At 33.1% G+C, this 72,089-nt stretch overlaps 4 protein-coding genes across 5 annotated transcripts; 3 read left to right on the top strand and 1 right to left on the bottom strand.

Moving 5' to 3' along the window:
* The first annotated feature begins 12,447 nt into the window (after positions 1–12,447).
* Positions 12,448–25,480, top strand: LOC139845084 (serine/threonine-protein kinase STY46). Its single transcript, XM_071835308.1, has 16 exons — positions 12,448–12,675; positions 13,074–13,188; positions 13,784–13,857; positions 14,016–14,135; positions 14,358–14,412; positions 14,652–14,762; positions 14,855–14,905; positions 15,064–15,239; positions 15,343–15,450; positions 21,265–21,338; positions 22,663–22,838; positions 23,574–23,669; positions 23,849–23,929; positions 24,031–24,084; positions 24,401–24,535; positions 25,146–25,480. Exons 1-16 carry the CDS (start codon positions 12,452–12,454, stop codon positions 25,218–25,220), a joined length of 1,725 nt encoding a protein of 574 aa, XP_071691409.1. The 5' UTR covers positions 12,448–12,451; the 3' UTR covers positions 25,221–25,480.
* Positions 25,481–26,095: 615 nt separating this feature from the next.
* Positions 26,096–29,440, top strand: LOC139842612 (mechanosensitive ion channel protein 8-like). The gene is made up of 5 exons (XM_071832732.1): positions 26,096–27,717; positions 27,826–27,949; positions 28,221–28,514; positions 28,619–28,821; positions 28,917–29,440. The coding sequence occupies exons 1-5, from the start codon at positions 26,096–26,098 to the stop codon at positions 29,203–29,205; spliced, it is 2,532 nt and encodes an 843-aa protein (XP_071688833.1). The 3' UTR covers positions 29,206–29,440.
* Positions 29,441–31,557: 2,117 nt separating this feature from the next.
* On the top strand, positions 31,558–36,322 carry LOC139845083 (uncharacterized). 2 transcript variants are annotated; one of them, XM_071835307.1, is made up of 6 exons: positions 31,562–31,673; positions 31,745–31,869; positions 32,926–33,177; positions 33,664–33,807; positions 33,919–34,629; positions 35,756–36,322. In XM_071835307.1, exons 2-6 carry the CDS (start codon positions 31,756–31,758, stop codon positions 35,828–35,830), a joined length of 1,296 nt encoding a protein of 431 aa, XP_071691408.1. In that variant the 5' UTR covers positions 31,562–31,673; positions 31,745–31,755; the 3' UTR covers positions 35,831–36,322. The 2 variants fall into 2 exon arrangements, with proteins under 2 accessions (XP_071691406.1, XP_071691408.1); XM_071835305.1 differs by having other exon boundaries at positions 31,558–31,869.
* A 589-nt stretch (positions 36,323–36,911) lies between these two features.
* On the bottom strand, positions 36,912–41,166 carry LOC139845082 (rop guanine nucleotide exchange factor 1). Its single transcript, XM_071835304.1, has 5 exons — positions 40,591–41,166; positions 39,953–40,069; positions 39,316–39,854; positions 38,550–38,903; positions 36,912–37,576 (listed from the first exon to the last, which is right to left on the bottom strand). Exons 1-5 carry the CDS (start codon positions 40,847–40,849, stop codon positions 37,166–37,168), a joined length of 1,680 nt encoding a protein of 559 aa, XP_071691405.1. The 5' UTR covers positions 40,850–41,166; the 3' UTR covers positions 36,912–37,165.
* Between the last annotated feature and the right edge of the window lie 30,923 nt (positions 41,167–72,089).

Here is a 72,089-nt window from a genome sequence, read left to right as displayed (position 1 = left end):
TCGAGCCAATCCATACCAACAACAATATCGAATTCACCCAAGGTCATCGGGATAAGATCAATTTTAAACGTTTCGAAACCAAACACAATATCACAATCATTACACACATCATCCCCTAGCACCGTCTTACCATCCGCTATTTCAACTTCTACCGGATGACTTAACTTAGCTAGCGGTTTATCAAGCTTAGACACAAATCTTGGAGAAACAAACGATAAGTTAGCACCGCTATCAAATAGGATCCTTGCCGGATTAGAGTTAACCATGAAAGTACCTGAGACAACTTCATTTGATTGTTTGGCTTCGTCATTAGTCATCAAATAATTGCGACCCCTAGCCGTACCCGCCGCCTTTTCTAACCGTTTAACATGATCGTTGTTTAAATCGGGACACTCCGTCCTTCGATGCCCTTCTTTACCATAATTGTAACAAGTAAGTTTGTTTGACGCCTTGGTACAATCACGGGCCATGTGCCCTCTTTGATTACAATTAAAATACGTGGGTCCATAACTCAAAGAGCCACCTTTCTTCACGCTATTAGCACTTTCGGAACCCTTCTTGCTCTTCTTGTTTGAAAAGTTTGAATGACTCGAACCCTCAAATTTTCTCTTAGAGAAAGAGAAATTGCTTTGCTTGGGAACTTCCGGTTCGAAGCCCCGGGCTAACTCAAATAATTCCTCAAAAGACTTAGCCATTTCCCGACTAATCTTACGCTTTAACTCATTGCTTAGTGTACGATAAAAATCTAACATCAATTTGTGATCATCACCAACATACTCCGGACAAAAACGAGTCTTTGCCAAGAAGGTCGACTTGAGGGTAACCAAGTCCATTGAACCTTGTCGCAAATTGTGCAACTCGTCCCGGATTCTATCAAGGTCGGAAGGAGTTCGGTATTCTTTGAAAAATTCCTTTTTAAACTCTTCCCACGTCAAGCTCATGCATTGCTCTTCCCATATAATCGGATGTTATCGTCCCACCACAACTTGGCCTCTTCACGCAACATACTAGAATCGTACCTCGTCTTCTTCTCGGGAGGACACTCCGCGGTACGGAAGGCCCCCTCGATGTCGGAGATCCAATATGTGCTTTTCAACGGATCCCTTACTCCATTAAACATAGGAGGTTGAGCATCCTTGAAATTTTTGTAATGGAAGTCTCGCCTTCCATGTCTACCGTTACCATCACCCCCTTCACCACGAGGATAAATATTTCTAGCTTCTAATGCCTCTTCGATTGCGGAATTCATTCGTTCATTTATTATCTCGGTTACTTGCCCATCAACCGATTTTTGGAAAACCTTTCGGACATCCTCAAGGAATTTCGCTCTTTGCTTTTTAATGATGGCCTCGACTTTGGTCGTAAATTCGAAGTCCTCGCTCGGGCCTCCATTTTCGGTATCCTGACCATTTCTCATCTTCATTCTACAAAACGGAATAGGTTAAACAACGAAACGAAGGACAAGTCATAAATATACCACACCGCTCCATCTTGCTCAACAATCGTCGTACATCGCTTGCTTGACACGACTTGAACCCGTAACAATGGTAGCTAATCATTGTTACGCGAGCACGTCGCATTAACTCGCTTGTACAACATCTATCTCGCTTGATGATTGCAAAACACAACACAAAACAATTAGCGCATAGTTAGTTTACCTAAACCTAGGCACTAACCAAATCTCGGTCTGACCCGTCCCCAACAAGTCCCGCATAAAACGCATACACAATAAAGTCTAAGTCTAGGCATCTATCTCAAGTAACCTAAATCCCTTAGACCATGCTCTGATACCACTTGTAATGACCCAAACCTCGTTATAACAAATTACGACTCAAAAAAAAAAATCTGAGGCAGCACATCTGGACGGCGTCCAGTTATCTGGACGGCGTCCAGTACTTAAGAACAGGACGGCGACCAACCAAATGGGACGGTGTCCAAATGAACTGAAATATTCTGACCCCCAAGTCCAACTTACGTGAATGGAAAACCCGCTTCCCGACACTTTTAGACGAAACCCTATTCACCACATGTTAACATAATTAAACTAAGAAGTTTCCACCATAAAACCAAGTTTTGCAACGTCGAGCCCACATCGGCCGTTTTACGAGTTTCGTTCAAAAATACAAGTTCGACCATAAGAGTTTAAGTTCCAAACGACACCTAGAGCATGGTGTTTAGGGTTAAACTACCCACATCTTGGCCAACTTTAAAAGCTAATAATCCAAATGCTTCCCCTATCAAAACAAAGCGGGAGGCCACTAATCCAACCGAACACCCTTACCCTTGTCCACGCTGGAACCTAAAAAGAGTAAACAACGAGATGGTAAGCAAAGCTTAGTGAGTACAATAATTATACATACACATATATAACCCATCTATTTGCAATCGCACCCACTCATTACCTCATACGAAAATATAACTCAAATAGCATGCCGTCATACTCATAATGCTAACAATTCGTACACTATCACAACACCACATTAGCATATACTCAACACAATATATATATATATATATATATATATATATATATATATATACATATATATATATATATATATACATATATATATACATATATATATATACATATATATACATATATATATATATATATATATATATATATATATATATATATATACATATATATATATATATATGGTTAACCATACGCTATGGTGCTACCGGCTCGTAGTTCACACCATACGCAATGCTATGACGCTATCAGCTCATGGTTCACGCCACTACGCAATTGAGTCTCACTCGTTTATAGTGCTACCGGCTCGTGGTTCACACTTTGGCGCTACCGGCTCGTGGTTCACGCCTCATTTTATAGTGCTATCGGCTCGTGGTTCACACTTGATGCTACCGGCTCGTAGTTCACATCATGACACTCGTCACATACATGCTATGGTACTACCGGCTCGTGGTTCATACCATAACATTCACAAATAAATACGCCATATACATATACGCATAATTATTCCACTCACCTTAACGCCTTTGGTGAGTTAATCAAGCTCGCAACCTTCAACGCGGCGTACCTATTACATCATTCATATAATCAATCATACAATCGAGTTGGTCAACCAACTTACTCCCTCTTCAAGTGACACATTGACCCATATTGCAAATTTTGACCCATTTGCACACTTAACCCTAATACTAACCATTTCGGTCTTAATATACCTTTTAACACAAGGTCATCGCATTTTCACACCCATTAAATAACTTAGGTCATCAATGACTCCCTTGACCCATTTCAAAGTTAACACACCCATTTGGGTCACCACCATACCCAAATAGCACTTACTTACTTAATATCTAGGTGTGCTAATACCCAACTTTTTATATGGAGGTTGTTGAAAAGACGGATCTCTGTCCGAACCGAACTTGACAAAAGAGGTATTAACTTGGATTCCGTTAAATGCCCTCTATGTGATGATGACGTGAAAACAATTGAACACTCAATATTCTTTTGCCAACATTCGATGGACGTTTGGGAGAATATCTATAAATGGTGGGGGTTGGGCCCGGTTGTAAACCTAATGTAACGACTCAAACCTCGTTATACCAAATTACGACCCCAAAAAAAAAAAAATTCTGAGGCAGCACATCTGGACGGCGTCCAGTACTTAAGAACAGGACGACGTCCAACCAAATGGGACGGCGTCAAAATGAACTGAAATATTCTGACCCCCAAGTCCAACTTACGTGAGCGGAAAATCCGCTTCCCGACACTTTTAGAAGAAACCCTATTCACCACATGTTAACATAATTAAACTAAGAAGTTTCCACCATAAAACCAAGTTTTACAACATCGGGCCCACATCGGCCGTTTTACGATTTTCGTTCAAAAATACAAGTTCACCCATAAGATTTTAAGTTCCAAACGACACCTAGAGCATGGTGTTTGGGGTTAAACTACCCACATCTTGGCCAACTTCAAAAGCTAATAATCCAAATGCGTCCCCTATCAAAACAAAGCGGGAGGCCACTAATCCAACCGAACACCCTTACCCTTGTCCACGCTGGAACCTAAAAAGAGTAAACAACGAGAGGGTAAGCAAAGCTTAGTGAGTACAATAATTATACATACACATATATAACCCATCTATTTGCAATCGCACCCACTCATTACCTCATACGAAAATATAACTCAAATAGCATGCCGTCATACTCATAATGCTAACAATTCGTACACTATCACAACACCACATTAGCATATACTCAACACAATATATATATATATATATATATATATATATATATATATATATATATATATATATATATATATATAGCATGCTAAACAATATCCAACAACATAATATGGTTAACCATAAACGCTATGGTGCTACCAGCTCGTGGTTCACACCATATGCAATGCTATGACGCTACCGGCTCGTGGTTCACGCCACTACGCATTTGAGTCTCACTCGTTTATAGTGCTACCGGCTCGTGGTTCACACTTGATGCTACCGGCTCGTGGTTCACATCATGACACTCGTCACATACATGCTATGGTACTACCGGCTCGTGGTTCGTACCATAACATTCACAAATAAATACGCCATATACATATACGCATAATTATTCCACCCACCTTAACACCTTTGGTGAGTTAATCAAGCTCGCAACCTTCAACGCGGCGTACCTATTACATCATTCATATAATCAATCATACAATCGAGTTGGTCAACCAACTTACTCCCTCTTCAAGTGACACATTGACCCATAGTGCAAATTTCGACCCATTTGCACACTTAACCCTAATACTAACCATTTCGGTCTTAATATACCTTTTAACACAAGGTCATCGCATTTTCACACCCATTAAACAACTTAGGTCATCAATGACTCCCTTGACCCATTTCAAAGTTAACACACCCATTTGGGTCACCACCATACCCAAATAGCACTTACTTACTCAATATCTAGGTGTGCTAGTACCCAACTAACCAATTAAGACTCTTAAACACATTTATCATTTTAGAAACCTTAGGTTAGTCATCTTTGAGTCCTCATGACCCAAACTTACCCAAAACCCTCAAATTACAAGTAAATGGGTTTTAAGTTCATCACCTACCCAAACCCTAACCCTTAAACAATTAAAGTAAGGAATTCAAGGTTAAGACTTACCACTACAATCAAGACGTAGCTAGGGAGTAGATGAACAACTTTAAAACACGTACTTTGACCCGAAACTAGGTTCTTCCTCTTTGGATTAAGCTTTCTCACACTAAAACCCTTCTCTCTCTCTAGAATTTAAGTGGATAAGAGGTGGTGGTTGAAAATAGTGTAAATGAGGCTCCCCCAACTGATCTAGGGCCTTAAATTAGTCCACAAAGTGAAATTACCAAAATACCCATTTGTAATATCCAAAATAAAAACAGCTGGCCCGCCAGTACATCTGGACGGCGTCCAGAATACTGGACGGCGTCCAGTTCTTCAAACATGGACGGCGTCCCACAAGTTAGACGGCGTCCCAACCATATGAGAAAACAGGATCTTACACCTAAGCATTGGCGAAGCCTTTCGTGGGAATTGCAATAAGGTCATATCCCCCCCTGAATCCTTGATTTGGCAAGCTATTAAATGGACGAGCACATACCAAATGTGGAAAAATCGTAACCAAAAAGTGTTCTCAAATTCGTGTTGGAATGCTCCGACGGCTCTAATAGAAATTCAACTCAACTCTTTTGAATGGATTTCTAACCGTATCAAGAATCATAAGTTGGATTGGTTCAAGTGGTTAACGGATCCTTGGTCTTGTTTAAGTTAACTATGTCTTTAGTTTTGGTTTGTGAGTTGCTGACTCTGCAACTACCCTGCTAGCCCAGCTTTGTCTCCTGCCACTGCTGCTATTTTTTTCACTTCCTACCTGCAGGCCTGGCTGATCTTCTACTGCTCATTTCCACTGCTGTTGCTCCCTTCTTACCTTCCTCGTGTTGTTTATCTATTTCGAGTCCTATTGTATACGTGTATTTTTCCATGTTCAGCCTGTTACTTATCGAGTCCTGTATGTAGTTTCTATACCCATGCAAATCGCCATCTGATATACAAGCATGCTTATCTCTTGTTGTAAATGGGTTGCGCCCCATGTTTCTGGTCCTTTCGTGTTTTATAATAAATCTTGCTTTTCGAAAAAAATATACGTCGTAGTAATTTATGGTGTAATTCTGGTTACTATAGCTATAAACGGTAGGTAATACATTAGTATTTTGCTATTTTTTTTACCACAATTAAATTTGGGGTTAAATGTTATACTACCATATTTTAAAAAAAAATTCAAAAATAAATACAAAAAATCTAAGTCCCATGATGATGTTATTAAAATAATTATATTATAATTATAATTATAATTATATTATATTATAATTATAATTATAATTATAATTATAATTATAATTATATTATATTATATTATATTATAATTATATTATAATTATAATTATAATTATATTATATTATATCAATAGAGAACATATTTTTACTATTCACTAGAATTTTTAATTTTTAAAGGATATTTTTGTCTTTTTACACCTCACATATTTGTTGGGTACCAGTCTTTTTGCTTACCTTCCAGAGTCTTCACTCCCTCTCTACGTCATTCTCTTCTGTCTTTTTTTCGAGAACCCACATAACTCCCTCCCTCTCTCTCTCTCTCTCTCTCTCTCTCTCTCTCTCCTAAACACCTTCTTACTCCTCGCTCCCACCTTCGCATCCGTCAAACAGTTAAGCGACAAAACAACGTCAAGCATATAACCATCATCGAGTTAAGACCCTACTCCTGCTACACACCGATGACTGAAAAAAATGGAAACAGTCGGCGACTGAAAAAAAAAAGATTCAGAAACGGAGCCAAACGATTTATGGCCAGGAGAGGTGTAATTTGAGATCGTCATCAAGGATTTATGTGTCAGGTTGTATAGTCCTTTTTTGTGGTAAGTTATTTTGATCGGGTTAATAGTTTTTACATGGATTTTAGGGTTTTACTTACTTTTCTAACATATTGGTACTGAGTCGTGTAATTATGTTGTATTTGAGTGTTTTGTTAAAAAAACAATGGAAATTGTGATACTGATTATGTTAATAGTAGACCATCTGATGATGTAAAACATCAAGTCGATGATTCGAAGAAAAAGCTATCCTCATCACAATCACCTGCCGTGAAAGGCAAAGGGTTAAGGAATGGCGGTGAATTCGTAGGGAATCTGCTAAAGAAACAGATAGCTACTATAGCAAAACAGGAGAAGAGGTATTGTTACTTTACCTGCTGTGATGAAGCAAAACAGAGAAGGAGGTATTGTTACTGTACTCATAATTATGTTTCACATACTACTATGTATTTCTTAGAATGATTTTGTTTTGCTATATTTTTATTATTGTTATTGTAGTTTTCATCTTCACATGACTGGGTCAAATCAGGTTTGGTAATGTTATTCGACCGAAGTGCCAGACCCGCTCATTATGACACCTCTACGTTGTATTATGTTCTAATGTTATGTTGTATTCATATTGTTTAGTGTGGTGGTGGAATAAATATTCAACACGTCAAGGTGCTTGAGACAGCAGAACCAAAGGCCACAAAAGACAAGGTACAATTAGTATAACTTAATTAGTTGCTAAGCGACGTGTTGTTCAGGTACGATATTTATAAGTTTGAATTGACTACCTAATTGTGTTTCATGTAGATTTTGAGAAGTAATGAATAATTTTGATTATTTTTACATCATACCTACAGTAACTAACACCAAACACAACAAGTACAATTGACCCAACTAACTATTTCAGGTCTAACATTATTTTGTATATTGTAATTTTTTTTTTTCCTAATTCAATTGCTATCTTCATTCGACCACGGAAGTCTATAACATCATGTTTGATATTGGTAAATAACGACTCCTATTATTTTCTTCACTATAAACCATTATACTCGGTTTGAGTGAACTTTTTGAAATTCGTTGCGGTTCTTTTTAATAAAAATTTTGTTGATCATATTTTGAAATAATTCAACATATCGCATTTATTATACGTATTCATCATTCAGATATAATGAGATATACATAATTAAGTCATAATTGTGTGGTATGGTAATATTGACTATAACACCTCAAATGGGTGGTCAGGTTAATCCTTATATTTTATTTTTTATCGATTTATCATTTACATCGGTTTTTATGTTCGCTTAACATCTGACTTACTTTGCATTTGTATATAGGATAATCAGGTTTGTTCGTTACGTCAAACACAGATTTTTCGGCAATCTTTTTCCATGTAGCTTATGGAACTTTGCTTCTTTCTTTTCTATCCACTGTGTTCCCTTATTTGCTGTTATTGATTACTGTCTCTGTCTTTGGTAATTATTGAGTACTAGTTGATTTCGTTTATCTTAGACTCTGCAATGACATATTGTTGTTTATCGCCATTTTGTATACGTTCGGCCGCTGCAACGCGCAGCTGGCCTTCTGCTTGTTAATTATATTTAATAAAAATATTAACATGTTTAATTGTATAATATATAAAGTATTATGTATAGCCTTATAATAAAACACATCATGATTATATGTACAACATTTGAAGCATTATGTACAATCTTATGGTAAAACACCTCATAATCGTATGTACAATATTTGAAACATTATGTACAACCTTATAATAAAAACTCTAATGATCATATATACAAACTTTATAAAAATTGTACAATCTTTTACAAAATATTTCATGAACATATATACAAACTTTGAAGCATATTGTACAACGCCCATATAATAATTGTATTTTAATTTTTTTTTAAATTTCAAGAGGCATTTGCTATTACTAATTACTAATAATTATTATTAAAAATATAAATGCTCATTTTTAAAGCAAACTTTATTATTATAATTATAATTATAATTATAATTAATTATTATATCTATCTATAGTTAATATTAAAATTCTATAATGATGATATCATTATCAGGCTGATTCCTTTGTTAGGAAATAATCAAAAAGAAAAAGAAAATATTCTAAGCATGGTGGGTGATGTCATTAATCTAAATAATTTTGAATTAAAATTAATTCTTATTAATTAATTATTATTGTTAAATTTTATTAATAATCATTTTAATTATAAAATTAAATAATTTTGAATTATTTTAATTAATTATTTTGAATTGAGTACGAGAAGGTATAAAAGTTAGGCAGAAGGAAACCAATTCTAAATTTATATTTTAATTTTACATATAAAATGACAATCGATATTATCTCTTATGATTGGATGTGGATGGTTTAATATGCATTTTAGGTGTTTGATGAAATGTTTAGCTAACGAGTTTCTTAGTCGGACTCTGTGGTCATTAAACTAAATAACTTTAGCATTTATGTTCACTTAATACTTAAAACATATCATTAAACTGTTTCGTTTAAACAAACCAGTGGTTCCACGGGTCATTTCACTAGTTATTATTATTATTCAAATGTGAGTTATTTTACGAGATTAATTACGTTACATATGTATGTGATATACAAATAATGTTGTAATATAGGTTTTTATAACAAGAAAAAGTAAGTGTGATGAAAATTGAAAGAAGGTGGTGGGAGAATAAATATAATTCATTTATTCTGAACAAATTAAGTATATCAATATGTTTGTAAAAATAACGATAATTTTCTTATTCAAATTTCATGGTTCCACGGTTCTTTATACCAAATGACTTTAGTATTTACATTCACTCAATTGTTTCGTTTAAACAAACCCGTAATTCTACGGGTCATTTCACTAGTATATAAACAAAGTTTTGTAACGTAGGTCCTAGCTTCGAACCTCACAACTTAATTTGGGATTAATTGTTTTATTTACCATGTCAGGATTTCGAATTTCACTATTGAATATGTCTATTTATTGCCATCCCTATCCAAATCTACGCTAATATAAAAAATTAAAAATTTATAAAATGTTAATGCACCAACCAATATAACCCGTTATAAAATTCCAATAATTATCTAGTAATCTTCAACGTTTATAGACCATAAAATCACCAGTAAAAAAAACTAATTAAGATCACAGTATATGAATTATTATTACAAGTATTTATTAATTTATTATTACAGGAATTTATTAATTATTTTTTAATTTTTATTATGTGTTATTTTTAAAAGCAGTACGGATCGCTCAGAGGACTTAATCACCCACGCGTCCATCTCTCGCCACAACTGCTTTCCAGGAGTAAATTCGACCAAATCTGAGGACATTGTCGGTAAAACCCCACCCTCCCCCACTGTCCCCGCAACGCGATGTGCGGAAGGCACCATTGGGTAAAATTCAAGGGTAAATGAACAAACTTGTGTGCAATGTTTTACTCCACGGGAGTTGAATTCATGACCTCTAGTTAAGAGATGCAGATTACTACATCATGAGATTATTATTTTCATTCTAATTTATTGATCTTTCATGGAAAATACTAAATATATTTCTTGAGACTACGTTTAAGTTTTATATATGTATAATTTATAAATCTAGTCGAATTAATTGTAATATATATATATATATATATATATATATATATATATATATATATATATATATATATATATATATATATATATATATATATATATATATATATATATATATATTGTATTAAAAAATATATATATCTATCTATAATTTCTATTAAAATGCTAGATGATGATGTCATAAATGAGACTATTCCCTTCTATAAAAAAATTAAAAAACAAAAGAAAAAAATCTAAGCATGGTAGATGATGTCATTAATCTAAATAATTTTAAATTAAAATTAAATCTTATTTATTAATTATTATTATTAAATCTTATTAATAATTATTTTAATTATTAAAATTAAATAATTTTAAATTATTTTGAATTGAGTACGAGAAGGCATAAAAGTTATGCAGAAGGAAACAAATTCTATATTTACATTTTAATTACATTTTTAAAATAAAATGACAACCAATATTATCTCTTATGATTGGATGTGGATTGTTTAATATGCATTTTAGGTGTTTGATGAAATGTTCTGCTGGCGAGTTTCTTAGTCGGACTCTGTGGTTTCACGGATCATTAAACTAAATGACTTTAGCATTTACGTTCACTTAATACCTAAAACATATCAATAAACTGTTTCGTTTAAACAACCCGTGGTTCCACGGGTCATTTCACTAGTAGTTTCTATTAAAATTCTATAATGATGATGTAATTATTATGCTAATTACTTTGTTATGAAAAAAATCAAAAAGAAAAAGAAAAAAATCTAGGTTACATAGATGATGTCGTTAATCATAAATATTTTATAATTAAAATAAATTGTCCTTATGGTAACTAATTATTTAATAATCTCCCCTATTATTATGAAAAGAAAATAAAACATCCTCATAATCATATATACAATATTTGAAATATTATGTACAATCTTATGGTAAAAACACTCTATGACCATATGTACAATATTTGAAACATTATGTACAATCTTATGATAAAACAGACACATGATCATATGTACAAACTTTAAAATAAATTGTACAATCTTCTACAGAACACCAAATGAACACATTTATAAATTTTAAAGCACATTGTATAACTTTATATAATAATTGTATTTTAATTTTCTAAAAAAATCAAAAGGCATTTATTATTACTAATAATTATTATTAAAAATAACTTTGAGCAAACTTTATTATTATTATTTATATTTATTTTTATTATAATAATTATAATTATTATATTATATTATTAACATTTAAATATGGATTCTCTTTAATTACGTTACACATGTATGCGAAAATAAATGTCTCTATATATTTGTAAAAACAACGAAAAGTTTTCTAGTCGGAATCAGTGGTTTCACGGGTCATTAAAATAAATGACTTTAGGATTTACATTCACTTAATAGGTAAAACATGTCATTAACAAACACGTGATTTCACGGGTTATTTTACTAGTTTATTAGTAATAACTTTAAGTTATGAATAGAAAATTAATTTATACGAAGTATATATTACGACTACGTTTAGTGTATATATATATATCTTTTTCACTTTGCTCAAAATTGATTTTAAAAAAGAAAACAATACTAGCCGAGTCAACAGGTTCAGCTCGGATGTTTGAAAGAGAGGATGCGCATTATTTTGCGCCGTTAATATTTTTTTATTATTATGATTAAAATAAATCTAATCAAATTTTAATTGTATTAAAATAATAAAATAAAAAACCTTATATATACCCACATAAAAATCTCACAATTTATGTGTAGGAAAAAAAAAGAAAAAAAAGAAGAGAGAGAGAGAGAGAAAAGCATAATTTGCAGAGGGTAAAACCTGCATTAAATTAAAATTTCGATAATCACGAGTGATTTTGTCAAATCTTAATCAATTCTGATATCCGGTGGTATATATAGATATATAGAAATAGATATACATATACACACTAATTGTTAATTCGGTGATGGTGATGATGGAAATTAGTAACAACGAGAGTTGTAATAATAGCAACACAAGTAGCGTTGAGTCATCACCACCGCAGAAAAGTAACAGTTACAGGCAGCAGATGAAAAAGTTAGAGGTTTATAATGAGGTTCTTCACCGACTCAAAGCTTCTAACAATCAAGAGGCTAATCAACCTGGATTTGATGATCAACTTTTGGCTCATTTCAATCGTCTTCCTACCAGGTACCTACATATATTATGTAATAACCTATACATACTTATCTGATTTACTACTTTTTAGATTAGATGTGTGATTTTGTGTTCTTATATTTGTGTAATTCAGGCTTGCAAATGTTAGCAATTGATTTTATTTTAATAAATTTTTTTAATAATTTTTTTTTTTCGATTTCGAATCGATTTTTTAGATTAAATAGTACGGAATAATAATTTCTTTTTTGTTCATTTTTGCAATTCAGGTATAGAGTATATGCTATACTTTTATGCTGTTGATTTAGAATGATAGTTTGTTGCATAGAAGTTAGAATAATAAAATAATGCAGTTATATTGTTATTTTATTGATTTATATTTCTAATGCAGTTGGTATAGGTTCTTATATGTAATTTATATTGATATATTGAAGGTATGCACTTGATGTTAATGTGGAAAGGGCTGAAGATGTGCTAATGCATAAACGATTATTGCATCTGGCGCATGATCCTGCTAATAGGCCTGCGTTTGAGGTTCGACTAGTACAGGTAATTAGCTAGCTCTATTACACCTTGAAATCCAGCAAAATTATATGTATATTGGGCAGCTGATGTAAACATTCGTGATATATGTAGATTGTATTTAATCACCTTTTTATTATAGTTTGATTTTGCTAAAATAATCTAGTGGTCAAACTTATCCGGCCTTTTACATTGTTCATTAATAGGGACATTTGGTCCACCTGACCTTTTCTTCAAGGTGTGTGTTGGTAATTCGATATAATACAAGGATTCATTTACAAAGAAAGCATATGCTATTTGTTTAGCATTAATTTTTATGGTAATACAAATTAATTACTACGTAGTATATGAGTATATTAACATCATCATTGCTATAAATATTATTAGATCATCTACAGTTGGCATAAAATGCTTTTCTTTTGTTTATGTATGCATGACCCATTTTGTAGATACCATTTTATACCTTTATAGGTTTGTAACCTATGATCACATGTTAATTTACTACCTCAAAAGTTGTATAATTGTATGGCTTTATAAGAACTTGATCCTTCTTTATTATATGGAAATGTTCTATTTGTGCTTTTCATATATGGATGATTGAGCATTTCTGAATTATATGCAGGTTTCTCCAACAAATGATGGTAGCTCTGATGATATAGATAATTCAAGTTCTCCTAGGCACCAACAAGCCCAGAGGTGAACTTTTAGTTGTAGCATTGAAAGTTATCCACCAACCATTTGTTTCTTTCACTCCACAAAGTTTATATTAAGTGAAATTCCACTACCTTTTTGTTTGTTTACGTCTTATTTTCCCGTACCTTTGGCTTTGTTAGCTGACCATCAGATTATGACAGTATTCATCCACCCCCGGCCTTCGGTTCATCACCTAATCTTGAAGCCCTTGCACTTGAAGCTAACGAGTCTCATGTTCGAAATGGTGATAGTGCTGTTAATAGCTATCCAACTATTCCCAGGTATATATTTAGATAGAATATGTTTTTTTTTTCTTTGACTTGAGATGCATTAGACCTTTATAATGGCTTCAATAGCAGAAGCATGTCAGCAACTTTATTTTCTTGTTGGTTTTTACTGTATATTATTCACACCATTTAATTAAGTAATACACTATCATGCCGTATTATTTCATTGTAATATTTTATCTTGTAACACTCTTTTATGTCTTCAACTCTTATCAGGCCCATGCATGAAATCACATTTTCAACAGATGACAAACCAAAGCTTCTGAGTCAGGTGCTTATGTCTTCTTTTGATAGTTCAATTATGGATTTTTATAACCTGCTTCGTTGCTTTACATCTTGTTCATTTGGCTTTTTGTTTAACATGAAGTACTACAAGTCATATGCATAGTAGCGTCCGAATGTTTTTTTGTTGTTTACCATACAAAAATTTACCATTTCATACAACACAGTAACTTTTTATTTGAGTAGCTTTTGGTAGCTCGCAGATAATAACATTTTGTGAATTCCCAGTTGACAGCCTTACTGGCTGAAGTAGGACTGAACATCCAGGAAGCACATGCTTTTTCCACAGTGGATCGTTACTCATTAGATGTCTTCGTTGTTGATGGTTGGCCATATGAGGTATCACACTATACCTCTTCATCTGTGTTTATGAAGCCATAATGCTTTGTCATTTTGTTGTTCCTTTATGGAAATTTGTTGGACATGTTCAGGAGACTGAGCAGCTGCGAAGTGCATTGGAAAGAGAACTTTCAAAACTCGAGGTATAGTACTTACCAATTTACCATCTTGTCTTATGACTGATTTTTTAGAGTTTACTTATACTAAATCAAGTTTTAAGATAACTCTTGAAGTACAATCTCTTTAGTGTTACTTTTTTGTTATGATATCACCCTCAGACTATAAACTTGGTCACCTGCAGAACCAGTCTTGGCCAATTCAAGGTTCATCGTCTCCAATAAGTGAGCTGGATCAAACAAGCACACCTGGCCAAACTGATCACCTCACAATACCTAACGATGGGACGGATGTATGGGAAATTGATTCTCGGTTTCTGATACTTGACCGGAAAGTTGCATCTGGGTCATATGGTGATCTGTAAGTCTTTATAATTATAACTACTATTATTTTGTCCCGTGATTGAATTTTGCATTAAGGTCACATGAGTTTGAACTTTTTTACTGTGTGTTTGTTGATTTAGATATAAAGGTACCTATCGTAGTCAAGAAGTGGCTATCAAGATACTTAAAACTGAGCGTGTGAACAATGATTTGCAGAAAGAATTTGCCCAAGAAGTTTATATCTTAAGGTTAGTCAATAATGTCTTGTACATTTTCCATTATCTCTCCACATGGGCATGGTTGATGGGAAAATAAATCACAACGGGCAAACTACAAAGCGGAAACAAACCCATTTGACAAGCATTTCCCGACCCGTATGAACCCGTGAGGAAACTAACAAATAAGGTATACCACAGTCACCACAAATCAGCCCCAATTCTGTCCCAAATCAGCAAATACGAAATAACTAAGCACATACAATACACACGAGACTTTTTACGTGGAAAACCTCTCAAAATCGAGAGTAAAAATCACGGGACTCGTAAGCCACTTAAATTCCACTATCATCAACAAGAGAGCAATACAATAATCCTTCTCTAGCTCAACTAGAGGTATACAACATCATCATACTCTTGAACAACAATAATCAACAAGTATATGAAGAAATTAAAGACAAAAGATGAACAACACTACCAATAAACTGCCCTCTGTTCCAGCAGCAAAATCACGAGCTACAGGCCTTTTTAGACGAATTCAACGGTTGAAAATGTTGACACTGATGTCAGGAAGACACAGCCCAAATATCGTGAAGATTCAACGGTCGGATCTCCGGGGATCGTCTCTTTTCTGGCCTGCTGTCACTGTAGACGGGAAATGTGTTTTTCACTCTTTTTCTTGATCTCTATCTGATCTCTCTCTCTCTCTCGTATCAATTGAATACAGCTGCACTTGATTTGAATTAAGATTTCTCTGATGGTTGACCAAGTCAAACAACCATTGGGCCTAATTTTGTTGGGCTTGGGCTTGGATAACTTCCACATAAATGGAAACAATTAAAACCCAACAAATCTCCCCCTTTCCAATTATGAGGAAGAGTTCGTCATCCCGGCGATCGAGCAACATACCTTGAGCTTCTCACTTGCTAAAGCCTTTGTGAACATGTCGGATCCATTATCATCGGTATGAACTTTATCAAGTTCAAACGAACCATCTTCAAGACGTTCTCTAATCCAATGATACCGCATATCTATATGTTTTGTCCGCTTATGATACATAGAATTTCTAGCCAAATGAATCGCACTCTCATTATCACAAAGAACCACATATCGTGATTGCTTAAACCCAAGGTCTTGTAGAAATGTTTTCATCCACAATAGTTCTTCGCACGCTTCTGTTGCTGCCATATACTCAGCCTCGGTCGTAGATAATGCAACACACTTTTGTAACCTTGATTGCCATGAAACTGCTCCCCCTGCGAAGGTCATCAAATATCCAGAAGTGGATTTCATGTTATCTTTGTTTGCTTCCATATCTGAGTCTGTATAACCAACAAGCATCGGCTCTCCATTTCCAAATGTGATACCCAACTTTGAAGTACCTCGTAAGTATCTCATAATCCATTTAACTGCTTCCCAATGCTTCTTACCCGGATTTGACATAAACCGACTAACAACACCTACCACATGAGCTATATCAGGCCTAGTACACACCATAGCATACATCAAGCTACCAACCGCTGAAGCATATGGAACTTTGTCCATCTCCTCAACATCCTCCTTTGAAGTAGGGCAATCTCTATTTGTTAGCTTAAAGTTGTTAGTAAGAGGGGAACTAACCACTTTAGCATTCTCCATGTTGAATCTACTAAGCACCTTTTCAATGTATTGCTCTTGTGATATATGTAACGTCTTAGCACCTCTATCTCTAGAAATCCGAATGCCAAGAATCTGTTTTGCTGGTCCCAAGTCTTTCATAACAAAAGACTTGCTCAATTCTCGCTTCAACTGCGCAATTCTTTTAATATTTTTACCAACAATTAACATATCATCAACGTATAACAACAATATGATGAAATCATCATCACCAAACCTCTGAAAGAAAACACAATGATCTGAAGTTGTCTTTCGGTAGCCTTGCTTTCCTATAACCGACTCAAACTTCTTATACCACTGTCTCGGTGCTTGCTTCAACCCATATAGACTTTTCTGAAGTCTACAAACATAATCTTCTTTACCCTTAACCCGAAAACCTTCAGGTTGCATCATGTAGATTTCCTTATCCAAATCACCGTGAAGAAAAGCAGTCTTGACATCCATCTGTTCAACCTCAAGATCAAGACTAGCAGCTAACCCAAGAACCACTCGAATAGATCCCATCTTCACGACCGGAGAGAAAATCTCATCAAAATCAATACCTTTTTTCTGGCTGAATCCTTTAACGACTAACCTAGCTTTGTACCTTGGTTGTGAAGTAAGCTCATCTGTCTTCACTTTGAATACCCATTTGTTTCTCAAAGCTCTCTTGTCTTTAGGTAACTTCACCAGCTCATAAGTATTGTTCTCATGTAAGGAATTCATCTCATCTTGCATGGCTTCACCCCACTCTTTCTTATGCTCATCTTTCATAGCTTCTGCATAACACTCTGGCTCTCCCCCATCAGTGAGTAATACATACTCATCAGCAGAATATCTAACAGAAGGATGACGGTCTCGGGTAGACCGCCTAAGTGGGACAAATGGGGGCACATCTGGTACTGGAATCTCTACCTGCTCCGGAGCATAATCATCATCAGTACCATGTTCATCATTATGAACATCATCTCCAACATGTTGTGGAGTAACTAGATCCAAATCAACAAGATCAGCACTAGGTTGAGGAACTGAATCTGTCTTATCAACATCTTTTAACATCTGATCTTCTGTAAACACAACATCTCGGCTTCGTAGGAGTTTCTTCTGAACTGGATCATATAACCTGTACCCAAAATCATCTTCACCATAACCTATGAATACACATGACTTAGTCTTCATATCAAGCTTTGACCTTTCATCTTTGGGAACATGAACAAATGCTTTACATCCAAAGACTCGTAAATGACAGTAAGAAACATCTTTGCCGCTCCAAACCCTGATAGGAACATCAACACGCAAAGGTACACAAGGGGTTAGATTAATAATATGAACTGCCGTATTTAAAGCCTCACCCCAAAAAGAATCGGACAACCCTGCATGTGAAAGCAAACATCTAACTCTCTCAACCAAAGTTCTGTTCATCCTTTCTGCTAAGCCATTCAACGAGGTGTCTTTGGTAGAGTCTTTTGATGCCGAATACCATTCTCCTTACAATAAGCATCAAATCTGCCAATATATTCACCACCATTATCAGTCCGAATACACTTGAGTTTCTTTCCCGTTTGCCTTTCAACTAGTGCATGAAATTCCTTAAACTTTTCAAATACTTGATCCTTTGACTTTAAGGTATAAACCCACACATTCCTGGAATGATCATCGATGAATGTAACAAAGTAGGAACATCCACTAAGTGTCCTAGTCTTCATAGGCCCACACACATCCGAATGTACTAGATCAAGTACGTTCTCCATTCGAAAAGGAGAATGACTCTTAAACGCAACTCTGGTCTGTTTACCTGCTAAACAGTGAGAACACTTACTCAAATTAATATCACTAACACCCGACAACACATTTTTCTTAAACAAGATAGACATCCCCTTTTCACTCATGTGGCCAAGTCTTTTATGCCACAAATCAGTAGAATCAACATTGTCCACTTCATTAACAATGTTCTGGATGATCTTCGGACGTGTGAAGTATAATCTTGAGTCTTTCTTGCCTCTTCCCACTATTATAGAACCAAGAGTTAGTTTTCAAATACCATTACCAAAACCGTTATAATAACCATCATCATCAAGAATGCCTGTTGAAATAACATTAGATCTCATATCCGGAACATGTTTTACATTATGCAAAACTAACTCTATTCCCGTGTCAAATTTCAAACAAACATCTCCAATACCAACGATCTTTGATAACCCAGAATTACCCATCCTAGCAAATCCATAGTCACCTGGAGTGTAAGATGAGAAGTGATCTCTACATATTGCAACATGACATGTAGCACCACTATCAACAATCCAACTCGTGTCATCGTGAGTAAGATTGATCATATCATAATCAATACAAACAAAGAACTCATCCGTGATAGCGTTAACTTCAACCTTATCATCATCACCACCATCACTTTTCTTTTGTTTATTCTTGTCATATGCCTTTTTCTTCTCATTTTTTAACTGTGGACAATACCACTTTGTGTGCCCTTTTTCACGACAATGATAGCACTCAACATTAGAAAATTTTTCTTTTCTTGAGCTACTACGATTCTTGCCTCTTTTACCATGACCTCTACTATGACTTCTCCCCCGCGTTTCTGTGACCAAGATATCTGACTGTGAAGAGGAACCTTGTGACTTTCTTCTCATCTCTTCATTCAAAATACTACCCTTAGCCAATTCCATGGTGATAATACCATTTGGTGCAGAGTTGGACAAAGATGTCCTAAAAATCTCCCAAGAGTCCGGTAACGTACCAAGTAACCAGAGACCTTGAACCTCATCCTCAAACTTGATACCCATTCCTGCAAGCTGATTAATAATACCCTGATATGCATTTAGGTGATCTGTAATAGGAGTCCCATCATGATACTTTAAACCCATCAACTGTTTAATTAAGAACAACTTGTTATTCCCAGTCTTTCGTTCATATAACTGTTCAAGCTTTTTTCATAAGGCTTTAGCATCAGTCTCCCCAGTAATATGGTTCACTACATTATCATCAACCCACTGCCGAATATACCCACATACATGTCTATGCAAAAATTTTCATTGAGCTTCAGACTTACCCTCAGGCATACTCTCAGTAAAAACAAGTAAATAATAATCTTTCACATAAAGAAGATCCTCCATTTTACCTTTCCAAACATGATAATTTGAACCATTTAAACTAACCATCTTACTTGTATTAGCTTCCATCTTTCACACAAGTCAATCAAATAACCTTAAGCTCTGATACCAATTTGATGGGAAAATAAATCACAACGGGCAAACTACAAAGCGGAAACAAACCCGTTTGACAAGCATTTCCCGACCCGTATGAACCCGTGAGGAAACTAACAAATAAGGTATACCACAATCACCACAAATCAGCCCCAATTCTGTCCCAAATCAGCAAATACGAAATAACTAAGCACATACAATACACACGAGACTTTTTACGTGGAAAACCTCTCAAAATCGAGAGTAAAAACCACGGGACTCGTAAGCCACTTAAATTCCACTATCATCAACAAGAGAGCAATACAATAATCCTTCTCTAGCTCAACCAGAGGTATACAACAGCATTATACTCTTGAACAACAATAATCAACAAGTATATGAAGAAATTAAAGACAAAAGATGAACAACACTACCAATAAACTGCCTTCTGTTCCAGCAGCAAAATCACGAGCTACAGGCCTTTTTAGACGAATTCAACGGTTGAAAATGTTGGCACTGATGTCAGGAAGACACAACCCAAATATCGTGAAGATTCAACGGTCGGATCTCCGGGGATCGTCTTTTTTCTGGCCTGCTGTCACTGTAGACGGGAAATGTGTTTTTCACTCCTTTTCTTGATCTCTATCTGATCTCTCTCTCTCTCTCTCTCTCTCTCTCTCTCTCTCTCTCTCTCTCTCTCTCTCTCTCGTATCAATTGAATACAACTGCACTTGATTTGAATTAAGATTCCTCTAATGGTTGACCAAGTCAAACAACCATTGGGCCTAATTTTGTTGGGCTTGGGCTTGGATAACTTCCACATAAATGGAAACAATTAAAACCCAACAATGGTATGATATCTGTACAACTATGAAAGCTTATGCTACTTGTTTACATATATTATCTTCTCTCAGTTCAATAATTTTTCTTTTAAAAATTTAATTATTGCTCCATAGGATCGATCTTTAAAAACTTTTATTGTATGCTAAGTGATTCTCCTGGTTATTATGTGCAGAAAAGTCAGGCATAAAAATGTTGTGCAGTTCATAGGAGCATGCACCAAGCCTCCAAGTTTGTGCATTGTTACAGGTAATACCATATTTGTTATCGGAAGTATTCCACAATATGTACTGCTGTCAAAATGGGTGGGGCAGGTCAGATAGTGGGTAACATGTTTGGATCTGATGGATAACTTTAGTACAGGATGGGTTAGTTGACTGCACTTCTTGCTCAAAACTACTATCAACGTTAATTTTTTACAATTATTATTTTGATAATCATGATTACACGAACTGTAATAATCAACATATTGAGCAAAATGAAACTTGTATGCATTATGAACACACTTTTGAGTGACTGTTGACTCGTTTCCCACTTTAATAATTTGCTACTTATATTTTGCTCGTTTGACTCGTTATAAAATTAACTTAAACCCAAAAAACAATTTATATATGAACGGTCTATGGATAAGTAATGAACTGATCAGTTTAGAAAATTGCAAAATGGAACTGCTTTTTGTACTGTTCAGTGAAAACTGCAAACATGTCCTTTTTGGATAGTTATCAAGGTAGATACTCCTGTGTGATATCTCTAATACTTCATTACCATTACTGCAACTTATTGATACTATTGGTTGTGTTTATACCTGGTGATTGAGACCCATACTCTAAAATTTGGGTCAAATGGGTCATGATTTCGGGTCAATTGGGTCTTGAAAAAAATTAAGCCTGACAATGTAAACTAAAACTTAAAAAAAGGTCGAATGAGTATTTCTTCAACCTATTGGGTCTTATACAAAATATATAAGAACGGGTCAAAAGGGTGTTAAATCTTAAAGTTCAATAAATAGAGACAGGTCTAATGGGTCTTGTGAATGGGTCAAATGGGTCAAGCATAACAAGATTTATCCGTCAATCATTTATGAAAGCATTAATGGTTATATCAATTATTATTATGTATATTAATATTTTCTTATACATATAATAAATATAAATATATTAATAACTAAAACAATATAATAAATGTAAAAGTATATGACATGTTTGGACCCATTTGACCCATTACTCGTTTGAACCTGTTAACCAAACCGACCCAACCTGACCCGTTTGGACCTGTTTAAAGTTTTTACCCGTTTGACCCTTGACCCATTTCAACCAAAAACTATTTTGACCCGTTACCTAAACCGACCCAACCTGATCCGTTTGCCCGGTATAGTAGTGTTCAAAGAGAATACTTAATTATGTCATTGTAGGCATTTAAGAAATAGTCAAATACATTCTTTGAACCACGTGTCAAGTCAAAGTTTTTAATTCTCATGTGGCAATGGCAGCGGCAGCATTCATTTTTTTATTGCTCATATTTCATGTCCATTAGGTTTAATTGGTCTCATCAGATTATTCATTGTGATTCTCAGAGTTCATGAGTGGGGGAAGTGTGTATGACTATTTGCACAAACGGAAGGGTACTTTTAAGCTTCCAACATTACTCAAGGTCTCGATTGATATATCAAAGGGTATGAATTATCTGCACCAGAATAACATAATACACAGGGACCTCAAGGCTGCTAATCTTCTGATGGATGAACATGAAGTAAGAATGTTTATCTTTCTTTAGTTCTGGCATTTATATCTTATCACACCTTATATTTTATCTATAAATTTTGATAAAGGCAGAGATAATATCATCACTAGTTAAAAACTATAAGTTACAGTAAAATCGAGAACATCGGCCAAATTCGACTAAACAAGTGACAACTTGCCCAAATCATCCAAAAATAAAAATAAAAAGAATTGTGTATAAATATATGCTATTTTATAACATTAAATCTATACATCTATTTATATATTTTCTTAGCTATCATACTATGCCTTGTTGGTTAGTAAGTAAATAGTAATTCTGACTTCTGAGTAATATTAGTTATATTATACTCGAATTTCCTACAGAACCTTAATGCATAAGAGAATACTTACTAGGTGTGGAAATTTGGGTGAGTTGGCTAACAGGTCCAATCAGGTGTTTTTTCATGGGTTGAAACGTATCGGGGTGGGCTGGGTGGACCTGAAACGCTCTTTGTCTAAAAACCAAATTTACTGAAATAATTGGTATGTCAAATATGATTACATAAGTTATATTAATATTAACTCGGTTGACTCGTTTTTAGGCTATTCATAAGTTAATGGGTCAAAATTTACCTGATAGGATCTTCATTATCAATATATGTATACCTAGTTCTTTTTTCTACCCCCCGATGTCATGCTAATTCATTTGTGCAATTCAGTTATGTGAAAACAATATTTATGTTGATCTTTTTTATCAACATTTCAGGTTGTGAAGGTAGCTGATTTTGGTGTTGCAAGAGTGAAGGCTCAAACTGGTGTGATGACAGCAGAAACAGGGACATACCGCTGGATGGCTCCTGAGGTATATTGTTTACGTGAAAACTGCTTTTGAGATACTAAATTTATGACATCTGGTTCATGATGTATATGACATAGTTATAGTTATGGCTTTCACCAACCTTTTAATAAAAATGATAAAGATAATAATGTATGAAGTTTCTTATTTAGCCGATCCCTAATGACATTTCTTTTGTATTGAAGGTTATTGAACACAAGCCCTATGATCACAAGGCTGATGTTTTCAGTTTTGGGGTTGTATTATGGGAGTTATTAACTGGAAAGGTACATTACTTTTCAGTATTATTTTGGCAATGATTCATAAAGTCTGTAAGCTTTATATTAGTTAGAACTTAAAATGTTTTATTTTATGTTTGTTTGTCCAGATTCCATATGATTATTTAACTCCCCTACAGGCAGCTGTTGGTGTGGTACAAAAGGTGAGGAATGAACCATTACTTTTATGATATATATTGCCCTATCAAAATTGTAACATACCAGTCCACATATAATTTAAGAAAGTCTGAAACTCATGAAATATAATAATTCCTATGATCAAGACAAATATTGTATTAATTGATTAGTATTGGTGATAATGGGCAAAAAGGCCATTTGGATATTATTATGTTTATTTTTGTTAAGCCATCCAAAATAAATAGATTAAAACTTGTCTTCTTTTTGTTTTGAATTACGTGGACTAGATTTTAATTTAGTTTACAATGAAAGTTTAACACGTGATCCTTTTCTTATTTTCAGGGGTTAAGGCCTACTATTCCAAAAAGCACTCCGCCAAAACTTGCTGAATTGCTTGTGAAATGCTGGCAACAAGACCCGAGTTTGAGACCAGACTTTTCTGAAATTATTGAGATTCTAAAGCAGATAGCTAAGGAGGTATGCATGCTCTATGATCCAAAACACAAAAATATAAAATAGTTGATCTTTTGATTAGTAACCTGTCAAGATTTTTTTATAGTTTGACCATCTAAACACACTCAATAGATGCACAATAACAACCCCTTACAAACCGGAAAATTTTGGCTATACTTTTTTTTTCCAAACAAGTCAAATGAGTTTAGTTAAAGAAACTTGCTGGGTTGCAAGTTGCTTAGAGCTTGTACATCGATTACATACATTTTAATCTCTTTGACCCAAACCTGCAATGCCTCATTACCCACCCAGTGCATTTTGCCATCTCTATAATGGGCAAAAGTTGAGTATATTGTTGTATCAAATAGTAAAAGAAGTATTAGTTAACATATAATTGGAAGTAGAAATATGACCTTAAATTTACAAAATATTATACCATTTATATCCTTTCTTTATTCTTGTCTCATCTTCGTTTCTCCTTGCACCATTTAACATATGATAATAACCATATCTTTATTCTTATGTGTCCAAATGACTTGAAATTTGAAACCAATGGGTTTAGAAGATCATGTTATGTCATTTTTTTCAGCTGCATAAGTTGCATGACATGGACACCGTTCTTTGGTGTTTTTAGGTTGGAGAAGAAGCAGTAGATGATCGAAAAAAGGACAAAGGATTCCTATCCGTGCTTAGACGGGGGCATCAATGATTACTAAACACCAATCATTCAGTTTAGAACATTACATTCTTCTACACTTTGTTTCTAACAACCATAGTCGCCTTATGATAGTGTTATGTACATTATTATGCATTAAAACTTGTATCCTATATGGGAATATCAAGGTGGTAATGGAAATTTCTTAATTTTATAGAACTATACTTGAAGTCTTGAACATTGTCACGGATATAGACACCGAGTCACTGAGTTGAGTGGGGTGTATTATTCCATTTTCCGTTACAACAAGCACACCTAAAGGTAGTGCTGCCTTTTAGCTTGAAATTCATGACACGCCTTGTCGTTACCTTTTAGGTAGATTTTCGATTAGGGTCTGAGTCGACAGATCTATGCTCTAGTTTAGTTCATGCAAACTTGAATAGAGATCGAGTTAAATTTCATTAAATAGGATTACAAATGGTGATGACACAAAATTTAATGGTTAACTAAAAAAATAAATAATGCACAACTAAATCTTTATTATCTGTATCCGTTGTGACCACAATTCACTGGATATGCTCATATTCAGCATGGCTTAACCATTGGTTTATAAAATAAAATATAAACACACAAATTTGAACTTAAGGTTTTGTCCCTCCATTCTAACATTCTATAAATTTGAAAACGAAAAACAAACCCTTTTTTTGATGTGAAAAAAACACAATCATTTTCAAAAGGGTTTAATCCAAAGCAATATCAGAAGGGTTGAATCCAGAGCAATATCAATTGTAGAATTGCTCTGGATTTCTCCATTCTAATCAATTCTAACTTACAAAACCATTTGAAACAATCGTTTGATTGTTTATAAACTCGAAAAATTTATCTTCATATTTGTTGTTTCTGTTGAATTGTAATAAAAGGTAAATGCAATGAGCAATCCTACACCAATGCAGAAATCGGAACAATCTGGTGAGCTTCGAAACATAGACAACAACAATAACAATGTTGGGAACCAAAGCGAAGTCATTGTAAAAATCGATAATCATGACAAGGAAAATGGTGGTCCCACAATTTTACGTAGCCCAAGCTATGAGTTCTGGAAGGATGGAAATGATCACACACAAAAAAGTTCTTCTAATCATATGAACTCGAATTATGACAGTCCTGTTAGAGGTGTAATCAATAACGAATGTGTAAATAATAACAATAATAGAAATAATAATCGAGTTTCAGATTCCAAACAGTCGTTTGAAAACAGCGATGTACATGATCATGACAAGTATGTCGACGATTCATCATCATCATCAGAAGATTACGAAGAAGACGAGCAACGATTGTTGAATCAACAACGACAAAGAAGAGTACCAAGCAATTTGAGCTACTACGCTCCTGATTATGATAGTGGAGCTGAGGTTTTGAAATGTACGTCTTTTCAAAGGAGAACAAGTTTAGTACGAACAAAAACAACACAATCTAGATTGTTTGATCCACCAGAGGTTTCATTTTCGGGACCTTATCCTAAAACTAGTAGTCAAACGCCAGGTGGGTTAACACGAGGATCTGCGAGAATTGAAAACGATGACGAGGATGAATCTTCTTTGTTTGATGATGATAATCCTGGTGATTTGAAAAACACTAAACTTGATACGTTGACGATTATTCAATGGATCGGTCTTGTTTTGATCCTGGCATTGTTGATTTGCACCGTTAGATTTAACTCATGGAAACGAACGTCGTTTAGGGGACTTTATTTGTGGCAATGGGAGATTTTGATCCTGGTGTTGATATGTGGAAGATTGGTTTCGGGTTGGTGCGTTAGGATTGCTGTTTTTTTCATCGAACGAAATTTTTTATTAAGAAAACGAGTTTTGTATTTTGTGTATGGAGTTCGAACCCCGGTTCAGAATTGTATTTGGTTAGGATGGGTTTTATTCGCGTGGAATTCAATATTTGATGAAACAGTTGAAGCTCTTCATATTCCTCTACTCGAAGTTATAAACAAGTTCATGGTGTGTATGCTTGTTGCGACGTCATTATGGTTAATCAAGACTTTGATAGTTAAAGTTCTTGCATCGTCGTTTCATGTGAAAAAATTCTTTGATCGAATTCAAGATGCTTTGTTTAACCAATATGTTATCGAGACGCTTTCGGGGCCCCCATTGGTCGAGATTCAAAACAATCAATTAGGCGAGAAGAGTATGTCGAGAGTATGGAAACACGATGGTGTGGGGTCAGAAATTGGCGGTTATTCGTTCAAAGAAAAAGGTAGTGCGAGAATAGGGAGTGGAAGGTTACATAGGAATTTGGGGTGTTCGAAGAATTATGAAGGCGGGATTACGATTGATCATTTGCATAGGTTGAATCATGATAATGTGTCGGCTTGGAATATGAAACGATTGATGAAAATCATTCGTAATGGGTCGTTGACAACATTGGATGAACATTTACATGGTACTTACTATGATGAAACGGGGACTGAAATTCGAAGTGAAATTGAAGCGAAACGTGCTGCTAGGAACATTTTCATGAATGTTACCAGGAGTCGATCCAAGTAAGATTGATCTTGAATAAATTGTAATACTAATACTAATGTTTAGCGTTCTTTTAACTACATAAATTGATTGAACATGTTCATCAAATAAATGGAATTAATTTTCAGGTTCATCTATTTGGATGATTTGATGAGGTTTTTGAGAGAAGATGAAGCTATAAAGACACTGTCTTTGTTGGTTGCATCACCTGATGATGAAAGAGTGGGAAAAAGAGCCTTGAAGAATTGGGTGGTAAGTTTTATAAAATAGTACTGTAATGAAATATATTTAAATAAAGGATTTTGCTAACGATAGCTTTTAGGGCTGTTGTTATGGCACTTTAAACAGTTGTATTAACTGTTACTTATTAATTTAGTGGTGGCGGTTATATGAATGTACAACTATTTGAAGCGTGATAGGGCTGCTGTTAGAAAAATTCTTAAATAAACAAATTGTAAATGATTGTTATTTTACAAATATACTGGCTTACAAATAGTTACTGGTGTGCTAATTTTTTTTACAGGTTAATGTTTTTCGAGAACGAAAAGCGCTTGCATTGACACTCAATGATACGAAAACCGCAGTCAACAAATTACATCAAATGGTGAATGTGGTAGTCACACTTGTGATTATGGTCATTTGCCTTGTGATTCTAAACATTGCGACGACTAAGGTTCTGGTTCTTATAAGCTCTCAACTTGTCGTGGTGGCCTTTATATTCGGTAACACTTGCAAAACCATATTCGAATCCATCATCTTTTTGTTTGTGTTGCACCCTTTTGATGTTGGTGATCGTTGTGAGGTCGACGGTAATCAGGTATAAATAATTATTCTTTTATTAAATTAATAGTTTTTTTTTTCTTTTTTAATATTTGTGCACATTTTGTAGCTAGATTTGAATAATTTATAACTTTGTATCAGATGATTGTGGAAGAAATGAATATTTTGAACACAATTTTCCTAAGAGGGGATAATCAGAAGATTTACTATCCTAACAGCACTCTTTTGATGAGATCTATTGCCAACTTCTATCGTAGTCCCGATATGACAGATACGATCGACTTTTTGATCGATGTGAAGACACCTGCAGACAAAATCGCAATCATTAAACAAAGAATAATCAAGTAAGAATTCACTTATTAATTGTAGTGGTGTTCATTTGTATGATTATATTAAGTTTTTGGCCTGATAAAATTATGTTGTTGATGTTATTATGTAGCTATGTGGAGAACAACAAAGATCAATGGTACCCGAATCCGATTGTGCTAGCAATCGACATGTTCGATGTGAACACACTAAAGTTATCAGTTTGGGTACAACATAAAATGAACCTTCAAGACATAACAGAAATACAGACGAGAAGGGGCAAGATTATCGAAGAGATGATACGAAACTTTAGAGAACTTAATGTTGAAGACAAACCATGTCCACTTGATATTAACATACGAAGCATGCCTATGCCCGTTACTCCTACTCGCTTTCCTTCAACATGGGGACAGTCTAATTAATAAGCTGGGAAACAAGAACATGAGACCATGAGTGTGGAAAGTAAGGTTGTGTTTGGTTCGCAGAATTGATGAAAGTTTAATCCATCAAATCCTTAGGCTAAAGGAATTGAAATTCATTCCTGTAAATACATTCCACGAACCAAACACATCGTCACATGAATTGACCAAAGCGAAAAATATGTGTGATTCATCATTTCACTTTCTAACCGTAAAATATATGTGATACTGATAATGGACAGTCAATTTGAACTTGCGCTTTGAGTTGCATCCTCATATAGATTTGAAAGAAAACATACATTTTCATCATATGTGTGTAATTGGTTTAATCCTTTATCGTAATCTAGTTAAACATGTTTGACTAGAAACCAACCCGCCCCGCCCATTTTGCCACTTCTTTGTTTTTTCTGTACACAAGTCATTCATCTGTGGTTAGAAATTGCAACAAGTAGGTAACCTTTGCATCGGCACTGAATCCATTACCAAATCTCATCTGAAGATACCATCAAGTCCTATGAGTAGTATCAATACTAACATTATACAAACCAACAACCAGTTTTCCAAAAATCCAATGATTAAACCCGAAAGTGCTGTAGCTGAGTTCTTAACAAGTAACTAAAGATTATCTAATTATACTACTTGAGTTTTATTTCTTCTCAATCTAATTAAATTCCATCTGAACCAATTTCTCAAAGCATTTTAATATTTAATTCGGATTCTTCGTACTAGTTTATACCCTGCTACGCCCAAAAAGTATGTCCAAATGGTGCTGCAATCAAACTTGCCAACCCAAGTACTAAAAGCGTCAATGCCCAAAACCTTGAATCGTCTCGAAGCGATGCATTTAAAACCGTGTAGGAATCTTCTTGATTATCATGGTTTGGTTCCTTAACACCACTGATGAAAACCAGTAGTGACTACTTTTACTAATATTAGTTGATTCTTGAACTTACGATAGCAACAAGTTGACTCGAGTGTCGTGTGGAATCAAGGGCCTATCTATCATAGATAAGAGAGCGGTGTCCCGTGACACACCACTAGTTTGGTTTTTTTTACACAAGGTATCATTCAGATTATTAGACACCACTAAATCTAACGTTTTACCCTTAGGAGTGGTACCGTTCCAACTGCAAAGTTTTATGTAAACAGATATCACTACACTAAAGGGTATTACCTTGCTGACGTTATTTATCCAAATTGGGTGACACTCATTAAAAGATTTAAACAATCCACTAATGAGAAACGGGCAAAGTTTAAGAGGTTTCAAGAAAATGCAAGGAAAAGATGTTGAGCATACATTTGATGTACTTCGGGGTAGGTTTGTAATCTTAAAGACGAGTGCAAAATCTTTTGATAAAAAACCAAATATAAGAACATAGTTGTACACTTGTGTTATTTTGTGCATCGCTTGAAGAAGAAATGCTTGCTGATCTAAGTAACCGACCTCGGCGTAATTTAGTACAATAGGTAGAGATCATGACATTGTTAACAGAGAAACGCGGGATAAGCGGGTTCACGATCAATTACGAGATGATTTTTTAATTTTTAGAATTTTAAAATTATGTAATTTTTTTCAGTATTATCTATGAATGTAATGTTTTAGTTTTATTATTTTATAGTTGTAATGTTTTATAATGAAAATCTATTATTACTTATTTATTGTAAACTGAAAAAATGAAGATTAAATTATACATTTTCAAGAAGTTGTGATGTGGTCCAGCGGTTGGTGGCCTGCCTCCTTTAGGGGGAGGTCAGGAGTTCGACCTCCGTTGCCTACATATTAAAAACACGGGACGAACCCAACCAATCAACTTCTAGGTCCCGCCCTTTTCAACTTACCATTAATCGTCTCTTCAAAAATATTTTTCCCGGACCGATTCTCTATCTTGTAAGATAATACATTGGCGGATTCACCGCCCGGATCGTTCTTCTCGGCCAAACGTGTCATCATTTCATCGAATGCCGCAAAAGCCTCACGAACATTTTTCCATTCCCGTTTACCGATGAACCGCTGAATCTACCATCTTGGATAAAAATATTTAATGTGCAGTTAATTTGGATAAAATTATAAAAGTGAAATATACCAATATCATTGTCTAGTAAGAAAAACTGATAAAGTAAAAAAAAATATAGTTAAAAATATGGAAAATGCTAACGATAGCCTTAAGGGTGGTTGTTACCATGCATTAAGTAGTACATGACGATTATTAGTCACTTTCATAAAGGCGGCTATCAAAATTTACAATATTTTAAAGCGTGTTAACGACAACCCGCTCTCATTAGCATTTTTCTTAAAAATAAAAAAATAAAAAAACTGAAAAAAAAACATGTTGGAGTAAACCTGCTGAATTTAGCCTTTGTTTCTTTAACTCTTGAAAATTTTTTTTTTTTTTAAAAGAAGAAAAAAAGACGTGGTTATCTAGGAATCTAGGATAGAAACAAACAAACAGTTAATCAATCGTAAAAGGGAGGTGATAATAATCGAATTGAATTGAATTGAATTGAATTGAATTGTATTTGTGATAATAATTGTAAATTGTAGGTTAATTAAGGATGACGAAGGTAAGGAAGCGAGCGAGCATTGATACGGCGGTTGTCGATATATGCCGCCGTGAGGTTGGCCGTCTTTCCACCCGTAAATTTTCCATGCGACTTGCTTCTTCCGAGGTACAGAGTATATTATTTATCTGTTGTTGTTATTAATTAAATTTAAAAATTAAATTAAATTAATTAATACTAAATAAATCATTTAGGTAACAAACTATATCCCGACTTTGCATGATCTACTATCTTCTGTGTTGGACGGTGAAAGAAACTTATCGTTTGATATACTAGTTACGCTATATCAAATCAAATGGGTAGTGATCGGTATACAACCATTTTTTAGTCGTGCTTTATGAAGTTGTACAGTACAACACAGTAAGGCACATTTTGGTTGTGTAAGGTTAAAATTTAGTTGTGTACGAATCAGTTCATCGCCCATGTCTTTATCAAGGTTTTCTTAATGGATTTATTATTATTATTATTAATATACATACTAATTCATGTAAATGACAACCAATACGGATCCACCAGGTACCCTTTTCCACTGTCACACTGTAGCAGCTACTGTAGCACTGTAGCATTTTTTTTCCCCTTCCTTTTTTTGCAAATACATACATATATATATATATATATATATATATATATATATACTTTTCCACTGTTATACTGTAGCAGCTACTGTAGCACTGTAGCATTTTTTTTTCCTTCATTTTTTTGCAAATATATATATATATATATATATATATATATATATATATATATATATATATATATATATATATATTTTTTGCAAATACATAAAAATCTAATTCCAATTTTCTAATACAATCCTATCGTAGGTGTTTATTTAATGGGTTTTCTAGCAACAAATAGAAGCCTAAAATATAGTAGAATATTACCATAACAGTTGCCGGTCATTGCATAAATGGTCTGGAAATAGTGGACAACATTTTGATGACTTTCAGGCCGAAAACTATCTAACGATATAGTAGCGTTAAAATGGCACTAATCCGCCGCGAAGCGCGGACCACAAATCTAGTTCAATGCATTATTCATTCTATTTGAGTTGCACCTTTAGGTTTTTCTATTGTTAGTACATGAAGTTAGCTTGTGCTTGATGTCTTATTTTCGATTGAATTCTAACTTGTACTTTTTGGTTAATATTTTTGTGTGTCTTAGGATTTAGTTTTAAGACTTGAACTATCGAGGAAGCTAGATAAGCACAAAGGATGCGTGAACACGGTTGGTTTCAATGCCGATGGAGATATTCTTGTGTCGGGCTCAGATGACCGGAACGTTATACTTTGGGATTGGGAGACCGGAAAAGTGAAACTCTCTTATTATTCAGGTCACAATAACAATATCTTTCAAGCAAAGATCATGCCCGGAACCAATGATAGAAGCATTATTACTTGTGCTGCTGATGGCCAGGTAAAATTTGATATCTTTGTGTCCCGCATTGTTCTGTTTTTCTCTTAAAGACGTAAAATACTTATGTAGTAAAAGGTGTTCCCTATAAGCAACAAGAATTAAGTATCACCTTTATTTAGTTTGTATTCATACTTTGAATCTGAACCAGTAGTGGATTGTATTAAAAATTGAAAAACTGCATAGTGATGACCGGATACATATTATATGTATCCGAGTCCGAGATACGTATTATATGGTTTCCTTACATTATGAGTTCAAGGTCACTTACCTTTATATGTATCCGAGTCCGAGATACATATTATATGGTTTCCTTAATCCTTATTTGATTAGATTTTTAAGAAACTCATGAATCAAATTACAAGTATTATGCATTTATCAAAGGAAATTAAGTAGATTTTAAATGCATTTTACTGAACTAACTGAAGTTCTACTTGTTAGTAAACCTCTTTTTCTAATAATTTATTAAAAGTCTATTTTGCATACTAGGTGAGGCATGCTATAATCCCAGAACGTGGACAAGTGGAGCCAAAATTGCTCGGGAAACATCAAGGAAGAGCTCATAAACTAGCCAATGAACCCGGCAGCCCGTACATCTTTTATACCTGTGGTGAAGACGGATTGGTCCAACACGTAAGTCAGTATCTATTAGTGTACATTATACCTATGCTACTCTTAAATGTGCTCATTTCGTCTTATCATAGGCCTGCTAAAGCTAGTTATTAAACTATATTTTTTTATAAGTTTGATCTAAGGACAGGAGTGGGTACAAAACTTTTTACTTGCCAACCGTTACCCAATAGAGGTTTTGCAGAAGAAGTTAATCTGAATTCCATAGCTATAGATCCAAGGAACCCAAATCTGTTTGTGATTGCTGGTTCAGATGAATTTACCAGACTATATGATATCCGTCACTATAAATGGGATGGTTCAACCGATTTTGGTAAACCAGCTGATTACTTTTGCCCTGCACATCTAATTGGCGACGAGCATTTGGGAATAACAGGATTATCATTCTCAGATCAGAGTGAACTTCTTGTATCATACTGTGATGATTCTATCTATCTTTTTACAAAAGACATGGGTTTGGGTAACGATGTAAATTTGGTTCTTGATAAAAGTTTGACTAGTTCAGATTCGGACATGGAAAGTGACGGAAAATGTGTTCCTCGAGTCTACAAGGGGCACCGAAACGCTGTGACGGTTAAAGGTATAAACTTTTTTGGACCCAAATGTGAGTATATTGTGAGCGGGTCAGATTGTGGTCGGATGTTTATTTGGAGAAAAAACGATTCGGAGCTTCTTCGTGTTTTAGAAGCAGATAAACAAGTCGTGAACTGCATTGAACCGCACCCGCATATAACAATGCTTGCCAGTAGTGGGATTGAACGTGACATTAAGATATGGACGCCGAATGCAGTTGAAAAAGAAACTCTCCCGATAAGTAATGAGAAAGTACGTTTCTTACTATATCGTTTTACTTTGTTTATTCGCCGATATTTAGTCTTCTTTTGGGTAATCGGTGTGATGTTAGATAAAAATGGTAGTTATCGTACGCTGAGTTTAATTCATAGTGTGCATTGTGTTAACCACTTGGCCCATTTTACTTCTTATATCTCTAGCCATGTTATAAAATTTGACTCGTTGGGTGTATCAATAATCAAATAACCTAGATCTGCCTATTTTCAACTATAGGCTTATCTAGGGGCTGAGTTATAGCCTTTTCTGATTGTTATGATATTATTGTTTACGGATAAGGTTTTTTAGTCTCGTTCCGTTTCGCTTCCATCTCATATTTTATGATAAATCTAATGACACGTTTTACCTCCATGAGTACGATGATGATGATGATACCTAGATCTGCCTATTTTCAACTATAGGCTTATCTAGGGGCTCTATTGAGTCGACATCAATCGTCGATTTATTGGCGACTTGGCTGACTCGTAGAGCCTAAATTAAATTCCAGGCAGGATTTATAACCCATAAAAATTTGATTCTACCATTTTCATGGCGTCTGTTATTATTTTTATTTTAGATTTTTATTTAAAAAGAAAAAGAAAAAACTTTTTCCTACTTAAAGGCCGGAGGTCCTCTCGGAAGCAATCTCTTTATCCGTCGAATAAAGAGAGGGATGACTTTCTCTACTCTTGAGAGTGTTTCACTCTGGGTGGAGAAATGACTTGTCTTTATTCTCGGATAGGGGAAGGATTGTCTACATATCACCTCCCCCATACACCACTCATGTGGTATTGTTTTGTTGTTGTTGTTGATGATGATGATGATAGTTCCAGCAACTAGTGATAGCGAAGATGAGAATGACAATGATGTTGATGACGATGAAGTGTACAATGATGGTGATGATGAAGACAGTTATGGTTTTGGGGAGTTGGAACAGGATGAGGAGGTGGAGATGGAGGAAAAAGATGACATTACTGAGGATAGTGGTAGCTACGACGAATGTGGTGGTGATTCACATGATGATGATGAGTGATGAAAATGTAGAACGTTTTAAAAATATCGAACGGGTGATTGTGATGATGCTGATGTTTTTTTTTTTTTTTTGAATTTGTGTTTGTTCCAGTTGAGGCCGACGAATAGCTGGATGTCGTATAGGGATTCACAAAGAGACATGATGCTGCGACTACTCTTTATGTGAATGAATCAAAATTTTGAGACACGAGATGGCGAGAGCTCCATGCTATCAAAAGGTTATGTGCTTGACTTTCAAATCATTCAAGGGTTGGGGTAGCTTCAACATCGACGACGAGGATGGCTTTTGAAGAACTTTGTGAACCCTTAAACTGTACATAGTAACTTAAAAGGAACTTGTAATATTCTAGTTTTGATATGGAAGATAATGATATATACATGGTACTGTTTGTTTATTGATGGAAATGATACATATAATTAATAGGGTTTTTGAACCGTTGGTCATGAAGATATGGTGGTGATGGTGATTTCTACGTCTACTCGTGCATTTCAATTTGTGTGGTGTTTGACCAATGGGCCATTGGTCTGACGCTATTGTGGTGTCCCTTTTAATCAAAAGGTTGAGGGTTCAAGTCGTGTTATGGATATATTTCGTAATTATTGTAAAAAATATTCGTGTAATGGACGTGTGTTTGTCTTAAAAAAATTGTGTTGCGTTTGGGTGATATAATAGTTCATTTTAATTACTACAAAATTAAAGTTTCTAAATACATTATTTTACCTAAAAAAAATTATTAGTTAGTCCACATGCTTCAAAATATTACTTAAGAGTATTAAATGCCTTTTCATACCATAAAATGGTAAAGAAAAGTTCCAAAATCCCAACTATAAAACTAGCATTATTTAGGTTTTACTTCATTATTATATCACTGACCATGTTTAAAAGATGAGTCCATGAAATAAAAAAATGAGCTGATTAACATTGATTAGGTCCTTATGTATGTGTACGTTATTAACTTATTTTATATTTAAAGCAAAAGACGAGTCGATGAACATTAATTAAGTGAACCATTAAGAGGAAAGTTGACTCTCAAGTATTACTCTGTATTTCATATGAAGAAGGTGAGCTTCAAGCAGAAATAGTATGAAAAACTTTTTATATAGTCAACATGATAATTCACATCCACAAATGAAAATGCATAAACAATAAGTATCAACAGCTAAAATAACATAGATCAAATTGAGTTATAAACTATACATTCTATCATCTAAACCTCCTAAACAAATGCTAAGCAAAAATATATAGATCAGCTTAATTTGTTGCTGCTGATATTAATAGCCAAGCAAAGCTTACAATACTCAATAGTCCACACCAACCATAGATTGGATCATTCAGCAGAAGAATAAAACTATTCTCATTTACTAAACGCAAAACAAACTCTAATATACGAGTTCCCCAGCTAAGTAAAATCCGAGCATATGCCCCAACCAGAACCTGCATTTTTCTAATAAACACATACTATATTAAAACTAAAAACTAACAATCTCAGATGTAGCCATTTCAATCCCGTTCGGTTACACTTCCAGTAGTAAGGTTCCCAGCATATGTCCATAGCTTGTTTACATCAGTAGGCGTCGGGATTTCTAATTTATCATTAACACAACTGTCATCAGTAACAGGTGTAGGAGCCCTACCAGGGCTACGAATCAAAGTAGGGGAAAAACAGAAGGTTGGTGTAGCAAAAGGGGACCCATAAGGGGTGTGTTGAATTGAGAAGGGACTCGGGGACATTCGTTTTTGGATGGGACGGCCTCCTAAACCTCCTCGGTTAAACGTTGATAATGATTCTGAAGCTACACAACGTTTTGTAGCATCGTCTACAAAGATAATGTCATCAATTCTTGCCATTATGTTAAATGCCAAGCTCTCCATTACCCTTGAGTAGCTTTCCAATATTGACTGCCCAACATCCTACAGTAAGAAAGGTTTAATAAAATTTCATTAATCGCAGCAAAATAACTAAAAACTATCAAAAATTTTCAACAACCCATAAAAGTTACTCCCTCCGTCCCTATTTAATTGTCACCAGACAAAATACACACAGTTTAAGAAAATGTCATAAAAGTACTGTACTTTCTGTTTACTTTCCGGTTTTACCCTTACCTTTTTATTCTCCTTTCATCTTATCCACATACCTTAAGGGCATAATAGAACTTAATCATTTTAATTTCTTCTATTCTATATATGGAAGTAGACAATTAATTTGGGACATCTCAAAATGGAATGCTGGACAATAAATAGGGGACGGAGGGAGTATTATGTAAACCATAGAGCCAGTCATCACACCAAGGACAGTATAATTGCTACTACTCAATGATTTGTGTAAAAATGTCTAATCTAATGCATTAAAAAGTGAAGGAAAAAAAGGAAAGATGCACATAAATTGTATTTAATAGAGTAATAGAACTTGGAATAGCTCAACCACTTAACTAGATAAATAAATCAACCCTTCTGAAGCTACTTATTACAAGTCACATGACCGTTCAATTATGTTCATAAACATTAAATTTAAATTAAAAATAAAATAACAAAGTTTAAAAATACAAAATGTAGTCCAAACACGCAAGATGTAGTAATTTAAAACATCTAACTTTCAATATTAATGTATTAAAAAAATGGATTCTTACTGAAATGATGCAGCTTTTGTAATCATAAGTGCCAAAGTAAGCATATATTGAAAAAAATTGAGTAAACAACTACTATGGCAAAATGCGTTTCAGGTCAACTCAACTCAACTTATCTCGATCTTCAACAAAAAGTTACTCACTTTAATTCATAATCTAACCCGCTAACTTTTGCCCCCTTCTCCATTTGCTATAAAATTGTGATCCTCCATGTGTGAGGAGAGTATATGTATATGAAGAGAGTTAGTTATTATACACACCTTGATATACTGAATTTTGCTCATATCCAATGAAGTTTGAGGAAGACCAGGGAATCGAAGTCTCAAACTACGTAGCAATGTTTCTGCTCTTTGTGCTAAGAGTGTGTTCCTGTCACCATCCGCAACCAGCCCCTTCACTTTGCCACTCCACAATGAATGCTTGGTCTTCGGATGATTTATATTCTTTTTACGATCTTTTAGTTTCCATGTATAAATTGCTCCCTCAACGCGATTTGCTACTTCCAGAGTATGGTGCTCTGATGACAAGTCCAGGCAATCGAGAAGACAATCGGGAGAAAACTGTTCTGCAGTTAGGTAGCGATAGATGATGTCACCCAAACACGCTTTTCCATTCTATAAAAATAGACAAAAGATATTCATATCAATTGCTGTGTCACATAGATGAAACGAACAAATAAGCAAAACTAAACAATCTAAAACGTATTTAAGTTTTACAGAAACCAAAGAACAAAACTAGAAGGTACTCCGTAATTAATATGAATACACTGTTCTTAAACACCATGCGCATTATCTGCGGTAAATAGAAAATTATCATTGTATATAGGTCAAACACCATAGCACGAAAAACCTAATTATTGCATAAAAATGGCATCTGACAAATAAACAAATCTATGAAAAAACCACTGCAGCAGTAAGCATTCGGGATCTCTATAATATGAAAATAATCAGTTAATATTAACAAATCAATCAATAATTTCAATATTATAGAATTTATAAAAAAACAATAGAGCACATTCATGCACACCTTGGGTAAGGATTCCAAGTATGCATCTGGGATCTCCATTTCTGCAAGCACATTGCTATTTATTGCAAATGCTGCCTTCAAAATCTGGTTTGTACAATCCCTGCACTGCTGTAATCTCTTCCTAGCATCTTCAGATAAACCGTTAGGTGGGACTTTCGGATACGGTAACCACCATTTCTCTTCCTGCCTAACTGAAGGCCTACCTCCACAAACACGGGCCGAAAATGCTTCACAATTATCACCTTCTGGTACTACTATTCCACGATCCACATACCAAAACTCAGTTTTAGAAAACCCGTCTAGCATACTAATCAACATCGAATCGAGTTTTTTCAAAGCTGGTAGATTTAAAGACAAATCCGCCCTTGGTTGCGTTGCCATTACTTCATACGTACCCCCATCAGGAGATTGTTGTATTGATGGAACGAAATCCACAATCGAGTCACTCACAGATAATATCCATTCCATTTCCCTTTGCCACATCGACTTTTTTTTAGATGCCAATGGTTCCAATCTCCATAACTCCCCAAATACAGATGCTAAACATGAGAAACGTAACGAATATAAACACTCTACATATGTTTTAGATAACTTAAAAAGGTAACTAATACAATTAAATTTTAAAGATTAGACTAACCAGAGAGATTTGTAATAGCATTTGAAATTGCTAAAGCAGTACATACACCTTTTCCCCCTCCAGACATATCTTCTCCAAGCAAAAGCTTAGCAAATTTTTCCTTCATCATCTCAATTTCTGTAACAAAAATATAAATTACAAAGTTTACAGTTCAATATACTTACAACACAAATGCAATGAACTGAACACATTCACTCAAAAACAAAAGAAACTTAACTTATTACACATACAACAACAGAAAAAACAAACGCTTACAGAACCATCTACAAATAGTATATGTTACATGTACATATATAACTATAGAAACTTTGTGTCGTAGCTCATATGGTCATTGCCTGCCTCTCTTAGCGAGAGGTGAGTTCGACTCCCGTGGCGTGTAACATTGCACACAAGGTTGCCCTTTAACCTTGAATTCCACCCAAGGGTGCTTTCCACACATGGAGTTGCGGGGGTAGTGGGGAGGGGTTTTACCACCCATGCCCTCTGATTGGGCCGGGTTTTCTTCCGGTCAGCGGTTGGGGCGGGTTATGCAATTGCGTTAGATGAACGCGTCGGTGATTTAGTCCTAGTTGATCCCAAACTGCTATTAAAAAAAAAAAAAAAAACATATATAACTATGGAGATATATAAAAACTAACCAGATAAATCAGAGTCAGGTTGTTTCTTAAGCTTCTTTTTATCCCAAATCATAACATCACAATTATTTTCGCCAACTAACGGAAAAGTGAACGCCGGCATCGGAAAAATAGAATCACTTCCGGAAACAGCAAATGAAGACGATTTCAAAGATCCTGAAAAGCCACTCGAGCTTTCAGATTCGCTGACGTCAGCACTAAGACTGTAGCTTTCATCCTCACAACATCTTCCACTACTACTAGATATACTATTTCCAGACATCTGACTGATTAAATTGAATTCAGTGTAAAAATTTCCTTTTTGTATGAAATTGAAACCCTAACCTAGCATATCATTGCCAAATTAGGCGTTTAATAGTTTACCTAAAATGTAGAATACTTGTTCACCGGTAGTAGTAGTAGTATTAGTAGTAGTGGAATGGTGGTCATTACGATGGTTATCGGAGGTTGACGTAGGTGGCCAGAGATTGCCGGAGGTATGGCAGCAGGTGGTGATAAAAGGAAGTGAAAGGGGAAGCAGAAGATGAAATGAAGCTGTTGTGAAGTGGAGAGTGAAAGTGTGTAATCCAAAAAACACCGTTTCTTTTTCTTTTATTTTTTATCTAGTAGATTTAGGTTTATTTATATATTGGGATTATCAATTTTTTTCCCCCCTTTTTTCACTATTTTTTGCATCGGAGCTCATAAAAAAAAATTGCCAGAATGCCCGCGCAAATCGCAAGAAACCTTGCGACCACACCCGAGCAAGGCGCAAGTTTGCGAACTCGCGCCTTGCGGCCTTACGACCTTATCTATATAGAATGACCCTAGAACTTTGCATTCACAGTCTCATTACATTTAAAAACATATTCAATTCATATATTATAGCCACTTTAAGATAATGTTTTAAGCATTTTTTTTCACTAATTTTAGTATTTATGAGTTGTGCTAATGATGATTAATTTTAGTGTGTTGTTCATTTCAGTTAATATCCATGTCAGAAAGAGCTTCATGAAGAGTTTCTCAAGGAGAGTCATCACAACAGGTTGATGATAGACGACGACTAGTTGCTGATCGTCCTATTCTGACTGGTTGTTATGTTTCTGCTCAAACAAGCTTTTCTGCGTACTGGCGGGGAATTAGTGCTGGAGCTTTTCTCAATCTCAATCATCCTCAAGAACATGCATACTATCCCAAACTTGTTAGGGAATTTTATGCAAACTATGTGTTTGATTCACGTAAGGTGAAATGTGTTCACTTTAACATGTTTGGTTATCAATATAATTGGACATTGGAGGAGTTTGCGGAGAACCTGGATATCCCCGCGGGGGATTTCAAGTTTTTCAGTCTCAGCAAAGAGGCCCGAGGAGGTCACCTGCGAGTAATTTGTTCTCAGCTTCTGGTTATGTTTCATGTAACACCCCGTTTTTCAGTTACGCGTTATTTCGAACGTCATTCGAAATACGAGGCATGTGAGAGTATATTTGGATCCCAAATAAAGTTGGAGTTGAGGTTCTAAAACCTTACCATTGGATAGTAAATCTCATTACGTTTCCAACGATATTTGATTCGTCGAAAACGGAGTTGCGGTTTGAAAGTTATGACCAAAACAAGTTTCAGTTTCAGACTCAGTTCATTGGGACGCCGTCCAACCTTTTTGGACGCCGTCCAACTGACCTGACGGGCCAGCAGCTCTATTTTACTCAAATAAAAAGGGGTACTTTGGTCTTTTCACTTGTGGACTGATTGGTGGCTTTAATATCAGTTTTAGATCCACTTTTGGATCATTTTCACATCCACAACTCTCTCATCACATCTTAGAGAGAGAGAGGAGAGTTCTAGAGAGAGGAAGCTTCAAATGGTGATGAAGGTGGTGATTTTTGCCCAAATTGGAGTGGTTCTTGGTGCTTGTTGGTGTTTCTAGCTACTAGAGCTCGTTTTGGTGCTTGAGGTAAACCCTAATCCAAATTGTAATGTTTGATTTTTGTTTGAGTTAGGATTTGTGTTAGTTAAGAGTTATAAACCCTTTTATTGTGAAATTTGGGGGTTTTGAGTAAGATTCATGTAAGTAAGCCTAAATGGGTGACTTAGGGTTTCGATTGATGAAATTGTAAGTTTGGATCTTGCATGTGTTGGTTAAACCTTAGAACACTTGTGAACTAGTGATTTTGGTTTGTGTTGACTTGATTTTGGGGTGTAAACCCTAATATGGGTCAAAATGGGTTTTATGTTGAAATGAGTTATGTGTTCTTTGTGAAGACCCGTCCTAATCCATCCGGACGAAGTCCATATCGATTACAAACGATTCACGACAGTTGAATACATCGCGAGGTAATTGACCTCTATATGATACATTTTACAAACATTGCATTCGTTTTTAAAAGACAAACTTTCGTTACATCGACAGTTGACTGGCATGTATAGCATTTCATAATATATCCCAATATAATTGACTTAATAATAATCTTGATGAACTCAAAGACTCGAATGCAACGTCTTTTGAAATATGTCATGAATGACTCCAAGTAATATCTCTAATATGAGCAAATGCACAGCGGAAGATTTCTTTCGTACCTGAGAATAAACATGCTTTCAAGTGTCAACCAAAAGGTTGGTGAGTTTCATTAGTTTAACATAAATAACATTTCCATCGTTTTAATAGACCACAAGATTTTCATTTCTCAATAACATACGTCCCATGCATAGAGACAAAAATATCATTCATATGGATTGAACACCTGGTAACCGACATTCACAATATGTATATAAGAATATCCCCATCATTCCGGAATCCTCCTTCGGACATGATATAAATTTCAAAGTACTAAAGCATCTGGTACTTTGGATGGGGCTTGTTGGGCCCGATAGATCTATCTTTAGAGTTCGCGTCAATTAGGGTGTCTGTTTCCTAATTCTTAGATTACCAGACTAAAAAGGGGCATATTCGGTTTAAAAATCCAACCATAGAATGTAGTTTCGATCACTTGTGTCTATTTCGTAAAGCATTTATAAAAGCAACGCATGTATTATCAGTCCCAAAAATATATATTGCGAAAGCATTTAAAAAGGGAGTAATGAAAACTCACTTAATGTATTTTGTAGTAAAAATACATATAACGGCATTGAACAAAAGTAAGGTTGGCCTCGGATTCACGAACCTATATCATTTGTATATTCATTAATATACATAATCGTAATCGAATAAATATATATATTATTATTAGTGATGTAATTATATATTTATTAAGTTATAAGTTTCATTATTTATTTATATATTTTCATGTTATATATATAATTGTTAATATAGTTAAGTAATGTGCACAAAATATATTTACATATATATAATCTCTTATTTTCATACTTATAACTTTAAGTTATTAAAACTTTTATTTTAGAAATCATAATTATTATTAAAAATATTGATATGGATAATTCTGATAATAATAATAATGATAATTTTAATGATGGTAAAATAATAATAATAATTTTAATACAAATGATAATAATGATAATACTTATAATAATGCTTATGTTACTAGTAATAATAATTCTAATAAAATGATACTAATACTAATAATAATAATAATATCTACAATGTTGATGATAGTGATAATAATATTGGTACTAATTATAATAGTTATTATCATAATAGTAATAAATGGTAATTTTTATCAGAATACTTATATTTGAAATTATAATAATAATTATCATACTTATAATAATGATATTGATAATTATAATAATGATGATCTTAATAATAATAATATTACCAATGATTATAGAAATGGTACTAATATTAATATAAATGAAAATAATAATTTGAATTTATAAGTAATCATAACAATTAACATAACAATAATAATAACTAATAATAACAACAACAACAACAATAATAATAATAATAATAATAATAATAATAATAATAATAATAATAATAATAATAATAATAATAATAATAATAATAATAATAATAATAATAATAATAATAATAATAATATTAAAAAATTGAAACTACCTTTAAGGGCTTTAAAAAGAATAAACTGACTGAGCCGGGACTCGAACCCGCAACCTCTCGCACCCCGACAAACACCCATGACCATTCGGCTGTTGCCGATTTTCTGAATTATAACCACATCGAATATATTATAAACCGTATGTCTTTTATTTCCTATTCTATCTTCTTCTTCAACTTCAATTAGACCGTGACCTCAGAGATAATAAACGTACCATATAATGTTGGATTCAAGTATATTAATTGGAATATAACGGCTCTCAGTGATTTCCAATTTGATAGCATCCAAATAAATAAATAAATAAAAATCACAGTCGCTATTTACCAAAAAAAAAATGAAAGAAGAACATGAAAATTGATTTTGAAATTGAGGCCATTTTAGATGAAGTTTTCTACATGAATTAGGTTATAAACCACTCATAAAAACTTTAGAAATTATCAATTGAATCGGAAACTTTAAAATGAATCGTAATTTCACCAAGAACAAATTGGTTGACTTTTGAAAATAAAAGTTTGACCTTCCAACTCAATATGGAAAATTGGATCTTGAGTCTTTACAGATAGTTTGAGGAGAGGATTTAAAACACAATTGCATTTTTACATCTTGAAAATTTGTTTGAAATCGAAGTTTTGATTACTTGGATGAAGAACAGAGATAAAAAAAATGTTCTTCAGCTATTTTCTGCTTTAACTCGATTAATTCGTTCTGTTAAAGGGTTTGGAAATTATATTTGGTGATGTGTGTTTGTAGGGTCTCAATTACCACTGGCATCGATCGTTTTATGGCTCAAATGAAATAAACAGAAATTTAAAATAAATAAATAAAGAAAATTAAAGTTTGATATCGATTGACAAATGCTTTTTGGATGAATCTGAGATTGATTAAGACTGGTATTCGATTTTAAAGACAAGAATCCAAAATCTCGAACAGTTTGATGGATACCTAAAACAGAATTGTACAATTTTTAATTCTATATAATTTATATTTTTAATATTAATAATTAATAATTAATAATTATAATAATAATAGTTATTATTATATTACTATTAAAAATAAATAAAAATGATATAAAAGTGATAATGATTATGTTTATTAATGATAATAATAATAGATGATATTATTTTCCAATAACTATAATAATGATAATATTACTAATATTAATAATAATAATATTATTAACAATTTTAATAAGACTAATAATATTGTTAACAAATATAATGATAATAATAATAATTTATAATAATAATAATAACAATAATCCTTAATGATAATAAAAATGATAATAATAATTTAAATGGTAATCGTAGACTTATTAGTGATACTAATAATACTAGTTATATTAGTATTATTAATGATAATAATAACATTATCAATAATACAACTTAAACATGTTAAATTATATATATATCTATATATTGGAAGTAATAATATTACAGATATTAATATAAATTTTGACAACAATAATGATAATGACAGAAATGAAAATAATATTATTATATCAATTTTTTTTATTCAAACATGTAATTAAATACAATACTATTTATTATTTATGTAATGTTATTGTATTATATATTTTAGGTATTTATTTAATAGGAATCACATATAGATTCATAATAACATTTGTATATATATTTATATATATTAACATGTATATATATATATACATATACATCTTTATTTTAACAGTAACTTAACTATCCTAATTATTATATTCCAATTCATTAAAGTATACTTTATTAAATCATAATATTATGTATTCTTATGTTTATGTTTATATAATATATATATATATACATATTTATTTACAAATAATTGTTCGTGAATCGTCGGGAATAGTCAAAAGTCAATTGAATATATGAACATTGTTCCAAAATTTTCTAGACTCAATTCTACATACATTGCTTATCGTATCGAAATCATATAAAGATTAAGTTTAAATTTAGTCGAAAATTTCCGGGTCATCACAATACCTACCCGTTAAAGAAATTTCGTCCCGAAATTTGAGTGAGGTCGTCATGGCTAACAATAAATATGTTTTCCTGACGAATATGAGCTGATAAATAGAGTTTTATCATTATTGAATAATATAGTTAAAATAATTCGATTATTAGAAGAGCACGAATGAAGTTATCATAAAAGATCGAGATGAAGAAATGGAGATTTTCCATAACTTTTGACGTAGTCGCGATTGAATTTAGAAAGTAAGGTGCGCCTTAACTTTTGGCGTAGGGGGTTGAATTCCGGAATTCAAGGAATTTGAAGAAAATCTTCGAAATCTAAAAGATTTGATTCTTCGGCGAGTAAGGAAATTAAGATCTCTATAATTAATGCGGAAATCTGCCTTGATTTCTTTGTCTGGTATTTTCACTATAAATGTACTTCTTCCTTTCCATTACTTTCACCATTCCTATACTTTCTTCCTCTATTCCTAGTTCTAAAATATTGTGGAAATGCTCCATCCAGTTCTGATTCTTGATATTTTCCTATCTATGTATCTGTCATCCTTCTTTTCAATCTTCCACCAGAAACTCTGTTTACTTCTACTATTGTCTTGGGGGATACTATTCTTAATTATACCGTGTCTTTATATTGCTATTCGTATTAATATCCACGGTTTGTAACTTCTGTGTTGTTATTGGTTTTTATATCTTCCCTTATATTTCAATGTCACTGCTTCTGTCTCCTATAATTATTGTCATCCACAGTTAATGCGCTCTCTTATTTGCTGCGATTTATACCCCCTTTCTATTTCGGAGCTTCATGTTTTTGTTTACTTTTCTCAAGTAACGGTCCAGAATTCATAGGTATGGAATTTCGAATTATCATAATATACAAAGTAGAAAGGAAAAATAGTAACACGATTTGTTTTGTCAAATTACCTGAATCACTGAGAATAGAACTATCAAGAATATATTTTCTTGATATGTTCAGAAGTTAAGCAGAATGAAAGAGTTATGTAACATGGCACATGATGACGTTATAATCTGTGAATCATCACGTTCCATTAGAAACTCAGCATGACTTACTGTAATATAATCTTGTTGATCAAGTGTCATTATATTATATGCATCAGTTCCCAATATTACTTTAATAACATTCATATTTTAAGCTCGACAGTTTACAAAATATAGAAACTAACAGTTTCTATATGATGTAATACTGATAGCACGAAGAGATTAATGATTTCAGATAAGAATAGTTATAAAAATATCTCCAGAAATATGGAGGATATTTATAATGAAAGATACGATAATATCTCGGAATATCTAAGATCAGAGGATGATAGAAACTATTGTCTGCAAGGATTTAGAGTAAGGAGCAAGATATTCACTAAAGACTTTAGCAGACATTGAATCATTTAGATTCTTTGAAGTCAAACTTATTCTTTGTGATTTGTCCACGGCTTTCTTCATAGTTTCGCATAATTTGCTTTTCGGTACAAAATTTTCTATTGAATGTTTCCAATATAATGATACACAGGAAGTACGAAGAGGTATATAATTTCGGACGAGAATATTTATGAAAATATCCTCAGAAATATCGAAGATATTGATGATGATGATATTTTGGAATTTCTAAGTTCGATGGTTGATGAAGAAAGATTTTCCGCAAGATTTTTAACATGACTTTGGAGCAAGATATTCTCTAACGATTTCATCGGATCCAGAATTACCTGGATTCTTTGAATATAGGGTTTGGTCCTTGTATTTGTCCTTGGTCTCCTTCGTGGTTAGCTCAATCCGTTTTCCAGTTCCAACTTTTCTGAGCTTTTCCAACATACTATTCTTTATCATTAAACTTCTGACGATTAAGGTCGTTTACGGTTGTCTATAGTTTCTGCTGCTTCATTCAGCTTTTTCAACATTCAGAGTATTGATTTGTAGACTGAGTGCTGTTCAGAATTTCAGAATAAAAGACCATTATTCTAAAAGATAAATGTTATACATATAACTGTTGATGTAGATATGTTGTGCGTTTTCAAAGTACTGATTGCTGACTCCCGATAATTGGTATGGCAGTTCTCGTTACAGAACGCGGATGAGTATATGATAGGGTATTAATGAACAAATATCGTGATTTATCGAAGTGACTTTCGCCAAAGAGTAGTGAAGTTGCTGGTACGTTTACTGTTAATGTGGTGGGATTTAAACAGTTCCCCGGTAACGAAGGCGAAAAGACAACGTATATATCAAGGTTATAATAAGGTTGTTTCGAACGAGAAGTCGAAGTTAACTTGCTGGAGCTGTGACAAAACTGACTATTGTGAAAAAAAAGAGTTGCAAAGTTATTTTCGATAATAACAACGCCAAAGAAGTTAGCACAGATACGTGTTAAACGTTTACTCAAGTTCCGAATGTTTTCAGGTGCATAACTATATGCATCAATCTCTTCTTCTGTAGATGGAGTACGGTTGGTTCATCCTATCGATTGAACTGTTTTCAAGAATTATGAAAGGTTTGAACGCAGATTATAATCGTCAAGATACAAATGAGGTTTAAGATGAGATCAAGTGGCAAGCTTGAAGAATTGTTTAGTTTCATATGTTATAATCAATATTTTAATTCATTTTTAATTGTCCAATCTTATTAGTCCACAGTCGATTGTCCACAGTTGACAGTCCAATAATTCATATATAGTTTAATATATAATATTCGAATTAATTAATACGTGTCGTGACCCGTATACGTCTCAGACTCGATCACAACTCAAACTATATATATTATTGTAGAATTAACCTCAATCCTGTATAGAGAACTCGATCATTACTACATATAGAGTGTCTATGGTGATTCCAAATAATATATATAGATGCGTCGATATGATATGTCAAAACCTTGTATACGTGTCCCGATATTTAAAGTGTATAAAATAAATAACAGAAATTAAATGACAATAAATTAAATGCGTAAAGTAAATAACAAAAATTAAATGACGATAAATAAAATTGCGAGAATGTAAATTACGATAATTAAATTGCAATAATATAAAATGTAATCAGTTAGCTAGGAACAATTAGCTAGGAACAGTTAGCGTGGATTCTTAATAAAATTTCTCATAGTTAATTTGTTTGTTTCTAACAAATTTTATTTTGTCTAATGTTTTCTTCATTATGCCACTTGTTAGATTCTGATAGGACAAAATTCAAATATGAAATTGTATGAAAATGGTTATTCTGTGATGAACGGATTCGTATAGCTGTGGTTGCAAGTAGGATAGTAAATGACTATTGAATCAAATTCGAAGAATGTACATTGTAGTTTATTAATGTGAAGCCTAAATATTCCTCGGGTATTACCTACCCGTTAAAATATTTTCACCATTAACAGTTTGTATAAAAGAATTTTTAATTACAATCTTTATGAAAACATACTTAAATATATATTTTCTTCAGATGTAATTATAGATTTAGTGAGTTAATATAGTATTAATCTCATTTGATTTATCGTTAGAACAAGAATATATAATCTCTAAAACATTAGAGATTACATAATCGCCATGTCGAACGAAAATAACATAGATAGAACGATACGTAGAACGATGATTATACTCGAGGTACAGAATGAGATGTCGAAGCTGGTGATGCGGATGTTGTTATTGGTGGTACTAATGCTGTTGGTGCTAAGGTTGGTGATGTTACTGGTGTTGGTGATACGGCTGGTGCTTGCAAATTGTGTACCGTGCTCTCTAAAGTTAACACTCGAGCTCGGAGTTCTTTAACTTCTTCTACTAACCCTGGTTGGTTATCAGTGTGAGGTAGAGATCGAATATCTTCTCTAGTTCCGTTAATGGTAGTCTCAAGACGAAAAATTCTGGCAAAAAGGGTATAAACGGTGTTGCGAACAGGTTCGCCTGTGAGCGGGTCGAGTACTCCAAGGTTAGGTGGTAGATTCGGTTCATGATATGGAGTACCTTCTTCCCTTCTCCATAGGGTGAGTATGTCACGAACCCACCCCCATTTTCTCCAGTAATCACGGTAGTTGATTCATTGGTGTGCTCCTGTCACGCTGTCTTCGGAGTCAGAGGAACTTGGTCGATTCGTAGAGGCCATCTCACGCGATCTCAAGAAAGATTTTTGGTATGAAGAGTTTAGTGACAGCAATTGATAGTTGGATGGTATTCTCAATGCATAATTTGCATAGATATATATATATATAGCACCAGGATCCCTTAAATTAAGGAGAAATTTACGAGAGATATCAGGCAAGGTCTACAGTAACAGATACGCTAAGATATGAATTTTATCTATACACTATTCATGCAGTCAATGCAGTAAAACGTGTCTAGACTAAGAATAATGAGTAAGTGATTTCCTAAGGATGATAAGCAGATGATTTTCGACAAAAATGATAAGCAAAACTTTTGACATGCAGATATGGTCGAAGTCCAGACTTACTAATGCATCCTAATAACTATCAATTAGACATACTAATGCAAGACCTGGTTCGCTAAGACCACTGCTCTGATACCAACTGTGAAGACCCATCCTAATCCATCCGGACGAAGTCCATATCGATTACAAACAATTCACGACAGTTGAATACATCGCGAGGTAATTGACCTCTATATGATACATTTTACAAACATTGCATTCGTTTTTAAAAGACAAACTTTCGTTACATCGACAGTTGACAGGCATGTATAGCATTTCATAATATATCCCAATATAATTGACTTAATAATAATCTTGATGAACTCAAAGACTCGAATGCAACGTCTTTTGAAATATGTCATGAATGACTCCAAGTAATATCTCTAATATGAGCAAATGCACAGCGGAAGATTTCTTTCGTACCTGAGAATAAACATGCTTTCAAGTGTCAACCAAAAGGTTGGTGAGTTTCATTAGTTTAACATAAATAACATTTCCATCGTTTTAATAGACCACAAGATTTTCATTTCTCAATAACATACGTCCCATGCATAGAGACAAAAATATCATTCATATGGATTGAACACCTGGTAACCGACATTCACAATATGTATATAAGAATATCCCCATCATTCCGGGATCCTCCTTCGGACATGATATAAATTTCAAAGTACTAAAGCATCCGGTACTTTGGATGGGGCTTGTTGGGCCCGATAGATCTATCTTTAGAGTTCGCGTCAATTAGGGTGTCTGTTTCCTAATTCTTAGATTACCAGACTAAAAAGGGGCATATTCGGTTTAAAAATCCAACCATATAATGTAGTTTCGATCACTTGTGTCTATTTCGTAAAGCATTTATAAAAGCAACGCATGTATTATCAGTCCCAAAAATATATATTGCGAAAGCATTTAAAAAGGGAGTAATGAAAACTCACTTAATGTATTTTGTAGTAAAAATACATATAACGGCATTGAACAAAAGTAAGGTTGGCCTCGGATTCACGAACCTATATCATTTGTATATTCATTAATATACATAATCGTAATCGAATAAATATATATATTATTATTAGTGATGTAATTATATATTTATTAAGTTATAAGTTTCATTATTTATTTATATATTTTCATGTTATATATATAATTGTTAATATAGTTAAGTAATGTGCACAAAATATATTTACATATATATAATCTCTTATTTTCATACTTATAACTTTAAGTTATTAAAACTTTTATTTTAGAAATCATAATTATTATTAAAAATATTGATATGGATAATTCTGATAATAATAATAATGATAATTTTAATGATGGTAAAATAATAATAATAATTTTAATACAAATGATAATAATGATAATACTTATAATAATGCTTATGTTACTAGTAATAATAATTCTAATAAAATGATACTAATACTAATAATAATAATATCTACAAAGTTGATGATAGTGATAATAATATTGGTACTAATTATAATAGTTATTATCATAATAGTAATAAATGGTAATTTTTTATCAGAATACTTATATTTGAAATTATAATAATAATTATCATACTTATAATAATGATATTGATAATTATAATAATGATGATCTTAATAATAATAATATTACCAATGATTATAGAAATGGTACTAATATTAATATAAATGAAAATAATAATTTGAATTTATAAGTAATCATAACAATAATAATTAATAATAACTAATAATAACAATAATAATAATAATAATAATAATAATAATAATAATAATAATAATAATAATAATAATAATAATAATAATAATAATAATAATAATAATAATAATAATCAAATTAAAAAATTGAAACTACCTTTAAGGGCTTTAATAAGAATAAACTGACTGAGCCGGGACTCGAACCCGCGACCTCTCGCACCCCGACAAACACTCATGACCATTCGGCTGTTGCCGATTTTCTGAATTATAACCACATCGAATATATTATAAACTGTATGTCTTTTATTTCCTATTCTATCTTCTTCTTCAACTTCAATTTGACCGTGACCTCAGAGATAATAAACGTACCATATAATGTTGGATTCAAGTATATTAATTGGAATATAACGGCCCTCAGTGATTTCCAATTTGATAGCATCCAAATAAATAAATAAATGAAAATCACAGTCGCTATTTACCGAAAAAAATGAAAGAAGAACATGAAAATTGATTTTAAAATTGAGGCCGTTTTAGATGAAGTTTTCTACATGAATTAGGTTATAAACCACTCATAAAAACTTTAGAAATTATCAATTGAATCGGAAACTTTAAAATGAATCGTAATTTCACCAAGAACAAATTGGTTGACTTTTGAAAATAAAAGTTTGACCTTCCAATTCAAACTCAATATGGAAAATTGGATCTTGAGTCTTTACAGATAGTTTGAGGAGAGGATTTAAAACACAATTGCATTTTTACATCTTGAAAATTTGTTTGAAATCGAAGTTTTGATTACTTGGATGAAGAACAGAGATAAAAAAAAATGTTCTTCAGCTATTTTCTGCTTTAACTCGATTAATTCGTTCTGTTAAAGGGTTTGGAAATTATATTTGGTGATGTGTGTTTGTAGGGTCTCAATTACCACTGGCATCGATCGTTTTATGGCTCAAATGAAATAAACAAAAATTTAAAATAAATAAATAAAGAAAATTAAAGTTTGATATCGATTGACAAATGCTTTTTGGATGAATCTGAGATTGATTAAGACTGGTATTCGATTTTAAAGACAAGAATCCAAAATCTCGAACAGTTTGATGGATACCTAAAACAGAATTGTACAATTTTTAATTCTATATAATTTATATTTTTAATATTAATAATTAATAATTAATAATTATAATAATAATAGTTATTATTATATTACTATTAAAAATAAATAATAATGATATAAAAGTGATAATGATTATGTTTATTAATGATAATAATAATAGATGATATTATTTTCCAATAACTATAATAATGATAATATTACTAATATTAATAATAATAATATTATTAACAATTTTAATAAGACTAATAATATTGTTAACAAATATAATGATAATAATAATAATAACAATAATCCTTAATGATAATAAAAATGATAATAATAATTTAAATGGTAATCGTAGACTTATTAGTGATATTAATAATACTAGTTATATTAGTATTATTAATGATAATAATAACATTATCAATAATACAACTTAAACATGTTAAATTATATATATATATATCTATATATTGGAAGTAATAATATTATAGATATTAATATAAATTTTGACAACAATAATGATAATGACAAAAATGAAAATAATATTATTATATCAATTTTTTTTATTCAAACATGTAATTAAATACAATACTATTTATTATTTATGTAATGTTATTGTATTATATATTTTAGGTATTTATTTAATAGGAATCACATATAGATTCATAATAACATTTGTATATATATTTATATATATTAACATGTATATATATATACATATACATCTTTATTTTAACAGTAACTTAACTATCCTAATTATTATATTCCAATTCATTAAAGTATACTTTATTAAATCATAATATTATGTATTCTTATGTTTATGTTTATATATATATATATATATATATATATATATATATATATATATATACATATTTATTTACAAATAATTGTTCGTGAATCGTCGGGAATAGTCGAAAGTCAATTGAATATATGAACATTGTTCCAAAATTTTCTAGACTCAATTCTACATACATTGCTTATCGTATCGAAATCATATAAAGATTAAGTTTAAATTTAGTCGAAAATTTTCGGGTCATCACAATACCTACCCGTTAAAGAAATTTCGTCCCGAAATTTGAGTGAGGTCGTCATGGCTAACAATAAATATGTTTTCCTGACGAATATGAGCTGATAAATAGAGTTTTATCATTATTGAATAATATAGTTAAAATAATTCGATTATTAGAAGAGCACGAATGAAGTTATCATAAAAGATCGAGATGAAGAAATGGAGATTTTCCATAACTTTTGACGTAGTCGCGATTGAATTTAGAAAGTAAGGTGCGCCTTAACTTTTGGCGTAGGGGGTTGAATTCCGGAATTCAAGGAATTTGAAGAAAATCTTCGAAATCTAAAAGATTTGATTCTTCGGCGAGTAAGGAAATTAAGATCTCTATAATTAATGCGGAATTCTGCCTTGATTTCTTTGTCTGGTATTTTCACTATAAATGTACTTCTTCCTTTCCATTACTTTCACCATTCCTATACTTTCTTCCTCTATTCCTAGTTCTAAAATATTGTGGAAATGCTCCATCCAGTTCTGATTCTTGATATTTTCCTATCTATGTATCTGTCATCCTTCTTTTCAATCTTCCACCAGAAACTCTGTTTACTTCTACTATTGTCTTGGGGGATACTATTCTTAATTATACCGTGTCTTTATATTGCTATTCGTATTAATATCCACGGTTTGTAACTTCTGTGTTGTTATTGGTTTTTATATCTTCCCTTATATTTCAATGTCACTGCTTCTGTCTCCTATAATTATTGTCATCCACAGTTAATGCGCTCTCTTATTTGCTGCGATTTATACCCCCTTTCTATTTCGGAGCTTCATGTTTTTTTTTACTTTTCTCAAGTAACGGTCCAGAATTCATAGGTATGGAATTTCGAATTATCATAATATACAAAGTAGAAAGGAAAAATAGTAACACGATTTGTTTTGTCAAATTACCTGAATCACTGAGAATAGAACTATCAAGAATATATTTTCTTGATATGTTCAGAAGTTAAGCAGAATGAAAGAGTTATGTAACATGGCACATGATGACGTTATAATCTGTGAATCATCACGTTCCATTAGAAACTCAGCATGACTTACTGTAATATAATCACGTTAATTAAGTGTCATTATATTATACTAACTCATGCATCAGTTCCCAATATTACTTTAATAACATTCATATTTTAAGCTCGAAAGTTTACAAAATATAGAAACTAACAGTTTCTATATGATGTAATACTGATAGCACGAAGAGATTAATGATTTCAGATAAGAATAGTTATAAAAATATCTCCAGAAATATGGAGGATATTTATAATGAAAGATACGATAATATCTCGGAATATATAAGATCAGAGGATGATAGAAACTATTATTTGCAAGGATTTAGAGTAAGGAGCAAGATATTCACTAAAGACTTTAGCAGACTTTGAATCATTTAGATTCTTTGAAGTCAAACTTATTCTTTGTGATTTGTCCACGGCTTTCTTCATAGTTTCGCATAATTTGCTTTTCGGTACAAAATTTTCTATTGAATGTTTCCAATATAATGATACACAGGAAGCACGAAGAGGTATATAATTTCGGACGAGAATATTTATGAAAATATCCTCAGAAATATCGAAGATATTGATGATGATATTTTGGAATTTCTAAGTTCGATGGTTGATGAAGAAAGATTTTCCGCAAGATTTTTAACATGACTTTGGAGCAAGATATTCTCTAACGATTTCATCGGATCCAGAATTACCTGGATTCTTTGAATATAGGGTTTAGTCCTTGTATGTGTCCTTGGTCTCCTTCGTGGTTAGCTCAATCCGTTTTCCAGTTCCAACTTTTCTGAGCTTTTCCAACATACTATTCTTTATCATTAAACTTCTGAAGATTAAGGTCATTTACGGTTGTCTATAGTTTCTGCTGCTTCATTCAGCTTTTTCAACATTCAGAGTATTGATTTGTAGACTGAGAGCTGTTCAGAATTTTAGAATAAAAGACCATTATTCTAAAAGATAAATGTTATACATATAACTGTTGATGTAGATATGCTGTGCGTTTTCAAAGTACTGATTGCTGACTCCCGATAATTGGTATGGCAGTTCTCGTTACAGAATGCGGATGAGTATATGATAGGGTATTAATGAACAAATATCGTGATTTATCGAAGTGACTTTCGCCAAAGAGTAGTGAAGTTGCTGGTACGTTTACTGTTAATGTGGTGGGATTTAAACAGTTCCCCGGTAACGAAAGCGAAAAGACAACGTATATATCAAGGTTATAATAAGGTTGTTTCGAACGAGAAGTCGAAGTTGACTTGCTGGAGCTGTGACAAAACTGACTATTGTGAAAAAAAAGAGTTGCAAAGTTATTTTCGATAATAACAACGCCAAAGAAGTTAGCACAGATACGTGTTAAACGTTTACTCAAGTTTCGAATGTTTTCAGGTGTATAACTATATGCATCAATCTCTTCTTTCGTAGATGGAGTACGGTTGGTTCATCCTATCGATTGAACTGTTTTCAAGAATTATGAAAGGTTTGAACGCATATTATAATCATCAAGATACAAATGAGGTTTAAGATGAGATCAAGTGGCAAGCTTGAAGAATTGTTTAGTTTCATATGTTATAATCAATATTTTAATTCATTTTTAATTGTCCAATCTTATTAGTCCACGGTCGATAGTCCACAGTTGACAGTCCAATAATTCATATATAGTTTAATATATAATATTCGAATTAATTAATACGTGTCGTGACCCGTATACGTCTCAGACTCGATCACAACTCAAACTATATATATTATTGTAGAATCAACCTCAACCCTGTATAGAGAACTCGATCACAACTCAAACTATATATATTAGTGTCAAATGATGACAACTCAAACTATATATATTAGTGTCAAATGATGATTTTGAGATGCAATTACTAGTTGTTAGTGATTGTAGGTACTTTGAGTGTAATTTGACAAGTCAAGTGAGTTAAACCTAATTTTGGATTAATTGGATGATAAACACTTTTGTTAAGCGTTAAAAGGCGTTTGAAATAATTACTACCTAAGTAGTAATTTAGTGTTAAGACCTAGGTTGGTTTAAATGGTGTCAAGTATAATTTTGGTTAAATTGTACTTGTTTGATGGGTCGGAATTACCACCCGTAGGGGCAATTGATTTGAGCTCATTAGGAGATAAATGGGCGGGGTCAAACGAGCAAGGTGAGATCCCTCGACTATGGGATGTGAGTGTTGAGTTTTTCTTTTAGAGAATTGTTATTTATGTGTATTTGTACCTATATGTGTATTATAGGTAAAGGTTTGCTCGGTTGCATTTAGAGGCGGTTTACATACATGACTTGTGCGAGCATTTCGAGGTGAGTGGAATAATTATGCATGTATGTATATGGTGTATTTATTTGTATGCTATGGCATGAACCACGGAGCCGGTAGTGCCATAGTATGTGCGAGTGTGCTATGATGTGAACCACGGAGCCAGTAGCATCATGGTACGTGTGTTGTAGTGTGAACCACGGAGCCGGTAGCACTATAGCACGAGTCATTAAAGTGTGAACCACGGAGCCGGTAGCACTATAAAAGAGTATGACTCGAGTTGTGATGTGAAACACGGAGCCGGTAGCATCAAAGTGTGAACCACGGAGCAGGTAGCACTATAAAATGAGGTGTGAACCACGGAGCCGGTAGCACCGAAGTGTGAACCACAGAGTCGGTAGCACAATAAAATGAGGTGTGAACTACAGAGCAGGTAGCACCGAAGTGTGAACTACGGAGCAGGTAGCACTATAAAAGAGTATGACTCAAATGCGTAGTGACGTGAACCACGGAGCCGGTAGCGTCATAGCATTGCTTATGGTGTGAACCACGGAGCCGGTAGCACCATGACGCGTTTATGGTTAACCATATGGCTGTGTATGTGTTGTTGTATAGCATAATATATTATTTTGGAGTATATGTTATTGTTTATGCTAGTTGCGGTAATGGAGGTTATTAGCTTTATACTTGGAGTTCGTATGCTAATATTGTATTGCTAGCATGTTTGCGGTATGTGAGTAGGTGGTTGCAAGTAGGTATATTATATATGTATGTGTATACTTATTGCACTCACTAAGCGTTAGCTTACCCCTCTCGTTGTTTACCTTTTTACAGGTATTGTGTTATTGATGCTAGCTAGTTGTTAGACTAGACGTGCAGGAGCGTTCGGGCTTGATGGGGGTAGCTTTTGGATAATTGGACGCGGATGGGGGATTTGATAGTCCCCGGGATTATGCTCATGGTATCGGGTTGGTTGTAGAGTCCTAATCTGTACGAGGTATATAAATGGGTCGAAATGGTCGCTTTGTCGTAATTTGGGTCGATGTGGGCCCGGTGTTGTAAAACTCAATTTTTATTGTAGAAATCTCTTAATTATAATTATATTAATGTGTTGTGAAAATCGTTTCGTGTAAAAGTATCGGGAAGCGGGTTTTCCGCCCGCGTAAATTTGTAAACCTGATCAGGAACTTTTAGTTCATTGGGACGCCGTCCAAATGGCTTGGACACCGTCCTGGTCTTCTCTGCTGGACGACGTCCAGATAACTAGACGCCGTCCAGATGGTCTATAAAAAAAATAAAAAATTTAAGTCGTGTTTTTGGTAAAACGAAGTTGTGTCGTTACAAGTGGTATCAGAGCATAGTCTAAGAAAATTAGGTGACCTTGGAATAGGTTCCTAGTCTTAGACTTATTGGCGGTTATGTATTATTTGTGGGACTTGTAGGAATACGGGTCGGATTGAGATTTGTTAGCGCCTTAGAGTAGGTGACTAACTAGGACTTGTGTTTGTCCAATGCGGGATTATGTGAGGCCTTATTTAGTGAGTAAATTAGTGCCTTAGATTTCTAGTGCCTAATGTAAGTAGGCGAACTTGGACGTTGTTTCAGTGATAGTTACCTAGATTGTAGGTTGACTTGTTGTTGTGGTGTATTTGTGTACGTTTATTACTATATTGTGTATTGGTGTAAATATACAGATATCTATTGGTGCGGTGTCCTAGGGACGAATCTATTGGAGAGATTCGCATGTTTGGCAGTTTGAGTGATCAAGTTCGCGGTAAGGACTTTGGTCATTCGGGTACTAGGAGTTATCGCGTGTTATTTTGTGTGGATGTCGCGTCAGTCCGGGTAAGGTACTTTACGTGACCATGCGAAAATGGTAAGGTACGCAATTGTAATAGTGACCGATTACCATTATTACAACCGTGTATCTTGACACCAAGCATGACATGACAAGTACCGAACGGAGGAAACGTGGCATCGTTGGGGTAGAACGGGACGAATTAGGAATCTTTTATTGGTTCCTAGGATATAGTAGTCTCGAGTGATGTGCTTGTTATCACATCAGGTTCTTTGTGAGTCGGGAAGTGTACGATGGATTCGGTTAGTTAAGTGAGCGAGCCAACTCACGAGTTTGGTGCGTGCTTAGTCACCCTAAGTAATGGGTGCACTGTTGAGATTGTTATTGGTTTTAGTTATCCATCGTAACTAGGATGACCAATTTACACTTGCGTGTGTGCGACGAGGACTTAAATTCCGTAATAGAATGCGACAAGTCTAATGATTATAGTTTGATTTACACTCGGTAGAGTGTGTGGTTAGAGAATCGTGTTAGGATTCTAGTTGTGAGTCGCCTTGGAATTGGCGAATCGAGGAGTCTTCGGGTCGTTAAACTCATGGGAGTGGGACCCGTATAACGATGATTTCGTTAGCGTGTTGTGGATTATAAGGTAACATTCCTAATGGAATATCCCTTGTAGTAGTGGTTTTATCAAGATGTAGAAGGGTGTAAGACTTGGTGTTCCAGAGTGTGACGACCCGGAAATTTCCGACCAAATTTAAACTTAATCTTTATATGTTTCCGACACGATAAGCAAAGTCTGTAAGGTTGAGTCTCAAAAAGTTTGAACTGTTTCATATATTTAATTGACCTTCGACTGTTCTAGACGATTCACGAACAATTAATTGTAAATAGATATGTGTGTATGTATATATAAATAATAATTTGAAGTATTATATGTTGTTGTTATTAATTAATAAAATAAAAATAGGATATTATAATAATTATTATTTAAAATATATCTCTATATATAAATAAAGTATATTAAAAATAAATATTAAATGATTGTAATACTCGTCTGATTTTCCGATTGATATTAAGCAAGTTAAATTCAAACATATGTAATTTTAAAATAAAAAGTGATCTGAAAATGAGTTATATAAGTTATATGCTTATTAAAACTATATTTAGGATCTAATTATTTAATTTTAACACTTTTTATATTTTTCCCAGAATTGAGAGAGACAGTTGATGTAATTTTATTTAACAAATTAATGATCGAATTTTATACCCCAATGACTGAAATAAATAAAGATAATTATTATAAAAATATGGAATTTTTTCTGAAGACTTTTTATTCGCCACTGAGTGAACAACGGGACACGTTATAATAGTCCTTAAAAACTGTCGGCAGATAAATTCAAAGAGGAGGCTGCTAAATCGATTGAATTATTAAAGTAATGTTTCGTTTCAATTCCCTCGTTCAATTAGTGTCATATCAATATATATTATACTACATATATATACTGTAACCCACATCATATTATCATCCACCATCTCACAAAACCACAAAACCATCTACTTCTTTTGAATCACATCTAACTTTCTGTTACATGTCATTTTCTTTGATAATATGTATATGATAACACCCATATATCACACCAAATAAGATCATCTTCTTGTTTCTTCTTAAACCGCCACCACAACCTTCGGTATTCATCTCTTCCGCCACTCTCAACTAGCCACCACCCAAGCCACACCTTCATCGATATTTTCATCAAACCCACATCACCTTCCTCTCTCACCTTTCTCAATTGCAAGTCACCACCTTCTCTTTCTTGTTCTTTTTTCTGTGTTCGATCAAGCATTCAACAAACCAACACCCATCTTATTAAATCAAACTGCTATGCTACTGCTAAAGCTATTATATTTCTATTTAAATTCGTATGAATCAACCACTTTGGTTCCACAACCATCGTTACTACATTTTTCTGATTCTTGATTCGAAACCCACATTATTCAGTCATCACCATCAACCCAATATCTTTGAACCCACACCATTTTCTTTTCTGTTCGGTTGGACCCAAACACCGAGCCACCACTACCACCAAGTCACCACCGTTAACCACCACGAAGACCACAGTGAGCCACCACCTTCGTGACTTCATTAAAAACACCATCACTAATTTCATATGTTAAACTAACCGTCTCCTATTCTATTTCGTTTCTATTATTGACAAACGCAAAACACCACAAACCCATGAAAACCACACCACCGGATCATCACCATCAATGAGACCTGCAAGAACACCCACAAGAACCTATGTTTAATGCTATTCTTTTCCTATTTTGTTTGATAGAATCGCCACCACCACCATTGAACAATACCTACTGCCATTCACCTGTTTGTTTTCAACAATCATGACTACAACATCATCTTCATCAATCATCACCATCAACCGCCATTTAAAATACCACTTGCAGTCACCACTGTACCGTTTATGTTCAGCTGGAAAACTACCTCAAACCACCACCTTTTTCCAACATCAATAACCCATCAAAGCATCATACTTTGTTTTGTTTTCTTCTTGTTTGTTCGAAGCTACTGTTATTGATATTAACAATCGACTTTATGATTATTGATACTGTCGTTCCTAATTCTTTTCATGGAAGACACCAATCAAACCCATAAGATGTTGTTCGAACTTGCAGTTACATATTTGTTTTCTTTCTTTTATGTTCCTAATTTATTCGACAACTATCATCAAGAAATCATCACCCAAACCACATGGTATTCGAATGTTAATTATTCCTATTTCCGACTAAACAGCCAACCCAATCCACCATTGAAACTCACTTGTGTGGCACAGTTTCTATTTTCCTGTCGACGAGTAAAACATTCCTGTTTTCGGTTAGGATGTAAAGATTAATGAAGCATGATGCGTGATGATACAAAATATATGATGATGATTGATGTAGTGGAAGACAACTTATGATAAAGATAATGATGACTGCGTATTATATTGTTTATATTCTACTTCCGTTCCAATACTTCCGTTCCAATACTTCCGTTACCAAAACCAAACCCATGGAATTTTTGCTCTTGGATCGGACTATGTACTTGGACTAGTGATACAAATTGGGCCGGGACAATGTTGTGTTAAATGTTGGGCCGAAAATATTAGATTAGGAATAAGGAAAACAGATATAGATAAGTTATAAATTTTATTCTGGAGTATAAATCAGAAGTTCAAGGACAGCAGACTGGTTAGGGAGTTTTGGGTTTGAACGAGAGGTCACGGGTTCGAGTCCCGTTGCGGGCAATTTATTTTTTTTAGCCTATTTGAGGTAGTTACTTATCATTATTATTATTATCTTTACTATTATTGTTATTATTATTAATTATTGTTATTATTGTTAAGTTAATTATTATTATTACTAACATTAAATATCATTTATATTAATATTAGTATTACTAAAAGTATCAATACTGTTAAATTTATCATTTTTATTAGAATGAGTATTATTATTGAAATGAACATTTTATCAAAATTATCATTTTTGTTATTAAATTTATCATTAGTATTATCATTAGAAATTATCATTTAAAAGTAACATTTTAATATTATCATTAGTTGTATCATTATTAATATTATTATCATAATTATTATTATTATTATTATTATTATTATTATTATTATTATTATTATTATTATTATTATTATTAATTTCAAATCTAATTATTACTATCACAATATTATTCTTATTATAAATATTATTTTTACAAACAAATGATATCAATAAAAAATATATATTTTTTTTACATATATCATAAGTATACTAATATTAGATTTTAATATATTAACTAATATAATATTATTTATATTAATGTAACATCTAATAAAGTGTATATATCATATAAGTATTACCACAAATTATAAGGATTAATATAATTATATATATAAGGATATGCATCTATATATACTATAAAATATATATAAACTTAGTTGATTAATATCAAAATGTGTTAATGAATATACTTGATATAGGTTCGTGAATTCGAGACCAACCATATACTTGTTCAATGTCGTCCTATGTATTTTTACTACAAAATACAGTATTGTGAGTTCATTTGCTCTCTTTTACTCTTTATATTTTTGGGACTGAGAATACATGCGCTGTTTTTACAACTGCTTTATTAAATGCTTTTGAAATATATTTTGAACTGCGAATACATGAAATGATTTTCTAAATATTTGACGAGATAGACACAAGCAAAACATTTCTCGAATGAATTACTATGCAGACAGAAGTTCTGCGGATTATTGTTGAATTATGTGGACATGATAATTGCCACCATTGAATTATGTGGGCATGATAATTGCCACCATTGAATTATGTGGACATGATAATTGCCACCATTGAATTATGTGGACATGATAATTGCCACCAATTGATATGAATGTTATGTATCGAGAGAATGATTTTATACACAGGTTATGTGTATGTTATTTTTGTGCACGAGATATGTGTACGGTTACTAAGATTTATGAAAGATGATTTCGTACACGAGAAAGGTGTACTGTATTTAAAAGATATCGCATGTACATTACATGTGGGTATAGGATTCGGGCCCATTTGTACCATGCAGGATTTAAATCTTAAGGTCTATCAAAATGATGAATTTTATTGTTTTATGATAAACCTATGAACTCACCAATCTTTTGGTTGACACTTGAAAGCATGTTTATTCTCAGGTATGAAAGAAATCTTCCGCTATGCATTTGCTCATTGTAAAGTCATTATTTGGAGTCGATCATCGCAATGGAACCAGATGTTGGTGACTTCGTCCGGACGGATTAGGATGGGGTATGACATGTGGTATCAGAGCGATGGTCTTAACGAACTAGGTCTTGCAATAGTATGTCTAACTGATAGTTGTTAGGATGCATTAGTGAGTCTGGACTTCGACCGTGTCTGCATGTCAAAAGTTTTGCTTATCATTCGTGTCGGAAATCATCTGCTTATCATCCTTAGAAAATTACCTTCTCATTTTTCTTAGTCTAGACACATTTTACTGCATTGATTGCATGAATAGTGTATAGACAAAATTCATATCTTAGCGTATCTGACAATTCATATCTTAGCGTATCTGTTACTGTAGACCTTGCCTGATATCTCTCGTAAATTTTTCCGTAATTTAAGGGATCCTGGTACTATATATATATCTATGCATATTATGCATTGAGAATGCATCCAACTATCAGTTGCTGTCACTAAACTCTTCATACCAAAAATCTTTTCTGTGCTCGCGTAAGATGGCCTCTACGAATCGACCACGTTCCTCTGACTCTGAAGACAGTGTGACAGGAGCACACCAACCAATCAACTACCGTGATTACTGGATAAAATGGGGGTGGGTTCGTGACATACTCACCCTATGGAGAAGGGAAGAAGGTACTCCATATCATGAACCGAATCTACCACCTAACCTTGGAGTACTCGACCCGCTCACCGGAGAACCTGTTCGCAACACCGTTTATACCCTTTTTGCAAGAATTTTTCATCTTGAGGCTACCATTAACGGAACTAGAGAAGATATCCGACCTCTACCTCACACTGATAACTAACCAGGGTTAGTAGAAGAAGTTAAAGAACTCCGAGCTCGAGTGTTAACTTTAGAGAGCACGGTACACAATTTGCAAACATCAACAGTATCAGTATCACCAACACCAGTAACATCACTAGCCTCAGCACCAACAGCACTAATACCACCAACAACAACATCCGCGTCACCAGCTTCGACATCTCATTCTGTACCTCGAGTATAATCATCGTTCTACGTATCATTCTACATCAATTATCTTCGTTCTTCATGGCAATTATGTAATCTCTAATGTTATAGAGATTATGTATTCTAGCTTTGACAATAAACCAAATGAGCTTAATACTATATTAACTCATTAAATCCATGATTACATCTGAAGAAAATATATATGTAAGTATATTTTCACAAAGATTGTAATTAAAAATTCTTTCGTACAAACTATTAATGGTGAAAATATTTTAACGGGTAGGTAATACCCGAGGAATATTTAGATTTCACATTAATAGGTTACAATGTACATTCTTCGAATCTGATTCAACAGTCACTTACTATCCTACTTACACCCACATATATACGTATCCGTTCACCGCAGAATAACCATTTTCATTCAATTTCATATTTGAATTTTGACCTATCAGAATCCAACAAGTTGCATAATGAAGAAAACATATGACAAAATAAAATTTGTTAGAAACAGACAAATTAACTATGAGAAATTTTGTTAAGAATCTACGCTAACTGTTCCTAGCTAACTAATCCTAGCTAACTGTTAATTCCGTATTACCTTTTATTTATCGCAATTTATTTATCGTAATTTATTTATCACATTTTATTTATCGCAATTTTAATTCTCGCAATTTTATTTATCGTCATTTAATTTCTGTTATTTATTTTACGCACTTTAAATATCGGGACACGTATACATGGTTTTGACATATCATATCGACGTATCTATATATATTATTTGGAATAACCATAGACACTCTATATGCAGTAATGATCGAGTTCTCTATACAGGGTTGAGGTTGATTCTATAATAATATATATAATTTGAGTTGTGATCGAGTCTGAGACATGTACACGGGTCACGATACGTATTAATTAATTCGAATATTGTATATTAAACTATATATGAATTATTGATTTAGTGACTGTGGACTGCTAACGGTGGACTACCAAGATTGGACAATTAAAATGAATTAAAATATTGATTATAACATATGAAACTAAACAATTCTTCAAGTTTGCCACTTGATTTCATCTTAAACCTCAGTTGTATCTTGACGATTACAATCTGCGTTCAAACCTTTCGTAATGCTTGAAAACACCTCAATCGAGAGGATGAACCAACCGCACTTCATCTACGTAAGAAGAGATTGATGCATATAGTTATGCACTTGAAAACTCTCGGAACCTGAGTAAACGTTTAACACATATCTGTGAAAATTCCTTTAGTATTATTATTATCCAAAATAACTTGGTAATTCCTTTCAAAGTAGCAAATTTTGTCACAGCTCCAGCAAGTCAACTTCGACTTTTCGTTCGAAACAACCTTATTATCACCTTGATTTATATGAATGCTCTTTTATTGTTACCGGGGAACCTTTTATATTTCACCATATTACCAGCAGACGTACCAGCAACCTCGTTAATTCTTGACTTAAATCTCTCTAATAAATCATTAAATTTATTCATTGAAACCGTATCATATACTCATCCGCATCTTGTAAAGAGAACTGACATACCAATTACCGGGAATCAGCAATCAGTACTTTAAAAACTCACAGTATATCTACATCAACAGTTATATGTATAACATTCATCTCTTAGAATTATGATCTTTTATTCTGAAATTTTGAAAAGCACTCAGTCTACAAACCAATACTATGAATGTTGAAAAAGCTAAATGAAGCAGCAGAAACCGTAGACAACCGTAAACGACCTTAATCATCGGAAGTTTGATAATAAAGAATAGTATGTTGGAAAAGCTCAAAAAAAGTTTGAAACGGAAAAACTGAATGAGCAAACTACGAAGGAGTCACTGAACAAATCACAAGGACTAAACTTGTACATTAAGAATCCTGATGATTCTGTTTCTGATGAAATCTTAGCGAATACCTTGCTTCTGATTCCAAACTCTTGCGGACAAATTTTCTTCACAATCCTTCGATATTAGAAATTCCAAGATATCATCATATCTTTCATTATAAATATCTTCCATATTTCTGAAGATATATTTATAACTATTCTTATCTGAAATCATTAATCTCTTCGTGCTATCAGTGTTACATCATATATAAACTGTTAGTTTCTATATTCTGTAAACTTTCGAGCTTAAAATATGAATGTTATTGAAGTAATGTTGGTAACTGATGCATGAGTTAGTATAATATAATGACACTTGATCAACGTGATTATATTACAGTAAGTCATGCTGAGTTTCTAATAGGAAGTGATGATTCACAGATCATAACGTCATCATGTGCCATGTTACATAACTCTTTCATTCTGCTTAACTTCTGAACATATCAAGAAAATATATTCTTGATAGTTCTATTCTCAGTGATTCAGGTAATTTGACAAAACAAATCGTGCTACTACCTTTCCTTTCTACCTTGCATATTATGATTATTCGAAACTCCATACCTATGAATTCTGGACCATTACTTGCGAAAAGTAAACAAAAGCATGAAGCTCCGAAATAGAAAGGGGGTATAAATCGCAGCAAATAAGAGTGCGCATTAACTGTGGATGACAATAATTATAGGAGACAGAAGCAGGTACATTGAAATATAAGGGAAGATATAAAATCCAACAACAACGCAGAAATTACAAACCATGGATATTAATACGAATAGCAATATAAAGACACGGTATAATTAAGAATAGTATCACCCCAAGGTAATAGTAGAAGTAAACAGATTCTTCTGATGGAAGATTGAAAAGAAGGATGACAGAAATAATAATTAGGAAAATATTAGGGATTAGAACTGGACTAAGTATTTTCACAATCTTTTGGATGTATGAACTAAGAAAGAAAGTATAGGAATGGTGAGAATAATGGAACGGAAGAGCTTAATTTTTAATGAAAATATCAGACAGAGAAATCGAGGCAGATCACCGTATTTAATTATAGAGATCTTAATTTCCTTATTCGCCGAAGAATCAAATCTTTTAGATTTTGAGGATTTTCTTTAAATCCCTTGAATTCCGGAATTCAACTAAGACAACGTCAAAAGTTAAGACAAAACTGTATTATTTCATGATAGCTTCACTCGTACGCTTCGAATAATTGAATTATTTTTATCCAGGTTACACCCTGTGATAAAATTCTATTTAACAACTCATATTCGTCATGAAAATATTTTTATTGTTAACCATGACCACCTCACTCAAATTTTAGGACGAAATTTCTTTAACGGGTAGGTACTGTGACGACCCAAAAATTTCCGACCAAATTTAAACTTAATCTTTATATGTTTCTGACACGATAAGCAAAGTCTGTAAGGTTGAGTCTCAAAAAGTTTGAACTGTTTCATATATTTAATTGACCTTCGACTGTTCTCTACGATTCACGAACAATTAATTGTAAATAGATATGTGTGTATGTATATATAAATAATAATTTGAAGTATTATATGTTGTTGTTATTAATTAATAAAATAAAAATAGGATATTATAATAATTATTATTTAAAATATATCTCTATATATAAATAAAGTATATGAAAAATAAATATTAAATGATTGTAATACTCGTCTGATTTTCCGATTGATATTAAGCAAGTTAAATTCAAACATATGTAATTTTAAAATAAAAAATGATCCGAAAATGAGTTATAGAAGTTATATGCTTATTAAAAGTATATTTAGGATCTAATTATTTAATTTTAACACTTTTTATATTTTTCCCAGAATTGAGAGGGACAGTTGATGTAATTTTATTTAACAAGTTTATGATCGAATTTTATACCCTAATGACTGAAATAAATAAAGTTAATTATTATAAAAATATGGAATTTTTTCTGAAGACTTTTTATTCGCCACTGAGTGAATAACAGGACACGTTATAATAGTCCTTAAAAACGGTCGGCAGATAAATTCAAAGAGGAGGCTGTTAAATCGATTGAATTATTAAAGTAATGTTTCGTTTCAATTCCCTCGTTCAATTAGTGTCATATCAATATATATTATACTACATATATATACTGTAACCCACATCATATTATCATCCACTATCTCACAAAACCACAAAACCATCTACTTCTTTTGAATCACATCTAACTTTCTGTTACATGTCATTTTCTTTGATAATATGTATATGATAACACCCATATATCACACCAAATAAGATCATCTTCTTGTTTCTTCTTAAACCGCCACCACAACCTTCGGTATTCATCTCTGCCGCCACTCTCAACCGGCCACCACCCAAGCCACACCTTCATCGACATTTTCATCAAACCCACATCACCTTCCTCTCTCACCTTTCTCAATTGCAAGTCACCACCTTCTATTTCTTGTTCTTTTTCTGTGTTCGATCAAGCATTCAACAAACCAACACCCATCTTATTAAATCAAACAGCTATGCTACTGCTAAAGCTTTTATATTTCTATTTAAATTCGTATGAATCAACCACTTTGGTTCCACAACCATCGTTACTACATTTTTCTGATTCTTGATTCGAAACCCACATTATTCAGTCATTACCCTCAACCCAATATCTTTGAACCCACACCATTTTCTTTTCTGTTCGGTTGGACCCAAACACCGAGCCACCACTACCACCAAGTCACCACCGTTAACCATCACGAAGACCACAGTGATCCACCACCTTCGTGACTTCATTAAAAACACCATCACTAATTTCATATGTTAAACTAACCGTCTCCTATTCTGTTTCGTTTCTATTATTGACAAACGCAAAACACCACAAACCCATGAAAACCACACCACCGGATCATCACCATCAACGAGACCTGCAAGAACACCCATAAGAACCTATGTTTAATGCTATTCTTTTCCTATTTTGTTTGATAGAATCGCCACCACCACCATTGAACAATACCTACTGCCATTCACCTGTTTGTTTTCAACAATCATGACTACAACATCATCTTCATCAATCATCACCATCAACCGCCATTTAAAACATCACCTGCAGTCACCACTGTACTATTTATGTTCAGCTGGAAAACTACCTCAAACCACCACCTTTTTCCAACATCAATAACCCATCAAACCATCATACTTTGTTTTGTTTTCTTCTTGTTTGTTCGAAGCTACTGTTATTGATATTAATAATCGACTTTATGATTATTGATACTGTCGTTCCTAATTCTTTTCAAGGAAGACACCAATCAAACCCATAAGATGTTGTTCGAAGTTGCAGTTATATATTTGTTTTCTTTCTTTTATGTTCCTAATTTATTCGGCAACTATCATCAAGAAATCATCACCCAAACCACATGGTATTCGAATGTTAATTGTTCCTGTTTCTGACTAAACAGCCAACCCAATCCACCATTGAAACTCACTTGTGTGGCACTGTTTCTATTTTCTTGTCGACGAGTAAAACATTCTTGTTTTCAGTTGGGATGTAAATGAAGCATGATGCGTGATGATACGAAATATATGATGATGATTGATATAGTGGAAGACAACTTATGATAAAGATAATGATGACTGCGTATTATATTGTTTATATTCTACTTCCGTTCCAATACTTCCGTTACCAAAACCAAACCCATGGAATTTTTGCTCTTGGATCGGACTATGTACTTGGACTAGTGATACAAATTGGGCCGGGACAATGTTGTGTTAAATGTTGGGCCGAAAAGATTGGATTAGGAATAAGGAAAATAGATAGAGGTAAGTTATAAATTTTATTCTGGAGTATAAATCAGAAGTTCAAGGACAGCAGACTGGTTAGGGAGTTTTGGGTTTGAACGAGAGGTCACGGGTTCGAGTCCCGTTGCGGGCAATTTATTTTTTTTTAGCCTATTTGAGGTAGTTACTTATCATTATTATTATATCTTTACTATTATTGTTATTATTATTAATTATTGTTATTATTGTTAAGTTAATTATTATTATTACTAACATTAAATATCATTTATATTAATATTAGTATTACTAAAAGTATCAATACTATTAAATTTATCATTTTTATTAGAATGAGTATTATTATTGAAATGAACATTTTATCAAAATTATCATTTTTGGTATTAAATTTATCATTAGTATTATCATTAGAAATTATCATTTAAAAGTAACATTTTAATATTATCATTATTATCATTAGTTGTATCATTATTAATATTATTATCATTATCATTATTAATATTATTATTATAATTATTATAATTATTATTATTATTATTATAATTATAATTATTATTATTATTATTATTATTATTATTATTATTATTATTATTATTATTATTATTATTATTAATTTCAAATCTAATTATTACTATCACAATATTATTCTTATTATAAATATTATTTTTACAAACAAATGATATCAATATAAATATATATATATATTTTTTACATATATCATAAGTATACTAATATTAGATTTTAATATATTAACTAATATAATATTATTTATATTAATGTAACATCTAATAAAGTGTATATATCATATAAG

The sequence above is a fragment of the Rutidosis leptorrhynchoides genome, chromosome 4, assembly GCF_046630445.1.
Source record: "Rutidosis leptorrhynchoides isolate AG116_Rl617_1_P2 chromosome 4, CSIRO_AGI_Rlap_v1, whole genome shotgun sequence".
In the NCBI taxonomy this organism is placed as follows: domain Eukaryota; kingdom Viridiplantae; phylum Streptophyta; class Magnoliopsida; order Asterales; family Asteraceae; genus Rutidosis; species Rutidosis leptorrhynchoides.
The sequence above is the reverse complement of the archived record's forward strand: the minus strand, read 5'-3'. Positions and strand labels throughout refer to the sequence as shown.

Bases quoted from the DNA above. Each gene is read 5' to 3' on its own strand.
- LOC139845084 (XM_071835308.1), top strand. From the start codon at position 12,452: ATGGTGATGATGGAAATTAGTAACAACGAGAGTTGTAATAATAGCAAC. The intron at 22,839-23,573 runs GTAAGAATGTTT...TCAACATTTCAG, and splicing joins TTCTGATGGATGAACATGAA to GTTGTGAAGGTAGCTGATTT. The intron at 24,536-25,145 runs GTATGCATGCTC...TGGTGTTTTTAG, and splicing joins TAAAGCAGATAGCTAAGGAG to GTTGGAGAAGAAGCAGTAGA.
- LOC139842612 (XM_071832732.1), top strand. From the start codon at position 26,096: ATGAGCAATCCTACACCAATGCAGAAATCGGAACAATCTGGTGAGCTT. The intron at 28,515-28,618 runs GTATAAATAATT...ACTTTGTATCAG, and splicing joins GTGAGGTCGACGGTAATCAG to ATGATTGTGGAAGAAATGAA. The intron at 28,822-28,916 runs GTAAGAATTCAC...GTTATTATGTAG, and splicing joins ATTAAACAAAGAATAATCAA to CTATGTGGAGAACAACAAAG.
- LOC139845083 (XM_071835305.1), top strand. From the start codon at position 31,756: ATGACGAAGGTAAGGAAGCGAGCGAGCATTGATACGGCGGTTGTCGAT. The intron at 33,808-33,918 runs GTAAGTCAGTAT...TTTTTTTATAAG, and splicing joins AAGACGGATTGGTCCAACAC to TTTGATCTAAGGACAGGAGT. The intron at 34,630-35,755 runs GTACGTTTCTTA...TGTTTGTTCCAG, and splicing joins TCCCGATAAGTAATGAGAAA to TTGAGGCCGACGAATAGCTG.
- LOC139845082 (XM_071835304.1), bottom strand. From the start codon at position 40,849: ATGTCTGGAAATAGTATATCTAGTAGTAGTGGAAGATGTTGTGAGGAT. The intron at 40,070-40,590 runs GTTAGTTTTTAT...TTTTTGTTACAG, and splicing joins ACCTGACTCTGATTTATCTG to AAATTGAGATGATGAAGGAA. The intron at 37,577-38,549 runs GTGTGTATAATA...TTCTTACTGTAG, and splicing joins GCAAAATTCAGTATATCAAG to GATGTTGGGCAGTCAATATT.